Source organism: Ranitomeya variabilis, chromosome 5, assembly GCF_051348905.1.
Source record: "Ranitomeya variabilis isolate aRanVar5 chromosome 5, aRanVar5.hap1, whole genome shotgun sequence".
Lineage (NCBI taxonomy): Eukaryota > Metazoa > Chordata > Amphibia > Anura > Dendrobatidae > Ranitomeya > Ranitomeya variabilis.
In genome coordinates, this window is record NC_135236.1 from 420,075,161 (window position 1) to 420,147,249 (window position 72,089).

The following is a 72,089-nucleotide window of genomic DNA, read 5'->3' on the forward strand; positions in this document are numbered from 1 at the left end:
GGGTCACCTTGTCAGTGCCAGGTCATCAGCTCCAGGGTCTCCAGACTGCAGGAAAGTTCAGTCTCCTGCAATAAATCTCCCTATACTGATAGTAACCAGAGACTGTCTGCAGAATCCAGCACTGGAGTGATCACGCCTGAACCTGGTGACTGGACATCACATGCTATATACATGGCCCTGTATATATACAGTGCATGTATGTCCTGGGCCAGGTGCAGGATTGATCCATCCAGTGTATATAATATTGTGTATCTGTGCCCATAGTATACAACTATCAGGGGCGTAAGTACCGTGGTCGCAGCTGCAACGGGGCCTGGAGCACTCTGAGCTACAAAGTGGGTCGCCGGCCCCTCAAATCCTCTGCACAGGCCTTCGTGCGCACTCTCTCTGTGCCCGCGCTGACCAAGGCCATGGCGGCCCACGTGACCGCAGCCCTCATTCATGCTTGCGCGTGTAGCTGCGGCCTTTGTCAGTGAGGGAAAACAGGAAAGTGCACGCACCTGAGCCTGTGCAGAAGTTTGAAAAGGCCGCCACTGCGTGCACAGACGCCCGAGCCTCACTGTGTCTGACGCTGGCCAGAGCCAGTGTAAGAGAACAGCGCTCTCCTCACCAATCCCCAGCCAGCATCTGCTCCATGTCCATTATATAGGTGATACTGCGACTGATGTGTATATACGTTATATAGGTGATACTGCTGTATATATATATATATATATATATATATATATATATATATATACTGGAACTATACACTGCAATCACAGTATCACATATATATTGTATATGCAGCATTTGCAGTTTGACCTGTCTAATGTATATTGACTGTTGTATATACAGTATATAAGTGATGCTGCGATTATATACCGCAGTAGCAGTATCACCTATATAATGCATGTACAGCAGTCTATATACATTATATAGGTGAAACTGCGACTACGGTATGTACGTTATATAGGTTATACCACTGTGTGTAATGTACTGTGTCCGCTGTGTATAGCCCATATAGGCCAGCCGCAGTGTATATGTGTGTGTGTATGTATATATATATATAATCCAATAGAAGAAAGAGAATAGAGGGCACTCACTAGTCTTCTGAGTTCAGTCTTTATTTAGCAGCTCGTTACAATAAATACATGGTCAGGATTGTCAAGGTGAAAATATATTTCCTTATATACTTTTTGTACTTTTATATCTTATACTGTAAAACAATAAGTTTTCCCTTGCTAATGCAAATGTAATTGTATTTAAAGATGGCTGCCAGTGTTCAGTTTCGTTTCAGTTTAGTGACCGAAGGGTTAAGATTCATTTCTTTGGAAATCGAAACTTAGAGAAGTAAAGAAGAGGAGGAATCCACCAGAAGACGTCCAGCGAATCAGGAGGAGATTGAGCACTGGACGTATGCTGCTGAAACCCCGCCTATTGCATTCCCTTTTAGTATTGTGTATTTTAGAATAAAGTCAGTTGTTGTGACCGTTGCAGACATGAGTAGATGCACGGGCATTCAATTGAGATTGAATCAGCACCTTGTCTGAGTCATTCTTACCCGGTACCAGATGCTCGGCTCATACTTTAATTTGGAATGACTGGTGAAGGAAGGGTATTTGTCGTTACGACCCCGACAATTGGCGCCCAACGTGGGACGTGGACAGCGATCCGAGACCCCCTGGACCCATGCCTGGATGTCTGTGGATGATACCCGTAGTGGCTGACCTCGAGGACTGATCACCCTCTGAACACGGTAAGTGGCGATCATGTACACTGTATATGTCACACTTGCTAGTGTCTCAGCCGTTATTGGTTTGTCTGTGGTCTCCTTGGGTCCGGGAGGTGACCGGTCGAGTGGTGAGACCGAACGCGATCCTGTGCCACGCTCTGAACCAGCAACTGAGAGACGTCGCATTCTGTGCGTCCTCTGTACGCCACACCTCCTCCACCGGTCATTGTACTCCGTTCAACCACCCTACCCGTGACTGTTGTCTAGTAGTGAAGTGGAGTGAAAGATTGAGCAAGTTGTAGATTGTGGGGCGGCTTAGAGAAGGGATAGGAGACGCAGCCTCTGTGATATTGTACCAGCTAGGTAATTTAAGACGTCCCGGAGGGGGACCACCTGTATTTCTGTGGAGGGCTCTCACTAGGAGACCGCCTCCCGACTGTTTAGAATATCGTGGCAGGATAGTCTGTTAATCACTGGTGTTCAGGTTAGGGACAGAAAAATATTGAGCGCGAGGCTCTTCTTTTTCTAATACGTTGAGCGAGATTCCGTATTGTAGAATACCAGTGTTGATATCGCTGCCAGCGATCCTGAGCTGCAGCAGGGCGCAGTATTCTGTGAGCCAAGCTGCGTATCTTAAAGCAAAGGAAGTCCGTGCCCCACAAGTTAGATGAGGATGCTGTGGAAGTCAAGACAATAGTAGAGTCACGGGAGGGAAAGAAGGCAGTAAGCATGAAAATAGGTTGATGGAGAGGGAGGGTCAGAGAATACAGAGCCCGTGTTTGGTTATAAAATGCCTTTGAACTGTGATCTTACAGATTGAAAAATGGCCGCCGTGCCACTGATGATGAAAATGCAGTCCCAGCCATTGCCCTGTAATGGCGACGGGATGAGCTCTCCAGAAGCGTAGGTGTGTCCTGTTTGTGTTGTGCAGAATCCAACCTGGGTGGAAACCTGCCGGTGTGTGTGCGTGTACGGGCCGTCCTTGGGGCTCCGCCCAGACCACGGAGGATCATAGGAAAGTTTTGTAGAAATTAAGTCTGAAAACTGCTGCAATTTGTTACTTTGTAGGAGATGGGAGGGGCGGAGCGGACCGCTGCGAGATTTCTTTGTCAGTTCTCCTCTTTTCTCCTGATCTGCGCTACGTGCTGGAGGAAGGGGGGTATAGAGTTGGGCTCTTGCTCTCCCTTCAGCGCTGAAGAATGCAGTGAAAGTTCTTATCTCCGTGTTACTAGATGGGAGGGGGTGAGTGAATCCCTGCGCGACCTGCTTGCAATTTTTCCCTTCGGTGCTGTGGGCTACAGAGAGGGGGGCCATGTATTGCATTCCAAAGTTTTCTCTGTCCTTGGTTTAGTACACGCTGAGAGATTTGTGTTTAAAGCAATAAGTACTGTATGAAATTGAAAGTGAAATAGATCTGTGCCTAGTCTTAGAGGAAAACTTGTAAGTAATTGAAAGATTGGTAATTACCTGTATCAAGTTGAGTGGTTGATATATAGCAAATTGAAGATCAACAGGTGGGCTCCCTGTTAGATAATATGGTCCCTCCCCAGGAAATTAAGCCTCTACTCCCGACTGTAAACCCTGTGCCCCTTAAAGCCAAGGCAGCAATATATACTGGATTGCCGAGAAGTTCTATGGGCGTCTTATGGTAGTGTTTAAAGATCTGGGATTTTCACTGTAACAAAAAGCCCATTCATACCTTTTTGTAGTAGACCCGATATTGAGATTTCCACTCCGGATGATGCATTGAAAATAGTAAAAGGTTTTCAAAAGAATTTAGCCCAGCAAGAAAGGCAAGGGTTAAATCACTAGCCGTAGTAATTCTTGCTTGCTCACTGGCCCCCATCGCTGCAGCTGCGAGATCAGTGTTTCTTATCTCCATGTAACAGACTCCAGTTTCTGCCCCCTCCTACCGTACATGCAAGTCCAGCTTCACACTCCAATACGCCTTTAACCCTGTATAGGAATCTAACTCCCTCCCCAGCCCCATGTCAATTTTCAGACCAAGAGCTTGCTTTAATCGGTGTAAATGGCAGACCCCCCCCCCCAGCCCGGAAAGGCCCCTAGATCCCCTCTTCCCATGAAACCTTTACACCTACAAGGCCAGACTTTCCAGGAATCTGAAGTTTGGTTTCCCTGTCATTCACGTTGCTACATCACACCTCAAGGCTCCCAGGTTCTTTTCTCAGTGGGGTATGGGGACATAGTTACCCACCAGGTAGGAGCCATAGTGAACCCAGCTAACTCTACCCTGTCACATAGAGGTGGTTTGGTTTAACAGATAGCTAAAAAGGGAAGCCCAGTCATAGCCCAAGAGTCTCAGGCCTACTTTGCCACCTATGGCCCCTTGCATCCAGGAGACGCTATGTCCACCCAAAGAGGGAATTTGCCCTGTGATATAGTGTTACACACTGCAGGCCCCGTATATGATTACAAGACACCCGAGCACTGCCGTACAGTATTGCAGACTGCCTTGCAGAGAGAGCTCACCTATGCAGGACATGCTACAGGTGTGCTGACTCAGCTTCATGGAGACAAACAGAGACCTGTTGCTTATTACAGCGGCCGCCTGGATACGGTGGCAAGAGGAAGTCCCTAATGTGTTTGGGCTGTATTGTCTGTCCAGTTGTTGCTACACAAATCTTCAGAGATTGTTTTGGATTACCCACTGATGGTCCACACCCCACACGATGTATATGGTATCCTTAACCAAGTACAATCTAGCCACATATGTCCATGGCTGGACAGCTGCGACTTCGGTGTGCTATTCTCATGCCTACTAATGTGACTTTGAAAAGGTGCACTGTCCTAAACCCCGCTACTCTTCTCCTAGTTCCCCTGGATCCAAAGGGGGGAGGAGTAGGTGACATGAGCAAGGACACTCTTTTTCTTTCTAGAATGGATCCAGAGGAACAAGATTAGGTTTCCAAACCCCATGATTGTCTAGAATTAATGTTTCAGGAAACGGCTGGTCTCTAGTGTGCCCATTCTAATGCTGGTTTTGAGCTTTTTGTAGATGGATCCCGTCACCAAGATGACCAAGGACGCTACTGTACCAGATATGCTGTGGTCTCAGAACATGAGGTAATCAAGGCAGAGTCAATGACAGCTCATATGTCTGCACAAGAAGCAGAGCAAACTAGCAGAAGGTAAGACTGTAAATATCTACACTGATTCCAGGTATGCTTTTGGCATTGCACACGGTTATGGGCCTATCTGGAGAGCCAGGGCTTTCCTGACAGCAAATGGCCACCCCTTTAAACATGCTGAGGCAGTCCAGCAACTTATGAATGCACTACAGCTTCCCACCCAAGCAGGCATCATAAAGGTAAAGGCACATACTAAAGGCACTGATGGACGGACAAAGGGTAACGCACTGGCAGACCAGGCTGCCAAGAAAGCAGCAAGCACTCCTGTAGCCTCTAGAGTACATCACCTAGACACCCCACCATCTCCACTTGTGTTGAAAGACATCTTACCCGGTTACAAGAACAGGCAAGTAAGGAGGAGAAAAATAGGTGGCAAAAGACAGGGCTTGCTCTGATACCGTCACTGGACTATGGGGGAGGGGTGAAAAGGTCTGCCTGCCACAGGTACTGTACCCAATGATGGCACAGGTTCTGCACGGGAATGTGCACCACTCGAAGACGGCCATGTGTGACACCCTACAGGAACAATGGATTGCCCACGGGTTTTCCACCTGCGCAGAAAGGCAGGTACAGAGCTGCATGATATGTGCCACACATAATCAGAGTAGGACAGTGAAAACCCCATCCAAACACACTCCCCGGCCCTTTAACCCATTCCAGAGACTGCAGATTGATTAAATTCAGTTACTCAGGGTAGGGACGTATGAGTATGTGTTGGTCTGCATTGATTTATTTTCAGGTTGGCCAGAAGCCTACCCAGTTGCCAAAGCTACGGCTAAGACAACGGCGAAGAAACTGATGGCTGAGATCATATGCAGGTATGGAGTTCCTGAAGTCATTGAAAGCGATCGGAGTTCCCATTTTACTGGAGAGATCATGTCAGAGGTAGTGGCAGCACTGGGGGTAAGTCAAGCATTGCATACTCCATCCGTAGAGCAGTGGAAAAGTGGAGAGACTAAATGGAACTCTTAAGCTTAAAATCCAGAAGGCAATGACACAGACTGGTAAACCATGGACAGAACGCCTTCCTCTAGCTTTGTTTTCAGTAAGATATACCCCAAACAGGAAGACAGGACTGTCACCGTATGAGATTCTGTTTGGCAGGAGCCCCAATCTTGAATGTTTCTTTCCACAACAGTTGCAGCTCAAGTACCAGGACTTGACTAGCTATGTGCAGGCCTTACATGGACACTTTGCCAAAGTGCATTTAACTGTCTTCAGTTCTCTTCCAGACCCAGACAAGGTTCCTGGACACCATCCCTTTGTGCCAGGAGACCTGGTGTATGTGAAAAAGTTTGTGCGCAGAGATTGTCTCCAGACGAGATTTGAAGGACCCCACACGGTGATCCTGGTTACCCCCACTGCAGTAAAATTTGAAGGAAAGAGCACCTGGATCCACGCCTCACACTGTAAAAGAGACCGAACCAGTGTTTATTCACAGTAGTGACTGAAGGGAAATGTTGCTGTTGTTTTTGATCCTGGAACTGAGGGCCATCCTTGCCCCTACCTCTTCGGCCCCTATTGTAAATAAGAATTCTGGTCCCACTATTCTCTGGGTAAACCTGACAGCCCCGGTGAATATCTGGCGATATGATTTCTGTGATGTAGTCAAGTGCCTCGAGACTGAACGGGTGGTAGAGGGAATCATCCAGTTTTATATGTGTGTTACCAGAAATGACAACAATAACCGTTATTATTGGACAGATGCTGCCTGGAATACGGGAGATGATTGGGGATATAAACCTAGCGAAGCCATGTTCCCTAAGGATGGGATGGGTAGAAGTCTTCGTGAGAGAATGCATCTAACAGCCCTTCTGCAATCACTTAGGGGCTGTAAATGGGGTAAAAGTTGTCACCCCCTCCTCCTAAATCTCGAAAGCCCCCAATCTGCTGATCTGCAGACGTTCGTATTGGGAAGGCATTATAATTATGTATTTAGTGCTGGACCCTATGCGTATTTAGGCCATATACAGCTCCAGGATATTAGCTTCAGACCAACCAAAGCCCCTGTTACCAGTACACCTAAAACAAGCCCAGGTGAGCGTTTGCAAAATGTAGTTAATGAAGTGATCCCCATTCCAGGTCTCAGTTGGCAAGAGGTTTTCTCCATAGAAACACAAACAGCTCCAAGGAAAAACCTATGGTTAGAATGGGTGAGATACAATGTAAGAATCCAGAATATCTCTGTAGGATGTATTGCTTGTGCTGCTGCGAATACACACCTATACACACATGCATTGCTTTTTCCTGATGACAACACCACCGCCTGTGTCATGAATTTGTTGAAATGTTTGAAGTCCACTGATTGCCCAGATTATGTCCCACTAATTCATAAGGAACCTAAACTAAAGGTTCCAGGAGGAGTAACCGTATTAGCTGACAATTACACCTGCTATAATTTCCAAGACACCACAAGTACACCAGTAGGGATCTTCGAGACAGGTTTCTGCAAGGAGAATAGTTCTCTAGATACTGACTTGCTAATCAAACATACACATTATATGTATAATATTTATTGGTTATGTGGAGATGGTAAGCTCCGTCCTAGGTTGCCTAATGCCTGGATAGGCCAATGCACCCTTGTTAAACTAGCCATGCAGTTCAAGATTTTACCTTGGGATCCAAAGAGACCTGATGAACCTACCAGAAAGAGGAGAAGTTTTGATCAGCTCCACATGAGTTATGAAGAAGATCCACTAGTATATATTGATACCATTGGAGTGCCAAGGGGGGTGCCTGACCAGTTTAAAGCACAGAACCAGATTTATGCTGGCATTGTTTCTACAATCCCACAGGTGCAGATTAATAAAAATGTTGAATGGATCAAATATATATATATTACAGTGAACAAAGATTTGTCAATTATAGCTGTGATGCCTTCCAGGATATAGTTGAGGGCTTGGGCCCTAACACTTGTATGACCCGTGCTGCAACCCGACCTAAGAGAATTACACTGAATCCTGTCCAGACAAGATCACATGCAGTGATATAAGAAGCTGACACAGGATTGTGGTTGGTGGATACTGGAGACATTAACTTTTAGGAGTAGGCTGACAGTAATCCTTTTGGGAAGGAGCTGTAGACCAGCATGTCATGTCACGTCCCCACCACCAGAGAACCAACCACATCAGGTAGGGTAAGACAGATACAGGAGTATTATCCCTGGAGGCCCTCTGACTAGCTAGCTACGTAAAAGCAATTGGCTGACCCTGAACCAAACTTTCCCATTTTTCAGATAAAGACAATATGATGGACGTATAAGTGCACCTAGGCAGGCCTAGGTAGTTAGTGAGCACAAAAACAGGTGACGTGCTAGGATGCAAATTAAGACTTTATAGATGTGACAAAAGGAGAGAGTGTAGAGCTATACTTTGGACGGTTACAGCTGAAATGGGAAGACATGGGGTACAGTCCCATAAACCCACTTGATGTTAGAGTATAGGTAAATACATTCATTGACGGTATGACCAAAGACTTACGAGACGAAATATAGACAGCCAGATCTGAATGGAAAAATGTAGATCCAAGAGACCTGAAGGTTTCTAAAGAAGTTGAACGAATTAGGACAATAAGACAATGTGTCATGTATGCTGGAGTAGACACATCTTTCTTCTCCAGTTGGTTAGGTGGGATCGAGGGATTCCTTCAATAAGTTTGTTTGATACTAATTGCCCTCCTTATAATTGAATTGATAATTCTCTGTTGTGTTATTCCCTTGTACAAAAAAAAAAGGTTATTGCCAAAGCAATCTCGACTGGCACCTTCCTCAATCAAGAAGTAGACCCACCAGAGTACAATGGTACTGATCCAGGGGAGATCCCTAAGTATGTCCCCCTCAAGAGAGTAGACAAAACCCCCCATTCTCAGATGATGTTAAGAGATTTAGTTTAGGGACAGTGGGAGAACTCCATGTGAGGTTAGTGAAGGGTTCAGCTGCCTGGAGGCCTCTCGCTAGGGGAGAGTTTCTGAGGTGTCTGGATGAAGAAATCCACCTCCCCTTTTCCCATCACATGGACAGTCTCGAAGGATCTTTCTTTAAGGGAAAAACTTAGTGTTTAGGGGGGATTGTCAAGGTGAAAATATATTTCCTTATATACTTTTTGTACTTTTATATCTTATACTGTAAAACAATAAGTTTTCCCTTGCTAATGCAAATGTAATTGTATTTAAAGATGGCTGCCAGTGTTCAGTTTCGTTTCAGTTTAGTGACCGAAGGGTTAAGATTCATTTCTTTGGAAATCGAAACTTAGAGAAGTAAAGAAGAGGAGGAATCCACCAGAAGACGTCCAGCGAATCAGGAGGAGATTGAGCACTGGACGTATGCTGCTGAAACCCCGCCTATTGCATTCCCTTTTAGTATTGTGTATTTTAGAATAAAGTCAGTTGTTGTGACCGTTGCAGACATGAGTAGATGCACGGGCATTCAATTGAGATTGAATCAGCACCTTGTCTGAGTCATTCTTACCCGGTACCAGATGCTCGGCTCATACTTTAATTTGGAATGACTGGTGAAGGAAGGGTATTTGTCGTTATGACCCCGACAGGATTACCGGAGCCAGAGCTCATGTGAGCAGGGGAGAACGGGGACGACGGCCGTTTCGCGCTATGCTCGCGCTTCTACGGGTCACTCCAGTGTGACCCGTAGAAGCGCGAGCATAGCGCGAAACGGCCGTCGTCCCCGTTCTCCCCTGCTCACACGAGCTCTGGCTCCGGTAATCCCGACCATGTATTTATTGTAACGAGCTGCTAAATAAAGACTGAACTCAGAAGACTGGTGAGTGCCCTCTATTCTCTTTCTTCTATTGGATTATTATTACAGACGTTTTCTTGGAGGAGCACCCGGTCATTCATTCAGCCAGGCTATCAGAGCCGCTGTGATAGCACCTGCAAACAGGCTGATATCGGCTACCAACAGCCTATGTGAGGACTGTGCCGCCTGAGGAACTTTTTCACAGTATATATACACTCACCGGCCACTTTATTAGGTACACCATGCTAGTAATGGGTTGGACCCCCTTTTGCCTTCAGAACTGCCTCAATTCTTCGTGGCATAGATTCAACAAGGTGCTGGAAGCATTCCTCAGAGATTTTGGTCCATATTGACATGATGGCATCACACAGTTGCCGCAGATTTGTCGGCTGCACATCCCAAAGATGCTCCATACAAGGCAGGATGGATCCATGCTTTCATGTTGTTTACGCCAAATTCTGACCCTACCATCCGAATGTCGCAGCAGAAATCGAGACTCATCAGACCAAGCAACGTTTTTCCAATCTTCTACTGTCCAATTTCGATGAGCTTGTACAAATTGTAGCCTCAGTTTCCTGTTCTTAGCTGAAAGGAGTGGTACCCGGTGTGGTCTTCTGCTGCTGTAGCCCATCTGCCTCAAAGTTCGACGCACTGTGCGTTCAGAGATGCTCTTAGGCCTACCTTGGTTGTAACGGGTGGTGATTTGAGTCACTGTTGCCTTTCTATCAGCTCGAACCAGTCTGCCCATTCTCCTCTGACCTCTGGCATCAACAAGGCATTTCCGCCCACAGAACTGCCGCTCACTGGATTTTTTTTCTTTTTCGGACCATTCTCTGTAAACCCTAGAGATGGTTGTGCGTGAAAATCCCAGTAGATCAGCAGTTTCTGAAATACTCAGACCAGCCCTTCTGGCACCAACAACCATGCCACGTTCAAAGGCACTCAAATCACCTTTCTTCCACATACTGATGCTCGGTTTGAACTGCAGGAGATTGTCTTGACCATGTCTACATGCCTAAATGCACTGAGTTGCCGCCATGTGATTGGCTGATTAGAAATTAAGTGTTAACAAGAAGTTGGACAGGTGTACCTAATAAAGTGGCCGGTGAGTGTATATATATATACACACACACACACTCTCTGTGGCTGGCCTATATGGGCTATACACAGCGGACGCAGTATATTACACACAGCGGTATAACGTACATACCGCAGTCTCACCTATATAATGTATGTGTGAGTGTATGAGTATGTGTGTCTATGTGTGTGTGTGTAAGTATGTGTGTGTATATTATACACATACACACACACACACACACCTCTCTGATTAATCGTGAAAAAAGTGCGGACTCTTTATTGGCCCAAATGGCAATGTTTTGGATCAATAACAGAGCATTTCCCTGATATGGAACTGAAATGTTGCCACATGGGCTAATAAAGAGTCCACTACTTTATGGGATTGTCTCCCACTAGGACAACCTCGTCTTAAACTAAAGCCTATACTCACCTCCTGTGCCAGCGCCGTTCCTACAGCGGCTGTGATGTTTTGCGACACGTGATGCCCGGCGCCAATCAGCGCTGGTGTCACTGTCTCTGCCTTCAGACAAACTGAACATGAAGAGGAAGTCCAGGATGACTGTGTACAAGGTGTATGGAGCGGAGCTGTGTGTGTGTATGAGGTGTATGGAGCGGAGCTGAATGTGTACGAGGTGTACAGAGCGGAGCCGTGTGTGTATGAGGTGTATGGAGCGGAGCCGTGTGTGTGAGGTGTATGGAGTGGAGCTAAATGTGTACGAGGTGTATGGAGCGGAGCTGAATGTGTACGAGGTGTATGGAGCGGAGCTAAATGTGTACGAGGTGTACAGAGCGGAGCCGCGTGTGTACGAGGTGTACGGAGTGGAGCCGTGTGTGTATGAGGTGTATGGAGCAGAGCCATGTGTACGGAGCGGAGCCATTTATGCAAAGTGTACGGAGCGCAGCTCCGTGTGTAGGAGTAGCTATGTGTGGCCATTATACGGTACGAAGTATCATGTGCGGCCAATATACAGTATGGAGCATCATGTGCAGCCAATATACAGTATGGAGCAGCATGTGCGGTCATTATACAGTATGGAGCATCATGTGGGGCTATTATACAGTATGGAGCATCATCTGCAGCCAGTATACAGTATGGAGCATCATGTGCGGTCATTATACAGTATGGAGCATGATGTGGGGCCATTATACAGTATGGAGCATCATGTGTGGCCATTATACAGTATGGAGCACTGTGTGGCCATATTTTTTTGTTTATAATTATTCTTTATGAAACAGTGTGATCAGCAGTGCTAAATGGGTGTGGTTGGGACGTGGATATGGGTGTGACTAGTTATGAATGGGTGTGGTCAGAGGCGTGGCCTAAAATTTGCCGCGGCGCGCGTTGCGCACCGCTAACTTTGTCCCTCTTTCCCATCTTCAAAAGTTGGGAGGTATGCACGTGGGCACTAAAAAGACGCCTAAGGCTGGTTTCACACTTGCGTTTTTATCTGCATGCGTTTTTAAAAAAAAACGCATGTGTGAAAAACGCATGTAAACGCGGTAAAACGCATGCGTTTTTTAGACGCATGCGTTTTTATAGAAAAACACAAGAAAACACAAGAAAAAACAAGAAAACCCTAACCCTACCCCTACCCCTACCCCTAACCCTAACCCTAAACGTGACTGAAATACGTGGCACTGAAATACGTGCAACTGAAATACGTGGCACTTAAATACGTGGCACGTGGCACTTAAATGCGCGGCATGTGGCACTTAAATACGTGGCACGTGGCACTTAAATACGTGGCACGTGGCACTTAAATACGTGGCACGTGGCACTTAAATATGTGGTACTTAAATACGTGGCACTTAAATACGTGGCACGTGGCACTTAAATACGTGGCAATATGACTGTCAGAAAATGTTCATTAAACGGTTAGGGGTGAGGTTAGGGGTAGAGTTAGGGTTAGGGTTTGGATCCCTTTATCACCTTGATGGTGGTGGGTGGCTTTTCAGTGTGTTTTCTGGATTTTTTCTATAAAAACACATGCGTTTTTAGCGCAAACAAACGCATGTGCTTAAAAACGCATGCGTTTACATAGACAGCAATGCATTTTTTTGCGGCAAAAAAACGCGCAAGAAAATACTGCAGGTAGCATTTTTGAAAATGAACGCATGCAGACAAAAAACGCATGCATTTGAAAACGCGACCAAACGCATGTGCAAAAAAACGCATGCGTTTTCAATGTTAAATATAGGGGAAAAAACGCATGCGTTTTTTGTGCAAAAAACGCTGCAGACAAAAACGCAAGTGTGAAACCAGCCTAAAATGATGAGGCACCGCTGGAACAGAGACCAGATAGAGTCCAAAGGGACTCCATCTGCCTCATAAGTGAGTGGTTCCGTTGAGGGTTTTGTCCAAATTGTGCCTTTTGGCGTTTAAAAGGAAACAGCGGCGTAAGTGCTCAGTGGAGAGCGCAATAGAAATGTGAGCCAAGCCTTTATTCCAATGTTTGGAAGGTAGAATTAACAAATAGTCTGCAGCACAAGAATAGTTCTTATTTTTATTTTTGCGATGTTCAAAGTGCGGTATAAGTGATAAGATTCTGTAAAAAATCTTTGGGTTAGTGTAATAACAGCGATACCAGACCTATATTCATTTTTTCCTGTTTTGCTTCTATCACACAGTAAAAATGCTTTCTTAACCTTTTTTTATGTTTTCAATCATATTCTGAGAGCTGTAACTTTAAAACTTTGTACGATGGCTTGTTTTTTGAGCGATTGGTTGGAGATTTTTTGGTAACATTTTGGGGTACATAACTATCATTAGTCGCTTTTTATTCAAATTTTTCAAACACAGAATGAACAAAAATCAGCAATTCAGTTATTGATTTTATTTTATTTGTGCAGTTCACCCTGCGTTAAAAGTGATAAGACCATGTTATGCTTTTGGTCAGTATGATTACAGCGATATCAGATTTATATAACTTTTTTTATGCTTTGTTACTTTTACACACTAAGGGCTGTCCCACACGTCCAGATAATTCCGGTACCGGAAAAAATCGGTACCGGAGTTATCCGTGTCCGTGTGCCCGTGAGCTCACGTAGGCCATACGTGCGGCACACGTGTGCCCCCCGTGTGGCGAGTGGGTACCACACGGAGTGTGCAGGAGACAGCGCTAAAGTTTAGCGCTGTCCCCTGCATCGTGCTGAAGCTGCGATTCATATCTTCTGTGCAGCAGCGTTTGCTGCATAGAAGATATGAATAATAGTGTTTAAATGAAAGATCTATGTGTCCGCCGCCCCCCCACCCCCTGTGCGCCCCCCCCCGCTGTTCAGAAAATACTCACCCGCGTCCCTCGTTGGCTGTCGCTGCTTCCTGTCCTGGCCGCGGCTTCCACTGTATGCGGTCACGTGGGGCCGCTCATTTACAGTCATGAATAGGCGGCTCCACCTCCCATAGGGGTGGAGCCGACTATTCATGACTGTAAATGAGCGGCCCCACGTGACCGCATACAGTAGAAGCCGCGGCCAGGACAGGAAGCAGCAACAGCCAACGAGGGAGGCGAGTGAGTATTTTCTGAACAGCAGGGGGGGCGCACAGGGGGTGGGGGGGCAGCGGACAGATAGATCTTTCTTTTAAACACTATTATTCATATCTTCTATGCAGCAAACGCTGCTGCACAGAAGATATGAATCGCGGCTTCAGCACCATGTGGGGGGGACAGCGCTTACTGTAGCGCTGTCTCCTGCACGGCACACGGACTGCAGACGGACAACGTCCGTGTGCGGTCCCTGTTTTACACGGACCCATTGACTTTATTGGGTCCGTGTAATCCGTGCGCTCCCACGAACACTGAACACACGGAGACACGGTCCGCAAAAAATCAATGACATCTGCACAGATGCATTGATTTTAATGGGTCTACGTGTGTCAGTGGCTCCGGTACGTGAGGAAACTGTCACCTCACGTACCGGAATTACTGACGTGTGAAACCGGCCTAAAACAATATTTAACAAAAATTGATTTGTTTTTGCATTGCCATGTTATGAGAGCTGTAACTGTTTTTATTTTTCTGCCAATTAAGCCATATCAGTGCTTGTTTTATTGCGGAACAGTTTGCTGGTTTTCATTTCTACCATTTTTTTTCCATATAACTTTCTGATCTCTTTTTATTCATTTTTTGTGTGTCAGTAAGATGAAAAAGTGTAATTTGGGGGGGGGGGGGTTTATTGTTTTTTTACAGTGTTCACCTTTCAGAATAAATAATGTGCCAATTTTATAGCTCAGGTGGTTCAAGATACGGTGAATTATGAATTAAGAATTATGTGCACTTTCTTTGTATATTTGTATTATTACAAAGGCTGTGTTTTTAGTGGTGAAACTACTTTTAGTGATTACAGTTCGCTTTTTCTGTTTCTTTTACTTTTTGACATATTTTATTTAACTCTTCTTTACTTTCCCACTTAGTCCTACTGTGGGACATGAATATTTTTTACTTTCATCGCTGGTCTCATGCATTGCAGTACCTGTGTACTGCAGTGCCTGAGACCTGTCAGTGTCTCACTGACAGAGTCTGTTAGACCCTGCCTACAGCAGGATCTAACAGACCACCAGGTACAGACTGGGGCTGAAATTCAGTCCTGGCATTTGAAATCACACAGGCCCATGTTGTCCTCGTCCTCATGAACCAGATAGGATATACTACTAATATTACCCTGGATGGAGGAAAGCAAGATTTACTACAAGACCAATATTTCTAATGATACCCGTGGCCTGCTGGAGTAAGTGACAGAGTCAGCAACTTTGTGCTCCATCACAGCTCTTAACAGTATGGGTATCTTAAGAACACCGATTCTGTTAACAACGTAGCAGACAAGGCAGCCCATGACCAGACAGAAAGGCCCTTCTGGCATTTGCCAGAATTGCCAGATGGCCAGTCTGGCCCTGGAGACCACTGTACCCTGGGGTCATCAGATGACCTTGGGGTACCATGGCAACGATCGGCACTGGCATTTACAATGGTTGATCCTATCAAAAGGGGTCTTTTAACCACTTAGATGCCTCTTTCGTGATTGAAAGTGATATTGAAAAGGTTTAATCATTCCCTCTTGGTTCCAAAGCTGGTCAGAGCCAATGACGCATGGTGTCAGCTGTCATATACAGCTGTTACCCATGGGATTTTCGCCCGCAGGGGCGCTATTCACTTAAGCCTGACCACTAGTGTTGAGCATTCCGATACTGCAAGTATCGGGTATCGGCCGATATTTGCTGTATCGGAATTTCCGATACCGAGATCCGATACTTTTGTGGTATCGGGTATCGGGTATCGCAACAACATTAATGTAATAATGTGTAAAAGAGAGAATTAAAATAAAAAATATTGCTATACTCACCTGTCCGACGCAGCCTGGACCTCAGCGAGGGAACCGGCAGCGTTGTTTGTTTAAATTTCGCGCTTTTACTTGGTTACGTGAAGTCCCGGCTTGTGATTGGTCAGGGCGGCCATGTTGCCGGGACGCGGACCAATCACAGCAAGCCGTGACGAAATTACGTCACGGCTTGCTGTGATTGGTCCGCGTCCCGGCAACATGGCCGCCATTAACCAATCACAAGCCGTGACGTCACGGGAGGCTGGACATGCGCGTATTTTAAAAAGCGCGCGTGTCCAGCCTCCAGTGACGTCCCGGCTTATGATTGGTCATGGCGCCATGTTGCCGGGACGCGGACCAATCACAGCAAGCCGTGACGAAATTACGTCACGGCTTGCTGTGATTGGTCCGCGTCCCGGCAACATGGCCGCCATTAACCAATCACAAGCCGTGACGTCACGGGAGGCTGGACATGCGCGTATTTTAAAAAGCGCGCGTGTCCAGCCTCCCGTGACGTCACGGCTTGTGATTGGTTAATGGCGGCCATGTTGCCGGGACGCGGACCAATCACAGCAAGCCATGACGTAATTTCGTCACGGCTTGCTGTGATTGGTCCGCGTCCCGGCAACATGGCCGCCCTGACCAATCACAAGCCGGGACTTCACGTAACCAAGTAAAAGCGCAAATTTTAAACAAACAACGCTGCCGGTTCCCTCGCTGAGGTCCAGGCTGCGTCGGACAGGTGAGTATAGCAATATTTTTTATTTTAATTCTTTATTTTACACATTTATATGGATCCCAGGGTCTGAAGGAGAGTTTCCTCTCCTTCAGACCCTGGGAACCATCAGGAATACCGTCCGATACTTGAGTCCCATTGACTTGTATTGGTATCGGGTATCGGTATCGGATTGGATCCGATACTTTGCCGGTATCGGCCGATACTTTCCGATACCGATACTTTCAAGTATTGGACGGTATCGCTCAACACTACTGACCACGGCTTTAAAACAGTCATTAGGATTAAATCCCCTTAACGGCCGCTGTTTTAATGTGAATTTCAAGTCATTAAGGGGTTAAAATAAGTGCACATGATTTAAGCACATAAAAAATGTCCAGTTTTCCTCCATAATAAAAAATGTTTTTACATCTGTATTGTCATCCGTATCCCATCCATACGCTATACATATCGCATTTGTTTTTATACATCATTGGTTAATAAAATTTATAAGATTAAATAAATTGCAATTCTTAACATCGAAAATGTTATTTGTAAAAGTAGGATAATTTTTTTGTGTGCACGCTTTAACTTACTGTAAATAGTCAAATTTCATCCGAAATGAGAGACTAGTGCTTGCTGCAACTTTCCACGCAGACATTCAGTTCATGTTAAAAAACTGTAATTTGAACAATTAAATTGACTAACCTTGCATTGCTGTCCGTGTGAGATCACTGTTTTTCATGGACAGCACTCCAAACGAAAATATAGTTGTGTGAATGTACCCTTACTGTCATTTTTGTAGCCATGTAGTTTTAAATAAGGCGGTGGACATTTATTACCAAAATAATACGTTGTGTGTTCTATTTTATTTGGATCATATAGGTTCTGTAGTTAGGGTCATGTGCTAATGAATGGTGGTCCATCCCATATAAAAAAAATCATGACCTTTCTTAATCAATGTAGTTATTTATTTAACCCTTATAGAAATATAAGCTCATTTTCTTAAATTTAAAATATCGACTATTTATCATCAACATTTAGAGATTATCTTAGATGTGCTTCATTCACAAGTTCTTGAAGAATATCGAATTCATAAATCGTTTTCTCCAGTACCTGTTTTGCATGTGCTTCACCCTAAAAGAGAAAGAAAACTTTCAGAAATCAATTTAATATCAGTTACCCAAAGCCTTAATGCTCAAACTGGTCTTTAAAGGGGTTTCCAGTTTCAGAAAACCTTCATCCCCTGGCTGTGGTTTCACTAAAAAAGCTAAGTGCATTTTTCTCACCCTCTCTGAGTCCAGCACTGAGGTTCTACTGCTATTGCTGTGTCTATTATTGTCTGCAGCATATACATAATATCAATAGCACTGCAGCCAATAATTAAGCTCCAAGGGTGTCTCCAAGTTGATGTCACAAGCCATTCAGAATCGTTTGGCTCACTTAATGGCTGCAATGCTGTTAACTAGAGATGAACGAACGTATTCAGAAAATGTTCGCCAATCACAAATTCGGCACGGACATTGCATATTCAGGAGCTTTTCCACTAATGCTTTTGTTATGACTTTGGCTAGGATAGTGGTTCTGTATTATGAGCAGGGGGGACGTTTTTGATGAGGTTAGAGGATCGGAGAACTGTTTTTTTTTTCTTAACTTTGGCTGCCGAAATCTCCATACACAATCAGGGTGCAGAAACCACCTAGAATGTCTAGACACAAGGGCTTGTGTCATTGGCTGCCAAAGTTACATGCCCCTCTACATATAAAGAGTAGACATGTTGTTTTGCTGTCATTTTGTCAGTGCAACAGTCAGGACCGAACTGGGACAAAAAGTAGCCCTGCAACACAAAAACCCCACCAGCCCACATACTATATCACCCATCAGCCCCGATCAATGAATTTTGCTTTTACTTTGTCATGTCCCTCACCACTGTCTTAAAGGAGTCATTTGAAGAGCCACATTTGAATGGTGCCGCAGTGCGTATCATTGACCATAGCTTCTTTATATGGTGCTCTGCAAAACTTAGTTTCTCAGGATCGTGAGGGTCCCAGTGGTCAGATCCATAAGAAACGGAAAGTTATCACCTATCCAGGAGACAAGGGATAGCTTCCAAATTTGGGATAACTTATATAACCCCTTTACCCCCTAAGGTGGTTTGCTCGTTAATTAATTTCTACAATTCTGACCAGTGTCCCTTAAGAGGTAATAACCCTGGAATGCTTCAATGGATCCCACTTGTTACAGAACCCCCCAGTACCCAGAATATGTTGTGCAGTCATATGTATGTATAATAGGTTCCATGTGAGATGTATGTCCCTAATGCATCAGCCCACAGGCTGCACCCCTGGGCAGAGGGGACAAGATATCCCCCTTCTGACCTCCCCCACCTTTGTAATTCCCACATTAAATATCGGCAGGCTCCGGCCACCTGCAGCTATTGTAATGTATGTCTGGCCTGCCGCTTGCCAATTGGCCTGCCCTCTGTATCTGTGTGATATATTCGGTGTCCTGGGAATAAAGGGTTGTCAGACTGGAAATACGTTGAGTGATCTTTTATATGCGCCCATGTAATCAAGGAATTCCAGCCAGCGTCCTTCATTCAGACTCCAGCCAAAGCAGAGTGGACCTCTTGAAACACGGGGTGGTACTGGAAAAGGTACCCCAGCTCGGTAGACCCCGTTACACTGGTGGCAGCAGTGGGAAGTGATACCCCTTCTACAGGAGGAAAGGAATGAATGGAAAACAACTACCAGAAGTTAAAGAGGACTACATTAAAAGATCTGGTGGAAGCCCGAGGGTTAATCGCCAGCAACAAAACAAAAGCGGATTTGATAGCAGCCATCATGGAACATGACAGTGCAGTGCCCCCCAATGTGAACGTGGAGGAGACTGAATTCCAGAGGGAGGTAAAGAACAGACTGGCGTTCTATGGCCCAAACCCGGCAGTAGAGATCATACGAGAGGTGATGGCTGATGTGCGTACTGATTTGAAGGAAAAGATGGCCAAACGGACCAGGATAGAGCTAGCCAAGATGGAGATGGCAGAGCGGACCAAAGTGGAGCTGGCCAAGATGGAGATGGCAGAGCGGAGAGAGCAGAGTCAGCGAGCAGGGGGAGCTCTGGCCTCCGACTAGGTACCTTCAACAGTAAGCCACAAAAAGATCCAGTTTCATGCCTTCCAACAGTTGGGGGAGGCAGAGCAAGGCATTGATGGCTTTCTGCAGGACTTTGAGCGTGATTTTGAAGTGTGCCCTTCATTGAGTGAAGCCGGAGGAATGGGTTCAGATTCTGGCCAGCAAGCTGACAGGCCGAGCAGCGGACGCCTATCACACGGTACCTGATGAGGACTGTATGGACTATGAGTGGATCAAAGAAGTGATTCTGGCCCGGTATGCGCTGACACCAGAGGCGTCGCACCAGGCATCGTCTGACACAAAACTTCTTTTGGCCGGGGGTAACCTATGATGTTCGTCAGTACTGCCAGACCTGTGACAATTGCCAGCGCATTGGCAAGAGGGGAGATCGATACAAGGCCAAATTACACCCCCTCCCCATTGTGGAGGAACCATTTAGCCGAGTAGCGGTCGATCTGATAGGGCCGTTAGCCAAACCCAGTCCATCAGGGAAAAGGTATATATTGACAGTGGTAGATTATGCCACACGGTATCCAGAGGCGGTTGCGTTACCTAACATACTGGCAGAGACTGTGGCGGCTGCCCTGCTCCAGGTTTTTCTCATGGGTTGGATTTCCCCGGGAGATTATCTCGGACCAGGGTACCCAGTTTACAGCAGAGGTGACCAACCAACCAAGTCCATTAGAAGCGCCCGGTACCACCCGCAAACCAATGGGTTGTGTGAACGCTTTAACAGGACGTTAAAACAACTCATTGGGACTTTTACCAGGACCTACAGGGACTGGGAGTAATTCTTGCCACACCTCCTGTTTGCCTATCGGGAGGTGCCCCAAGAATCCACGGGGTCCTCCCCGTTTGAACTGGTATACGGGAGATGGGTAAGGGGACCCCTAGACTTAGTGCTAGAAGACTGTAGGGGAGGGCATCATAGAAGGGGTACCTATTGTACCCTATGTGCTGGAATTCCGGGACCGCATACAGGAGCTGACCCAGGCTGTACGTGGGAACATGCAGGTGGCCCAGCGGCACCAGCGTGTATGGTACGATCGGAGGGCCAGAGAGTGCACCTTGGAAATAGGACAGAAGGTCCTGGTTTTAGAGCCCACTAGGCAGAACAAGTTCCAAGCTGCATGGCAGGGGCCCTACCAGGTAGTGGGGAAAATAGCCAACACCACCTATAATGTCGCCGACTGTGATGACCCCAGGGTTATCCACATGTTCCACGTGAATATGCTGAAGCCCTACCGGGAGCGCCCTGAAGAGGTAGTGGCCATCTGTGCACCTGAAGCAGAGGATTTAGACGGACTTCCCTTGCCTGATGTCTTAGGGAAAAGGACTCAGTTTAAAACATGGGACCAGGTACACTTGGGTGAAGGCCTAGGTCCCCGGGAGAGACAGCAGGTGAAGGAGTTGTTGAGGCAGCGACAGATGATGTTTTTGGGGAGACCAGGGTACACTAGCCTGGCACAACACAAGGTTGAGACCCAGGATCAGACCCCCCTGCGACAACCCCCCATCCGCGTCCCTGAGTCCGTACGAGAAGGGATGCGACAAGAGATACAAGAGATGTTGCGTTTAGGGGTCATTGAAGAGTCAGATAGTCCCTGGGCATCCCCTGTAGTGTTAGTGCCCAAGAAGGATGGGACTACACGGTTTGGTGTAGACTATCGCAAGCTCAATGAGAAAACAGTGACGGTTGCGTATCCCATGCCGCGTGTGGATGAGTTGTTAGACCGGCTGGTGGGGGCAAAGTATTTGACCATCATCGATCTATGCAAAGGCTACTGGCAGATTCCCCTTAGTCCTGATGCTATTCCCAAGTCGGCATTTGTCACCCCGTTCGGCTTATTCCAGTTTCGAGTTTTGCCATTCGGGATGAAGACTGCCCTGGCGACCTTCCAGAGGCTGGCTGACCGGCTTCTGGATGGTCTCCAGAACTATGCTTGTGCCTACCTGGATGACATCGCCATCTACAGCGTGACATGGGAAGAGCATCTAAATCACCTAGAGACAGTATTGGACAGGATCCACAAGGCCGTAATCACCCTGAACCCAAACAAGTGTCACGTGGGCAAAGCGGAGGTTCAGTATTTAGGGCATTGGGTGGGAAGTGGGAAACAGCGACCAGAACCAGCCAAGATTGAGGCCATAGCCAAATGGCCCACTCCACGCACTAAAACCCAGGTCATGGCGTTTCTAGGGACAGCGGGGTATTACAGGAAATTCGTTCCCAATTACAGCAGCGTAGCCAAGCCCCTCACTGATCTGACCCGTAAGAACCAACCCCGCCAGGTAACCTGCACCCCAGAGTGTGAGGAAGCCTTCTGCCAGCTAAAGGATGCCCTCACCAATACCCCTGTATTGGCTGCACCTGATCCAACTAAACGTTTCCTTGTTCACACAGACGCTTCTATGTTTGGATTGGGGGCAGTACTGAGCCAAGTCGGGCCCTATGGCCAAGAACACCCGGTAGCTTACCTGAGTCGGAAACTACTGCCCCGTGAAGTAAGCTATGTGGCCATCGAGAAGGAGTGCCTGGCGGTAGTATGGGCACTCAAAAAGTTGCAACCATATTTGTATGGACGACAGTTTTCCCTCCTAACAGACCATAATCCCCTAGTCTGGCTTAATCGGGTCTTCGGAGACAACGCCAGATTACTGCGGTGGAGTTTAGCCCTACAACCTCTAGACTTCACCATCCACTACAGACCCGGCAAACAAAACGGTAACGCCGATGGACTAAGTCGACAAACGGGACTTGTACCAACCCCATAAACTTCGGTGATCCCCAAACCGATCCATTAAGGATCAGACTGTGTATGCCGATCAAGTCGCTGAAAAGGGGAGCCGTGTTACAGAACCCACCAGTACCCAGAATATGTTGTGCAGTCATATGTATGTATAATAGGTTCCATGTGAGATGTATGTCCCTAATGCATCAGCCCACAGGCTGCACCCCTGGGCAGAGGGGACAAGATATCCCCCTTCTGACCTCCCCCACCTTTGTAATTCCCACAGTAAATATCGGCAGGCTCCGGCCACCTGCGGCTATTGTAATGTATGTCTGGTCTGCCGCTTGTCAATTGGCCTGCCCTCTGTATCTGTGTGATATATTCGGTATCCTGGGAATAAAGGGTTGTCAGACTGGAAATACGTTGAGCAGCAGTGATCTTTTATATGCGCCCATGTAATCAAGGAATTCCAGCCAGCGTCCTTCATTCAGACTCCAGCCAAAGCAGAGTGGACCTCTTTTATCCTGACATGGTACTTCATGACAGTGGTACAATTACTTCGATATAACTAGCATTTATTTGTGAAAAAAATGGAAATTTGGTGAAGATTTGAAAAAATGTTGCAATTTTCAAATTTTGAATTCTTATGCCCTTAAATCAGTGAGATGTATCACACAAAATAGTTAATAAATAACATGTCTACTTTACATCAGTACAATTTTTGAAATAACATTTTTTTTGTTAGGAAGTTATAAGGATAAAAAGTTTACCAGCGATTTCTCCTTTTTCCTACAATGTACAATAACGAATTGTATTGTGTTACTGTGTTAGGCCATGGGCACACGTTCAGGATTTTTCGCGGTTTTTTTGCGTTTTTTCGCTATAAAAACGTGATAAAAACGCGAAAAAACCGCTAACCTATGCCTCCTATTATTTACAGTGTATTCCGCATTTTTTGTGCAAATGTTGCGATTTTTTCCGCGAAAAAATCGCATCGCGGAAAAAAAAGCAACATGTTCATTAAAAATGCGGAATTGCGGGGATTCCACACACCTAGGAGTGCATTGATCTGCTTACTTCCCTCACGGGGCTGTGCACACCATGTGGGAAGTAAGCAGATTATGTGCGGTTGGTACCCAGGGTGGAGGAGAGGAGACTCTCCTCCACGCACTGGGCACCATATAATTGGTCGAAAAAAAAGAATTAAAATAAAAAATAGTCATATACTCACCTTCGATGTCCCCGGAGTGTTCCCGCCTCTCACCGCTGAATGCTGCCGCTTCTGTTCCTATAGATGGTGTGGTTCAGGACCTGCGGTGACGTCACTGTCTTGTGATTGGTCGCGTGACCGCTCATGTGACCGCTCGCGACCAATCACAAGCCGTGACGTCACCGAAGGCCCTGAACCACACCGGCATCTATAGGAACGGAGGCTGCAGAGGGTGAGTATAACCATTTTTTTATTTTTTTTATTATTTTTAAACATTCTATCTTTTACTATAGATGCTGCATAGGCTGCATCTATAGTAAAAAGTTGGTCACACTTGTCAAACAGTATGTTTGACAAGTGTGACCAACCTGTCAGTCAGTTTTCCAAGCGATGCTACAGATCGCTTGGAAAACTTTAGCATTCTGCAAGCTAATTATGCTTGCAAAATGCTAAAAAAACGCGAAAAAAACGGAAAAAAACCGAAAAAAAAAATGCGGATTTCTTGTAGAAAATTTCCGGTTTTCTTCAGGAAATTTCTGCAAGAAATCCGGACGTGTGCACATACCCTTAGCCTGAAAAATCGATGTGAATACTTTTCTGCCCAATGATGACAAAAGTATTCTGGAGTGATACCTTTATTGGCTAACCAGAAAATAATACGTTTGCAAGCTTTCAGAGCACAAAGGCTCCTTCTTCAGGCAGGGTTACAAATAGATTAATAAGAAAAAAGCACAACATTTAAGGGATACTACAGTAGGACATTTGTTCATGAGGTGGGAGGTGTGATGCCTCCTAAAGATAAGCCAAGGAAATCAAATTAGGCATTTTCTTACAAATGGAGAGGCAGTGGGAATGATGTTCTTAGTTATTTTTGGATTCCAAATTGGGCCTCCTTCATTAGTGTTACCTGAATTTGGCTCTCAGAGCACCAGGCCTACACTTGTCACTCATCCACCTATTTTTGATCAATGTTGAAGCTAGAAATGCTTTTCCAAGCCTTGTCCCATGTATCCATGCTGTGCAATTATACTCTATGTACTCTGGTTTAGGTGGGCTCTTGGAGAGTTGTGATGCAGGGGAAAACAAGGGTTATTGGGGTGCCACCTCTGAGGACTGTATTGTGATGTTAAGGTGGAGGAAGAGAAGAAGAGGCCACATGATGCATGTTCTTTCTAGCCCTCATCTACAAGGCATACCACTGTGTGGCTGCCAAAGAAAGGAAGTTGAGTAGCCTGTACAGTAACAGAACTTGTCAGTTGTCTTTGGATAGGATAAGATGGTGTTTGTTCAGTAAAGCTTTCAATAACATTACCACATACCCCATGTACACCTCGAACAACAATCCTATTCTCTCTTCCACCACGACCTTGCTTTTTCCCACTCATGTTGTATGTACCCTTCCCTTCTTTTAACCAGCTGTTTCACAACCCTAAGCCCACAACTGTCAGTAAATTAACAGTCTGTATTTATTTGCTGAGATAGTGTGGCTGGACCACAGAATTAGCACCAAAGTTTGATGCTGAAATGTGTACTGGTGTATGGACCACACAATTAGCACAGAAGATTTAGATGCTGAAATGTGAACTCCTGGATGGACAACACAATTAGTACAAACTATTTAGATTTTAAAATGTGGACTCCTGGCTGGACCACACTGTTAGCAGAAAGGATTTAGATTCAGAAATGTGATCTGATGTCTGGACCACAATACTAACATAAAGGATTTAGATTCAGAAATGTGGCCTGGTGTCTGAACCACATCAGTAGCAGAAAGGATTTAGATTCTGAAATGTGGCCTGTTGTCTGGAACATACTACTAACAGAAAGGATTTATATTCTGAAATGTGAACTCCTAGCTGGACCATACTATTAGCAGAAATGATTTAAATTCTGAAATGTGGACTCCTGGCCTGACCACACTATTAGCACAAACAATTTAGATGCTGGAAAGTCGATTTGACATAGGATCTAATCCAGCTGAACTAGCTGACAATAAACCTCCTACCTAACTATCTGACTACTTGCAGCATCAGTAGCAGCCTCTCTTCGCTGTTACACTGATAAAATAATGCCAAAACAACATGTCCTCATTTTATATGGAGAGGGACATGTGACTCCGGCAGTCAATGACAGGAGCCCTTGTGTCTGGACATTGAGGATGGTTTCTGCACGCTTACTGGCTGATGGAATCTCCAGACATTAAGTAGTTCTCTGCTACTCTGACAACTCCACACCCCTTCCCCTCATGAAACACGTCCCTCTGGCTCACCGTACAGCACCACTATCCTAGCCAAAGTCCTAACAAAAGCATTAGTGGATGCTCTATGATTTACTGAGCTTTGGACGAATTTTGCCATTATTGAGGAAAAGTACTTGGAAATCTGAAATGCAATGTTCATACCGAATTTGAGGTTGGTGAACGTTTTCCGAACAGGTTTGCTCACCAATAATGGACTGTAGCTTTGTCTATTGTAAGTCTGTTAGATGAATATTGGTTAGTAATACAACTATTGGTAAGGGTAGATGTGAGCATACCTTTTTAACTGTTTTAATTGCTTTGCTTAATAACCATTCTTGACAATGTATTATTTGTGTTCGATTTAATACCATACTTGTTTTGTACTTTTCGCACTGTGAAAACACAATATGGTAGTTAACTAATTGAATTTGTTTAGCAACACACAAAATGAAAATGAATATTTGTAGTAAAGTGGTTATAACCAGTTACAGTGGCTTGAAAAAGTATTCACCCCCTTGGCTTTTTACCTATTTTAATACATTACAACCTGTGCTTAAATATTTTTGTATTCAGATTTGTTTGTGATGCATCAGTACTAAATAGTCTAAGTTGGTGAAGTGAAGTGATTACAATATAGGCATAAATTAAATTTATGGGATCACGTAAGTAAAAATTGGCAAGTGCATATGTATTCACTCCTTTTGCGATGAAGCCCCTAAAAATTTCTGGTGCAAGCAATTGCAGAGGGCCATCAGGTGCTGTGAAACTTGCATTTTGTAAGGTCCATAATTTTTACCACCGGATACCAATGTGTCATATAACAACTGTCTTAGCAGGTGAAGCTGCTGTAAGGTGAATATATACAGGATTTGGGGAAGCTGATTGATCAATGTTAGTAAATTTGATTCTAGCAGACACTAGAAGCATTAGAATTAAATTCTTAATACAGTGTATGCACCTGAGGGCCTATATTGTGCTCAGTCTGTCAGGCCTGAAACCCATGCCAGGAACATGTCCAAGCCTCATTTTACTTGGAAGCAGCCTCCTCAAGGGAAAGAGACAGGCGTGCCACTGTCCAATCTCCACAAGTCTACGCACTTCTGGAAACTACCCAACCAGGCAGAATGTATATTTTTCATGGTTTTGAGCAACAGTAGAGTATTTAGAGGATATGTCCCAGAGAGTGTCGAGGTCTGTGGAGTGTATTACTCAGGTGACAGGCACTGCTACAGAGCTCAGGTAAAGGCCTTAGTCTGGCAATGATCATGTTGCAATATGTGTAAGGCTGCGACCTGAATATGTCTGTGGGGCGTATTAACCGAGTCTCTTAGACGTGCTTAAAATGTACAGAAACTTGCCAGTACCCCACCACCATTTTTTTTGTAAGGACCCAGATGTATGGAAGAGACAGAAGTCTCATTTAGGATCCTGGAAAAATCAGCAATGATCTTTGTCCTGCACCGGACAATGTAAATTGCTAACGAATATGTATGCCCTATCTAACTAACAATTCAAGAACAGACATATAAGCTGACAAGGGACAACTGAACACTGAGCTGGGACAACGAACTGGATGTGGTTGTTGACTATTGTGTCTGTCCAACTGCAGTTTGTGGACAGGAAGCATCAGCACCTCCTTCCTAGACAGCAGATTGGGAAGCGCATAACACAGGGGAAGGGCCAGTGGTTACATCATCAGACACAGATTTTGTACCCAGCCGTTCCTCCCATCTACTAGGGTGCTGTGTATATGAGCAGTATATGGCGTATGCTAACAGAGGTATTATGTCGAATTTCCCTTTATAAAGTGATGTGTGGGTAACATTTTCTAATTAGCAGCATATATAGAACATGTTTCATTACTCATATTATTATTATGCGTAAGGCTGAAACCTGAGGAATTGTCTGCATCATATTGATGCATTCATGTTCCAAAATGTCCAAGTGCAGACCCAAAAATCAAAATCAGGCTCCCAGATACACACTGAAAGAGACTGTGAAAAGGGCAAAAATAATAATAATAATAGAACATATAGAGATTGAGAGTACAAATTTAACTTTTGCACAATGTACAATGGTTTCCAAAAATTAACCCAAGGGGTCTGTATCATACATTCTGAAAGAATCTATAATGGGGACATCACAATACATTTAGCAGTTATTAGAAGAGGTAGATATAGGGAGTACAAGTTTCACCATTGCACAATGTGCAAACTTTAAAAAATTACCCAAGTTGTCTCTATCAGAGCAGCTGAACGTGGCTGTGATGGGGACATCACAATTCACATTGCAGTTATTACAAGAGGTAGAGATAGGGAGTACAAGTTTCACAATTGCACAATGTGCAAACTTTAAAAAAATTGCCCAAGTTGTCTCTATCAGAACAGCTGTAAGAGGCCATGATGAGGACATTACAATACACTCTGCAGTTATTACAAGAGGTAGAGGTAGGGAATACAAGTTTCACCATTGCACAATGTGCAAAGGTTTCAAAAAGTACAAACCATTCCTCACGTGGGGTATACATAGATGAACACTAAGTACTTGTTGCAGAAGCAGGAGGAGTGGGAGGTGGTGATTTCCTGAACAAAATGGATCTGGATGGTAAGGGATGGACATTAAAACAACTTCCAAAAAAACCCTTTTGAGCTGCATTTACATTACGTTGCTGTCATCTTTAGGGCTTCAAAGTCGGAGGAAATCTGGCCAAACTAAAAACTCACTTACACAACACACCTGCGGAAAGGCATGGCAGCACCTCCAAGGTGTACAAGGAGAGGTCAGGCCAAGTGTGCAGCTTGGTGAACCAATAGTTAAAGGGCACTGAAGAATCAGGAAGGATGCTGATATGGTTACTTAAGTAGTCCTTTACCATCTTGGTCAACTTCTCCCTCCTCGTCATAGTTACACCCACAGATAGCCCTTGCTGATGTGACGGTCTCATGAAAATGGCCCAGTTGGTGACATTTCCCCCCCCCTGAGTTGCACCTGGTATGGATGGCCCATCCCTATAATCCTCGTGGGTGAAAATAGCTTATACCTCTGCCAGTAGCATTGTCTGAGGGTAATCTTTTTAGAAAGTTTTCCACAACAGCCCCCTGGCATGCATGCACTGAAAAGGGCACTTCTGCCTCCGACATGAGAGAAGCAAATTTCTCTTTGTACCATAGGTCAAGAAAGGTGCACAGACAGTATTTCATGTTGGACAAAATGTCTTTCATGCTAGGGTCTTGGGAAAGGCATCTGAACATGAACTCTGCCATGTGTGGCAGAGTACAAAGAGTCAAACATTTAGTGTCCTCACCAGGTACAACACTAACAATCATCTCGTCCTCATGACGCATAGCCTCCTCCTCTTCAGGCCATCCATGCTGGACAGGCATAAAGCTGGGATTGGGAGTCCCCTCTGTAGCACAGACCAAAAACTCCTGTTCCACCTCCTCCTCCTGTTCCTCATCATCACCCAATGTGGCCTGAGAATATTGTGTGTGGCTGGGCTGTGTGGTATCAGCCACTGTAAAATCTTGCTCCATATCCACCTGCTCAGCATTTAAAGCTTTCTCTTTGAGATTCTGCAGCGAATGTTCTAATAGACAGAGCAGGGGGAAGGTTACACTGATAATAGCCTCATCAGCACTCACCATCTTGGTGCAGTACTCAAAGCTTCGAAGAACCTCACATATGTCAGCGATCCACACCCATTCGGCAGTTGTTATATGTGGGGGCTGAATGTTACTCTGATAGGCATTGAGAAGTTACCCTTTACTGCACACTAAGCCTTGCCAACATATGCAAGTTCGAATTCCAGCATGTGGGCAGGTAGTCCATGAGCCAAGAACCAAATTTGACGATATCGGTACCAAGCGGAGTGACTAATTCTCTTTGGTATTTTTAGGTAGATGCATGTCTGTAGTTTATTTTTTGATATGATAGCCCTTACATATACGTAGCTTATTAACCCCTTCAGCCCTAGGCCTATTTGTACCCAAGTGCCTAAGCCAATCTGACCTGTGCCACTTCATGGGCTAATAACTTTGGAACGCTTTCACCTATCCAAGCCATTCTGAGATTGTTTTCTCGTGACATATTGTACTTCACGTCAGTGCTAAATGGGAGTCAATATATTTTACCTTTCTATATAAAAAAATGCTAAATATTCGGAAATTTTGGAAAAATCGGCAATTTTTTAACTTTGAAATTCTCTGCTTTTTACAAAAATACTGATACCCCCCATAATAGTTATTAATTTACACTCCCCACATGTTTACTTCATATTGGCATCATTTTGAAAATGAAACCTTATTGTTTTACGACGTAATAGGGCTTATAGTTTTATGCGCAATTTTTCACATTTACAGCAAAACCCACTTTTCAAAGGACCAAGTCACTTCTGAAGTCACTTTAAGGGGCTTACATAACAGAAACCACCCATAAATTACCCCATTTTGCAAACTACACCCCTCAAGCTGTTCAAAACTCATTTTTAAAAACTGTTAACCCTTTAGGTGTTCCACAGGAATTTTAGCATGAGCCAAGAACCAAATATGACGATATCGGTACCACCCGGAGTGACTAGATGTAGTATTTGTAACAAAATTTAATCCAAGTTATGTAAATACACACTGAACATGTCATGTGCATGTATATATATATATATATATATATATATATATATATATATATATATATATATATATATATATATATATATATATATATATATATATATGTTACTCCATAATATCTTCAACATCGGACTCTGAATCTGACTGTTGTTCTACTGGCTCGTCTTCAGTACCCTTGTTCTGGCATGTCTGTAATCTGCACATGTCTGTGCACTTCAGGCCATTGCTGAGGCAAGTACACTGAGGAAGTTCACATGACCGCACACACTTGCAGGACAGTAGCTGTATAATAGCTTCTGGTGCTGGTGCCCCTTGCATCCACTTGACAACAAGCTTTCCGTCGTTATCTATCATCCAACCGCAGTCTGTTGGGTTTGCAACCCATGGCTGGCTCTGCAGACTTCTCCTCCAGATCGCAGCCTGGTAGTTTGCACGCAGTGCATGCATGAAAAGGCAGTCCTGGCAAGGAGGGAGTTGACTTGACTCTACCACTCCACGTCTGGCACAGAACAGCTGATAACGGAGCCTGTTTACCTCAGTTGTTTGGGTAGTTGGCAGGTACATGTGGCAGGTGATTTCCTGTAACTTCTCAAAAAGTTCGGTAGACACTTCCCATGAACGACCAACTTCCTGAAAGGCATCCTGGTATGTCTTGTTCATCTTCAACTGCTTGAGTGTCGTCATCTTCCCACGGCCAGCGAATGCACTGACGGTGTCACAGCCTGTAAATGCATGCATACCAATCAATGAATCACATACGCTGCCTCCCAATGTTCGGCTCAGAGTGGTGATATCCAGGAATCTTGTCCGGTTCTGTGTACCGCATTTCTGGAACAGGTGGGATGGGATTTTGTGGCACATGCCCAGACACAGGACCATGACATCAGTATCCTCCGAAGTGATGATGACCGACTTGTAACCAGATTCTGCTGCATGAAGAGCATGGAGAAGGAGGCGTGTGTCTGCTTCTTCTTGATTTGACTTAAGGTCAGCAGCCTCTTCCCACTGTTCTTTGGTGATCTTAAAGCAGAGCTGCTCACATGTGACATACAGCTCCTTCTCCTCAAGCTTCTCCCTGTGGTGTTTCGCCTTCCATTCTTCTACCAGAAACTTTATGAGACTTGCCTTGTTGGAGGAACTACTTAGAAGCTTTTTCCACTGCTGGATGTTGTGCCCATGTTGAATGTTCTTGAAATGGATCCCTGTGCCTTCATATCTGTTGACTCTTTCTGTATCTTTGATGGATGTCTCCTTGTAGACGTCAAAGACAATATCAATGCGCTTGCTCTTAGCACCCTCATGGATAGCGCGACTCATTGCTGTGCCTGCTAGCTGGCCAAATGTTGCATTGTTTCCCTTCAGTTTCTGAACCAGGCTCATCCCATCAATGATGGTTGCAGAGGGCTCGGGGATCACTTCTGCAGGACGAGCATTCCTCTCCAACTCCCTTGCGAGGGCAGCCTTGTTGGTCTTGCGGATAGACCCATCACCATTGGCAAGTGCCCATGGCAATGGACCCAGGGGATGAGTCAAGACATCACTCATTTGTAGCTTTCTGTTCTCAGCTACAAGTATCATCTGGCCAAATAGGTTTCTGTCAGCCTTCAAAATTACCTCCTTGCCAAGACCTTGTCTGCGTGTCTTCATTTGGATGTTAGAGAACGTTTTAAGTTTGTTCTTCGTCATCTTGTCATGAAACAATGTAGTTGGCTTATCGGTACCCAAACGCTCATCCTTGAATGTTTGATATGCATCCTCTCCTATACTGTATGCCCCTTGAAGGTCTTTGGCTACATCTGGTGGTGCTACAGTCGCTGTTGACAAACTGATAAGTTCACCATTATGCTCTTTGTTGAAGGGGTTCACCCAACCTGTCTCCAGCAGTTGAACGAAAGATTGGACATCGGCTTCATCTCTTCTAATCCTAGACACCTGTAGGTCTGAATGGCTGAAGTCAGTATATTGTTGGCCTACCAGGGCCCTCAGCTGCCTCAAGTACATACTGCGGTACTCTGATGTCAGGTAGAACCTGGAAACAGCTCCAACTTTGAGGCTGAAGCCTTTTGTGCCCCCTGGTGTCTGGGTGTCTTTGTTGATTGTCTCTTCAATGGTCTGGTCCACAGGAATTCGTCCAAAAGGATTCTTGCTACCGATCTGGACCGAAAAGCCACCTTGCATGAAGTATTCATGGACCTCTGGGTGTTCTATGGGCAGCCGAGACATTGTGGCATAGTAATAGGTTAGGTATCGGGCATAGTTGACCTTGTCATAGGCAAAACACCATGGTATCATCTGTCGGATTGCTCCTAGGTGAAGCATCCAGTTGCCTTCTCTTGAAGCTCGAACCAGGGCCAGCATGGTCTCGACCATGTCCAAGTATGACATCCAGAATGCTGAGAGTTGTTCATTTCTGAGGGTCTCAAGATAAACTTGAAAGAGCTTCAGGGTAAGTGTGCAAGATTCATTATCCAAGAGCTTTTCGAAGGATCCCTGCGACACACTGATGCGAAAGTTTGTGATGTTCTTCAGTGTTTCATCCAGATGGTGAAGGTCCCTTGCATGGTTTTCTTCTAGCCATGGAAGGAAGTTTTTCCATGCAAGCAGAGGGAGATAGGAGCTCTGCAGAGAAGACCGGAGAGTCCTGTTCAGCACAGAACGTGTATGTGTCAGTGTGTGTGCGTGTGTTGGGGCACCTCAGGGTGTCTTCAAATGTGACATAGCCCCCTAGATTTCTTCCAGTAAAATTTGCACTCCAAAAGTCATTTGGCGCTCCTTCCCTTCCGAGGCCTGCCGTTCCCCAATACTGCAGTGTACGACAACATATCGGGTGTTGTTGTGTTCGGGAGAGATTGGTGAACAAATAGTGGGGTGCATTTTTTGCTGGTACACCTCTTAAAAATAAAAAAATGAGCCTAAAATGACACCTTCATGTAAAAAATGCACTTTTTCCATTTTCTCAACCAAGTGTTTCCAACTACTGTGAAACACTGGTTGGGTCAAAGTGGTCACTATACCCCCTAAAAGATTCCTTGGGGGTGTAGTTTCCAAAATAGGGTCACTTTTTGGGGTTTCCACTGTGGGTGTACCTCAGGCAGCCTTCAAATGTGACATGGCCCCCTAGATTTCTTCCAGTGAATCCGCCACCCAAAAACCACATAGCGCTCCTTCCGTGTTGAGCTGTGCTGTGTGCCCATACTTTAGTTTACGAGTACATGTGGGGTGTTTCTATAAACTGCAGAATTAGGGTAACCAAGTTTGGGTTTGCCGTTAACCCTTGCTAGGTTGCAGGTAAAATTGGATTACAATGTAATATCTGGAAAAAAAATGAAATTTTGAAATTTCGCCTTCATTCTGCTAAAATTCCTGTGGAACACCTAAAGGGTTAACAGTTTTTAAAAATGAGTTTTGAACAGCTTGAGGGGTGTAGTTTGCAAAATGGGGTAATTTATGGGTGGTTTCTGTTATGTAAGCCCCTTAAAGTGACTTCAGAAGTGACTTGGTCCTTTGAAAAGTGGGTTTTGCTGTAAATGTGAAAAATTGCGCATAAAACTATAAGCCCTATTACGTCGTAAAACAATAAGGTTTCATTTTCAAAATGATGCCAATATGAAGTAAACATGTGGGGAGTGTAAATTAATAACTATTATGGGGGGTATCAGTATTTTTGTAAAAAGCAGAGAATTTCAAAGTTAAAAAATTGCCGATTTTTCCAAAATTTCCGAATATTTAGCATTTTTTTATATAGAAAGGTAAAATATATTGACTCCCATTTAGCACTGACGTGAAGTACAATATGTCACGAGAAAACAATCTCAGAATGGCTTGGATAGGTGAAAGCGTTCCAAAGTTATTAGCCCATGAAGTGGCACAGGTCAGATTGGCTTAGGCACTTGGGTACAAATAGGCCTAGGGCTGAAGGGGTTAATAAGCTACGTATATGTAAGGGCTATCATATCAAAAAATAAACTACAGACATGCATCTACCTAAAAATACCAAAGAAAATTAGTCACTCCGGGTGGTACCGATATCTGGCCCGGCTCATGGACTAAGGTCACAGATCAGTCACTGACAAGGCCAATTAAAGCACTACTGCAGCAAAGCTAGACTAGCTAAAGCCTGAGATGACTTTCGGAAATGTGCGCTCACATGGTGTACCTTGGCAAGTAGGTACGGAAAGTCAGGGTATGTTTTTAAAAAATGCTGTACAACCAAGTTCAGCACATGGGCCATGCATGGAACGAGTGCCAGCTTGCCGAGCTTTAAAGCCGCCACCAAGTTATGCCCATTATCGCACACAACCGGACCTGGTTGGAGGTTCAGCAGGGAGAGCCGTTGATCGGTCTGGTCTTTTATTCCTTTCAACAGCTCGGCTATATTTTGAGCATTATTACCTGAACAGATAAGCTTCAGCAGAGCATGCTGCTGCTTCGCCAAGGCAATGCTGAAGACTTCCCAGCTGGGGAGTGATGGGGAGGCTGGTTCTGCTGAAGATGAGGAGGAGGAGGAGAGACAGGAACTGGAATACGAAGAGACTGAAACCCTGATAAGGTTGGACCCGCTATTCTTTGTGTGGGGAAGATGTATGATGTTGCAGCATCTGACTCTGTCCCAGACACCACCAGGTTAACCCAGTGTGCCATCAGGGAAATGTATTGTGCCTGTTTGGGCATCACTGCATTCCACCTCCTCATGACCCTCTTTAGTGGTGCATGTTGAGAGGCCTGACAAATTACAAGGGAATGTAAATGGTTTCTCAGAGTGGCTAGCATTGGGGATATATGTCTCCTGGGACTCTTGATGGTGGGAGGAACGAGGACCAGGTTGAAGATTCAGAGGCCCAGCCTCTTGGCTACTGAGACTGGACCGTATGGAAGACTTCGTGGTGCTGCTTGTCAACACACTATAGCCTTTGTCTGCCATCCAAGCCATAACATCCTCTCACTTGTCTGGGTTCATTAGTGGTATAGCGCACTGATAAATTTTGACAGGAAGATAGAATGAGATACAGTCACCTTCAGATCTGTCACATGGCCTTGGCGGGCACCACCATATCCACGTCCCTTAACATCACCCTTTCTCATCTTGAATACATTATGCTTATGAAACAAAAAATACTGACTTTATTTTTCACAAGTACCCTCACAAAGGTCTTATATACAAATTCACTGTATCTAGCAATGTGTGGCTATTTTTTTAGATCTCAGCTTTATTATACACGGCAACAGCAGAGTGGTGTAAATTACAAGTAAATAGTCATGTTTATGTATCTCTTCAGGCTTTGAGCCAGTTGCACAACTGCTAGATAAAGACACACTATTTATTAATCCAATAGAAAATGATGAATTTTTTTAGATTGCCTTGCTGACACACTCCAACAGCGGAGCTATGAAATTTATTGCCGCTGCTAAATTGTCACATTTGATTATCTCTAGCCAGATTGCGCCAGTCACACAATTGCTAGATAAAGATACGCTATTTTTTAACAAATATAATTTTGGGGGGATTTTTTACATCGCCTTTATCAGAAACACAGCAGAATCAGAGAAATAAATGGTAAATATTGACCTTTCCATAGCTCAAGAGGTTTTGCGCCAGTCGCACAACTGCTAGACAAATTTTAGGTATTTAAGCAATAGACAATGAATATTATTTCGCAACTAGCTTTTAAAATGGATGTAACACTCTGTATGAAGTGGAAAGGATGTGGCACTCACCCCAAGATTGCTGAAAAAAGAATGTCCTTTATTTCGCTCTATGCGGTATCAGACATCGGTGGAGAGGCGGCAGGCAAGAGTGAGGAGTGCGGGGACAAGAAGTCGGACTTCTTGTCCCCGCACTCCTCACTCTTGTCTGCCGCCTCTCCACCGATGTCTAATGCCACATAGAGCGAAATAAAGGACATCCTTTTTTCAGCAATCTTGGGGTGAGTGCCACATCCTTTCCACTTCATACAGAGTGTTATTTGTTTGTGCTGCAATATGTAGAGCACCACCCGTAGATGCACGAGTTGTCATGCTGTTAAATCTCGGAGGAAAAATCGACTTGAAAGTACCTCAGCCTGTGAAGAGTGCTAATTACCTGGTGCCGCTCCGTTCAGTAACTTGCTTGTGTGGTTTAAAATGGATGTTACTATATGCTGGCACTGAGGAATATTATTTTTTGGTAAAAAAAAGAATGTATAGGCTGCTACACAGGAATATTATGTAGCTCCCAAAAAAGTGGTTTTGCATATGCTTGTACTACCTAATATTATTTGCCTCTACAAAAAACTGATTTTTATATTTTGGTAGTGGATGGAACCCTCCCTATTTCACCCTAATCCCACAGTCTGTGCCTAATATTATTACTATGCAACACAATGGAAAAGAGCAGAGATCTGCAGCATATACTTGCAATGATGAGAACACCCAGGTGTCTGCATGTTACTCTCTATAAACCTAAGGATGAATGACCTCGGGGAGATCAAAACATCCAACACGGCGGAGACACCATCATGTGTTTCTCAATGCAGTGATCCAGAACACTGCCCCCATCCCTAAAGGGAAATATGCAAATGCATGTAGAAAAGCCACGGAGACACCATCAAGTGTTTCTCAACGCAAGTAATGAATAGCCAGGTCTTTCACCAGGAAGGAACAACTACGGGAAGGGCAGCATCCAATAAAGGAAAACCACCTATGCCAAAACATGGTATCCATCCACAGGCACTGCTCCTAATAGCCAGTTTCCTACTCCACACTGATGGGCAAATACCCCGAAACAGCTTTCTGTGGATGGATACCATGTTTTGGCATAGGTGGTTTTCCTTTATTGGATGCTGCCCGCCCTTCCCGTGGTTGTTCCTTCCCGGTGAAAGACCTGGCTATTCATTGCTTGCTTTGAGAAACACGTGATGGTGTCTCCGCGGCTTTTCTACATGCATTTGCATTATACTCTCTGTCACGGTTCGCGGAGACGATATCTTTATCATCCCCAACGCTTCCACCAATTTGTCATGAACCGGGGTTGTTTGGTTGCACTGGTTCTTGCTGAAGGGGATTTATCTGTATCCCACTTCCCAGTTCCGGTTTGGAACTCACAGCTCTCTGGTGCCCCCTTACCCTCAGGTCAGACAGTGTACTACACCTACGATAATTAGTCGCCAGAAAGGCTGCCGTACTTTGTACTGGCTAATGGGCACACTGCAGCGAGGGCGATATAACTACCCCCACTCAGGTGGGAACAATAATTATCAACACCATCCGTTGCTACAAAGCCTCCCAAACGCACAGGACACATCCGCTGACACCAGCTCCGATTTCTAAATTATTAACGGGTCTGGAGCCAACCCAGATTAGTAGCGTAATTCACTTCAGAGGATGTAACAGTACGTTATAGAGAAAGGAGAAACAAAGCTAGTAATTTTATATATTTTACTCCAAAAAGGTAGGCAGTGTTTACAGAAGTATAAAAAGATATTATAAAAGTAGATAAGTATCGTATGTACAGTACAATTACAAATAAAATGGGATTTAAGTTGAGAAACACATACAGTTCGTTATGTCATTTCATCTCATGGCAGACCATGTGCTGTGTGGGATGGGCACACATCTAGATGCATCACAGATCTGTCTCGCAGCTAGACCCTGGACAAAAGACTAGTGAAGAGTGATGTCTCCCTCACTTATCTCCTTGCCCAAAACCAAGGCACTCCCCCTGTGGTAACCTCACTCAGAGGCTGAATACTCCCCATTCTTAGAGTTATGACAAACCATTTCTATGCATAACTCGCTGTATGAACCTCGTAGAAGAACGACACAAGGATCATGATGCTCACCATGTCAGGGGGTTAGTTTAAGTCTAAACACAGCATAGGTATATGACCCACTTACGGAGAAACCCATTCCTTGCATTTCATTGGGTTTAGCTCCTAGCGATTTCAGTGAGTTATAGATCTCTCGGTGGACATTCGGAATATGTAACCCTTATATCTCTATTCCTGATTGGTGCCATTATACATCACTTTTCAAGAACAAAAGAGTCCCATGCGATTGACAGTTGCTGCACCAGTTATGGCTAGTATCCGGCAGGAGGGGGGATGGGGGGTTTAGGGAGAAGACTGGCTCTCGCAGTGCAAAGCCGTAAAAATTCCTCAGCGACTTCAGTGAGTGTGGCTGGCAAGCTGATCTCACATTACAGCCATATAGCAGAGGGGAGGGGAGGGGAGGGGGAAAGGTGAGATCGCACACAGGCAGAGGAAACTGCAGCTGAGAACTCTGTATGTGTAATTGAAGTAATCAGAACTTCTACCTATTTCCTGACACTCTCCCTCTTATTAAATTTCACCAAGCTATTATGAAAAACGCTCACTATAAGCTCCTACCACTCTCCCTACTCTACTTTCACTCTCCCTACACTCAAACTACGCTTTCCCTATGATGTTTCCGGCTGCAATGTGTGCAAGATGGCGCCGGCAGCGTTTAAATATCCCCTATGATGCTGCAAAGCCAGTCAATCACAGTAATGCCACACCAAATATGGCGCCGGCATTACTGCTGGGTGGGTAAGTCGGATGTACCGAGGCAAGTACCAAATTACTTGCTGAGTATTGAATAGCCCGCATACCATACTGTTCGTGTGAGTAACGAATAGTGCTGAATGTATTCGAACATCACTATTCTTTACATGAAATAATGCAAACCTACAAAATACAGTGAAATTCCAGGTTGTGAGGTAGCAAAATAAAAAGCAAAAATGCCAAGGGGGGTGAATACTTTTGCAAGCCACTGTATGTGTGAAAATTGATCTTTTCTTGTTACTATATTGTCATTAAATTGTGCCTTTTTCTGTCTTTGTCTTTCAATGAAAAGATAGTAATATTCACCTTTTTGATCAATAGTTTTTATTAACTAGCTAGACCAAAGCATACAGTCATGGCAGAAAGTACTATCACTCTTGAAATTGTTTCAGAAAATGAAATATTTCTCCCAGAAAATTATTGCAATTACACATTTTTTTTTATACACATTTATTTCCTTTGTGTGTATTGTAAGAATATAAAAAGCAGAGGCAAGTTTGACACAATTTCACACTAAGCCCCAAATTGTTGGCATCTTTCCAAAATGTGGTTAAATATCTTTATTTCAAGCATGCTCGATCAAACTCACCTGTGGCAAGTTACAGGTGTGGGCAATATGAAAATCACACCTGAAACCAGACAAAAAGCAGAGAAGTTGACTCAATCTTTACATTGTGGGTCTGTGTGTGCCACACTAAGCATGGAGAACAGAAAGAAGAGATGCAAACTGTCTGAGAACTTGAGAACCAAAATTGTTGAAAAATATCAACAAATTTCAAGGTTACAAGTCAATCTCAAGAGATCTTGTTTTCCTTTCTCCATAGTGTGCAGCACAATCAAAAAGTTTACAACCCATGGCACTGTGGCTAATCTCCATGGACATGGAGCACAGAGAAAAATTGATGTAAGGTTGCAACGCAGGAAAATAGACAAGCAGCCCCAACCAAGTTCCAAAGAAATTCAAGCTGTCCTGCAGGCTCACAGTGCATTAGTGTCAGCACAAACTATCTGTTAACATTTGAATTAAATTAAATGCTATGGCAGGAGATCCAAGAGGACCCAATTGCTGACACAGACACATGAAAAAGCTAGACTGCCGTTTGCCAAAATGTACGTAAGCCAAAATCCTTCTGGGAAAGCATCAGGTGAGAAGATGAGACCAAAATAGAGCTTTATGGTAAAGAACATCATGCAACTGTTTACCAAAAATGGAAAAGGCATACAAAGGAAAGAACACAGTACCTACAGTCAAATATGTTGGATGTTCAATGATGTTTTGGGGCTGTGTTTGCTGCCACTGGCACTGAGTACCTTGAATGTGTGCAAGACATCATGAAATCTGAAGCTTGCCAAAGGATTTTGGGTCGCAATGTAGGGTCCTGTTATGATCCTAGTGGCTTAGGATCACAAATCTAACCAGCTAAGTAGAAAATAATAGGACGAGCTCTGGGGATGTGGTAACTGGACTAACCGCAAACCTGATCCTAACCGCACACACTATAGGCAGCCATGGAACGTTTCCTGAAATCCTAGACGTCTCTTCACGGCCTGAGAAACTGACTACCCCTAAAGAGAAAGTAAAGACCTCACTTGCCTCAGAGAAATCCCCCAGAGATATAGAAGCCCCCCACAAATAATAACGGTGAGTTAAGAGGAAAAGACAAATGCAGAGATGAAACAGGTTAAGCAAATAAGCAAATGAGGCCCGCTAACGCTAGATAGCAGAAAATAGCAAGGGATCTCTGCGGTCAGTAAAAAACCCTATGCAAAAATATCCACGCAAAGAATGCGAGAACCCCCACACCAACTAACGATGTGGGGGGAGCAACTCAGCACCCCAGAGCACCAGCAAGCAGGGAAATCACATATTAGCAAGCTGGACAAAAACTCATCATATACTAGGAAACATCTTGAACACAGATGAGCAAAAATAAGCAAACAGAACTTAGCTTCTCTTGGAGAGACTGATAACGGATGTAGACAGGAGCAATCAGAATAGCACTGAATACAACGGCAACAGGCAAGGAATGAAGGACCAGGTGGATTAAATAGGAAACCTAACTAGCAGATGACGAGACAGCTGATCCTGCCAGAAACCTGCAAAATAACAAAAAGAGCCACCAGGAGGAGCCCAAAGAGAGAACTCACACAGTACCACTCATGACCACAGGAGGGAGCCCGGAAACAGAGTTCACAACAGGGTCCAGTGTCAAAAATCTGGGTTTGCATCCTATTTTCTGGGTGTTCCAGCAAGACAATGGCAATAAACATTCTTCAAGAAGCACCCAGGAATGGATGCAAACAAAGTGCTGGAGAGTTCTGAAGTGGCCAGCAATGAGTTCAGATCTAAGTCCCTTTGTGGGATCTCTCCATCTGTAGAGAGATCTTAAAATTGCTGTTGGGAGAAGATACCCTTCAAATATGAGAGCAGTTTGCAAAAGAGTGGTTCAAATTTCCAATTGAGAAGTGTAAACTAATAAGCTTGGTAATAGATATAGGAAGCGATTTATTGCAGTTATTTATTCCGAAGGAAAAAATATATATATTATATTATTTATCTAAATAAAAAAAATAAAACAATAAAAGTACACATATTTAGTATCGTCGCGTCCGTAACGACCCCACCTATAAAACTATATCACTAGTTAACCCCTTTAGTGAACACCGTAGGAGAAAAAAAAAAAAAGGAGGCAAAAAACAACGCTTTATTATCATACCGCCGAACAAAAAGTGGAATAACACGCGATCAAAAAGACGGATATAAATAACCATGGTACCGCTGAAAACATCATCTTGTCCCGCAAAAAACAAGCTGCCACACAGTGTCATCAAAGAAAAAATAAAAAAGTTATAGTCCTCAGAATAAAGCGATGCCAAAATAATTATTTATTCTATAAAATAGTTTTTACCGTATAAAAGCGCCAAAACATTAAAAAAATGATATAAATGAGGTATCAATGTAATCGTACTGACCCAAAGAATAAAACTGCTTTATCAATTTTACCAAACGTGGAATGGTATAAACGCCTCCCCCAAAAGAAATTCATGAATAGCTGGTTTTTGGTCATTCTGCCTCACAAAAATCGGAAAAAAAAGCGATCAAAAACTGTCACTTGTCCGAAAATGTTACCAATAAAAACGTCAACTCGTCCCGTAAAAAACAAGACCTTACATGACTCTGTGGACCAAAATATGGAAAAATTATAGGTCTCAAAATGTGGAGACGCAAAAACTTTGTTGCTATAAAAAGCGTCTTTTAGTGTGTGACGGCTGCCAATCATAAAAATCCGCTATAAAAAATGCTATGAAAGTAAATCAAACCCCCCTTCATCACCCCCTTAGTTAGGGAAAAATAATAAAATAAAAATAATGTATTTATTTCCATTTTCCCATTAGGGTTAGGGCTAGGGCTAGGGTTAGGGCTAGGGTTAGGGTTAGGGCTAGGGTTAGGGTTAGGGCTTGGGTTAGGGTTGGGGCTAGGGTTGGAGCTAAAGTTAGGTTTAGGGTTGGGGCTAAAGTTAGGGTTGGGGCTAAAGTTAAGGTTAGGGTTTGGATTACATTTACGGTTGGGATTAGGGTTGGGATTAGAGTTAGGGGTGTGTCAGGGTTAGGGGTGTGGTTAGGGTTACCGTTGGGATTAGGGTTAGGGGTGTGTTTGGATTAGGGTTTCAGTTAGAATTGGGGAGTTTCCACTGTTTAGGCACATCAGGGGCTCTCCAAACGCGACATGACGTCCGATCTCAATTCCAGCCAATTCTGCATTGAAAAAGTAAAACAGTGCTCCTTCCCTTCCGAGCTTTACCGTGCACCCAAACAGGGGTTTACCCCAACATATGGGGCATCAGCGTACTCAGAACAAATTGGACAACAACTTTTGGGGTCCAAGTTCTCTTGTTACCCTTGGGAAAATATAAATTTGGGGGGCTAAAAATCATTTTTGTGGGAAAAAAAAAAAGATTGTTTATTTTCACGGCTCTGCGTTGTAAACTGTAGTGAAACACCTGGGGGTTCAAAGTTCTCACAACACATCTAGATAAGTTTCTTTGGAGGTCTAGTTTCCAATATGGGGTCACTTTTGGGGGTTTCTACTGTTTGGGTACATCAGGGGCTTTGCAAATGCAACGTGATGCCTGCAGACCAATCCATCTAAGTCTGCATTCCAAATGGCGCTCCTTCCCTTCCGAGCTCTGCCATGCGCCCAAACAGTGGTTCCCTCCCACATATGGGGTATCAGCATACTCAGGACAAATTGGACAACAACTTTTGGGGTCCAATTTCTCCTGTTACCCTTGGGAAAATACAAAACTGGGGGCTAAAAAATCATTTTTGTGGAAAAAAAGATTTTTTATTTTCACGGCTCTGCGTTATAAACTGTAGTGAAACACTTGGGGGTTCAAAGTTCTCACAACACATCTAGATAAGTTCCTTAGGAGGTCTAGTTTCCAATATGGGGTCACTTGTGGGGGGTTTCTACTGTTTGGGTACATCAGGGGCTCTGCAAATGCAACGTGACGCCTGCAAACCAATCCATATAAGTCTGCATTCCAAATGGCACTCCTTCCCTCCCGAGCTCTGCCATGCGCCCAAACAGTGGTTCCCCCCCACATATGGGGTATCAGCGTACTCAGGACAAATTGGACAACAACTTCTGTGGTCCAATTTATCCTGTTACCCTTGTGAAAATACAAAACTGGGGGCTAAAAAATCATTTTGGTGAAAAAAAAAATAATTTTTATTTTCACGGCTCTGCGTTATAACCTGTAGTGAAACACTTGATGGATCAAAGCTCTCAAAACACATCTAGATAAGTTCCTTAGGGGTCTACTTTCCAAAATGGTGTCACTTGTGGGGGGTTTAATGTTTAGGCACATCAGGGGCTCTCCAAACGCGACATGGCGTCCCATCTTAATTCCAGTCAATTTTGCATTGAAAAGTCAAATGACGCTCCTTCACTTCCGTGCTCTGCCATGTGCCCAAACAGTCGTTTACCCCCACATATGTGGTATCGGCGTACTCAGGACAAATTGCACAACAACTTTTGTGGTCTAATTTCTTCTCTTACCCTTGGGAAAATAAAAAATTGGGGGCGAAAAGATAATTTTTGTGAAAAAATATGATTTTTTATTGTTACGGCTCTGCATTATAAACTTCTGTGAAGCACTTGGTGGGTCAAAGTGCTCACCACACATCTAGATAAGTTCCTTAGGGGGTCTACTTTCTAAAATGGTGTCACTTGTGGGGGGATTTAATGTTTAGGCACATCAGGGGCTCTCCAAATGCGACATGGTGTCCCATCTTAATTCCAGTCAATTTTGCATTGAAAAGTCAAATGGCGCTCCTTCCCTTCCGAGCTCTGCCATGCGCCCAAACAGTCATTTACCCCCACATATGGGGTATCGGCATACTCAGGACAAATTGCACAACAACTTTTGTGGTCTAGTTTCTTCTCTTACCCTTGGGAAAATAAAAAATTGGGGGTGAAAAGATAATTTTTGTGAAAAAATATGATTTTTTATTTTTACGGCTCTGCATTATAAACTTCTGTGAAGCACTTGTTGGGTCAAAGTGCTCACCACACATCTAGATAAGTTCCTTAAGGGGTCTACTTTCCAAAATGGTGTCACTTGTGGGGGGTTTCAATGTTTAGGCACATCAGGGGCTCTCCAAACACAACATGGTGTTCCATCTCAATTCCAGTCAATTTTGCATTGAAAAGTCAAATGGCGCTCCTTCCCTTCCGAGCTCTGCGGTGCGCCCAAACAGTGTTTTACCCCCATATATGGGGTATCGGCGTACTCAGGATAAATTGTACAACTACTTTTTGGGTCCATTTTCTCCTGTTACCCTTGGTAAAATAAAACAAATTGGAGCTGAAATAAATTTTGTGTAAAAAAAATTTAAATGTTAATTTTTATTTAAACATTCCAAAAATTCCTGTGAAACACCTGAAGGGTTAATAAATTTCTTGAATGTGGTTTTGAGCACCTTGAGGGGTGCAGTTTATAGAATGGTGTCACACTTGGGTATTTTCTATCATATAGACCCCTCAAAATGACCTCAAATGAGATGTGGTCCCTAAAAAAAAATGGTGTTGTAAAAATGAGAAATTGCTGGTCAACTTTTAACCCTTATAACTCCCTAACAAAAAAAAATTTTGGTTCCTAAATTGTGCTGATGTAAAGTAGACATGTGGGAAATGTTACCTATTAAGTATTTTGTGTGATATATCGCTGTGATTTAAGGGCATAAAAATTCAAAGTTGGAAAATTGCGAAATTTTCAAAATTTTCGCCAAATTTCCGTTTTTTTCACAAATAAACGCAAGTTATATGGAAGAAATTTTACCGCTATCATGAAGTACAATATGTCACGAGAAAACATTGTCACAATCGCCAAGATTCGTTGAAGCGTTCCAGAGTTATAAACTCATAAAGGGACAGTGGTCAGAATTGTAAAAATTGGCCCGGTCATTAACGTGCAAACCACCCTTGGGGGTAAAGGGGTTAAATTATGTTCAATTTGCCTTTTGTATCTTTTTTTGTGTTGCTCCAATACACACAAAGAAAATAAAAATGTTTATAACAAAACATGTAATTGCAATCATTTTCTGGGAGAAATACTTCGTTTCTGAAACAATTTCAAGAGTGCCAGCACATTCGCCCTGACTGCATGTTGTGCATCATTGTTTCTTTCCTTTAACTAGGTTATCTGTTTTAAAAAGGCCCAGATGGATAGGCAATGCTTTAAAATAGCAAAATATGCACTGCTTAACAATCAAAACCCCTGCCACCCTACGGTTGCCTTCAAAGAGATCTTTGACAGCGCTGGCCACACGGACTTTGTGGTCTTGTGCCATGCACCTCAACAGGGCTATTGAGGCCAGTGATTGACTGCAAAAGTCACACATTGTGTAGGGAAATTGTCTCTTCAGCTCTTTCAACAAACATCTCTGGAAGCAATATTTAAGTGGGACTCAAAAGTACTGCTTATTTTATTATTTTACACCAATACTCATCAAATATACCGTATATACTCGAGTAAAAGCTGACCCGAGTATAAGCCAAGACCCTTAATTTTGACACAAAAAACTGGGAAAACTTATTGACTCAAGTATAAGCCTAGAGTGGGAAATGCAGCAGCTACTGGTAAATTTAAAAAATAAAAATAGATACCAATAAAAGTGAAATTGATTGAGACATCAGTAGGTTAAGTGTTTTTGAATATCCATAGTGAATCAGGAGCCCCATATAATGCTCCATACAGTTCATGATGGGCCCCATAAGATGCTCCATATTAAATATGCCCAATATAATGCTGCATAAAAGGTTAATGATGGCCCCATAAGATGCTCCATAGAATATTATGCCTCATATAATGCTGCACCATGGTTGATGGCCCCATAAGTTGCTCCATAGAATATTATGCCCCATATAATACTGCACAAAGGTTGATGGCCCCATAAGATGCTCCATAGAATATTATGCCTCATATAATGCTGCACAAAGGTTAATGGCCTCATAAGATTCTCCATAGAATATTATGCCCCATATAATGCTGCACAAAGGTTGATGGCCCCATAAGATGCTCCATAGAATATTATGCCCCATATAATGCTGCACAATGGTTGATGGCCCCATAAGATGCTCCACAGAATAATATACCCAATATAATGCTCCATAAAAGTTGATGGCCCCATAAGATGCTCCATAAAATAATATGCCCTGTATGCTACTGCGATTAAAAAAAAATGACATGCTCACCTCTTGTTACTGGGGGTCTGGTGCCAGTGTCCTGAGCAGGCGGGGACCAGGTGCTGGAGTCGCCACTGGATCAGGCCCTCGGCACTTGGGATCTTCACTGACTGTTCAGGCAGAGGGTGCGCACTAACCATGTCATCGCGCCCTCTGACCTGAACGTCACAGCCAGAGGATGAGGAAGACAGAGCCCGGCGGTGGAACGGGGACAGGTGAATATCGCATGGCTCACCCTCCCCGTCATACTCCCCCTCTCCTGGCGTGGCCTCTCTGTATGTCCCTGCTTCTCCGATGGTCTCCGGCGTGCTCTGGCAGCTTGTTCCTGTGTTCAGCGGTCACGTGGTACCGCTCATTAAAGTAATGAATATGCTTTCCCCCTGTGGGATTGGAGTCGCGTCCATATTCATTACTTTAATGAGTGGTACCACATGACCGCTGAACACAGGAAGAGCTGTGGGTGCCGAAGACCATCGGAGAAGCAGGGAAGTGCAGAGACCACGCCGGGAGCAGGTGAGTATGATGTGACAGCCATCACTCCCCCTCCCCTGCCAACCCCCTGGGACTATGACTCGAGTATAAGCCGAGAGGGACACTTTTAGCCTAAAAAAATTGCCTGAAAATCTCGGCTTATACTCGAGTATATACGGTATGTGCTGATCAAGTTCTCACTACTGTGTATTGTGACTATTGGAACAGTTCTGTTCTCAGATACACAACTCCAAAATCCCTGCATAGACTTAGGTTAAATAAAACACAGTGGTTCTGATCTGAGGGTAATACAGGGACAACTGCATTTAAGCCATAAAAAGAATACCTTACAATAAAAATTGTAACTCCCCCTTCTATTTAATAAAATCTCATGCAGATCAGTGTCCGGCTCATAGCTTAGAACAGCTCATTTGCGTATAAGAAAAACTTGGATCTCTCTGGATTAAGACATTGGATTGCAAATGTCAAGGTGTGATTTTATTCAGCTTCCTATGACCTACATGCCCATATAGATGGCTTCGAAGGGTTGATCCACTGACAGATTCTCTTTAAACTGATGTGTGCTTGATAATACATACCTTCATTAAGGGCTTTCTAATGCGGATTTTTTGGCATTTTTTCTGAAACAAGAAAGAAAATAAGGGTAACTTACAGTTTGCCACACCATATGAGCCTATTAAATACTATCCAGCAACTGAAAGAGAACGTTCATTCAATGTCATGCTGCCCCGAACCACTGGTTGCATAGATTCCTGATAGGGCTCCTCATTGCACAGAACTAAGTTTTAGTCTGAAACACAGCAGCATCTGAAAATGCATTGGAAATTAACAGGATACTTGCTATGTATGGTTTATTGTTTAATCCCTTTCCAACATTGGGCGTAATAGTACGCTGATTTTGGAATCCCCCCTTCAAAAAGAGCCTGAAGACCCACCTCTTCCGACAAGCCTACAACCTGCAGTAACCACCGATCGACCAAACCGCTGCATGACCAGCTCTATCCTCGCCTACTGTATTCTCACCCATACCTCATAGATTGTGAGCGCGGGCAGGGTCCTCTCTCCTCCTGTACCAGTTATGACTTGTATTGATTAAGAATATTGTACTTGTTTTTATTATGTATACCCCTCCTCACATGTAAAGGAATAAATGGCACTATAACAATAAATAATAATAATAATATTTGGTGTGGGCTACGGTGATGAGCTCGCAACTTTCTGGGCACATGTCAGCTGGTATATACAAGAGAAGTTATATAGAAACAGGGGCGCACTATAGTATCCTGGGAAGATAATGATCATCAAGGGGTGCAATACCTAGTCTATGTATGAACATATGAAACCAAAGAGAAAAAGGTAGACTAGTATAGTATGCACAACCACAATCAATATAGAAAATATATAACACCTTTATTGCACCTCAAAAGATATACACATAAAAATATTTAAAATATGGTACATGAATTAGTACGAAAAAACCACACTCCAAACGATAGAAACTCCTCATAACACCTATAAATATTGTCCTGCATATGCATTGAAAATGAATGGCAATCCATATATATGACAACAACAGCACTATGTATATACCCACTATCCCAGGTATGAAGAGCAAATAGCCCAAGAGGGTGACCCATATATATAGTCCCCTGAAGTAAAGGTGACAATGAAATACATCAACCCTGTGGATACAACCTGTGCATGAATAAGATGGATCCTGAAATGTGCTGCAGAAAAATATGAGGCAGAAGTCCAAAAATAGCAAGTAAATAGACTCCCTATGAATGAACCGGGGACACGGGCAGAATAGCCCAGAAATGGAGGAGTGTGGTGGAAGCAGGCCCCACGCGTATCGCTGAATCTGGTATCGGAATTCCGATACCGAGTTCCGATATGTTTGCGATATCGGAAATCGGTATCGGAATCCACATTTAAGTGTAAAATAAAGAATTAAAATAAAAAATATTGATATACTCACCTCTCCGACGCAGCCTGGACCTTACCGCTGGTAACCGGCAGCCTTCTTTGCTTAAAATGAGCGCGTTCAGGGCCTTCCATGACGTCACGGCTTCTGATTGGTCGCGTGCCGCTCATGTGACCGCCACGCGACCAATCACAAGCCGTGATGTAATTCTCAGGTCCTAAATTCCTAGAATTAGGAATTTAGGACCTGAGAATTACGTCACGGCTTGTGATTGGTCGCGTGGCGGTCACATGAGCGGCACGCGACCAATCAGAAGCCGTGACGTCATGGAAGGCCCTGAACGCGCTCATTTTAAGCAAAGAAGGCTGCCGGTTACCAGCGGTAAGGTCCAGGCTGCGTCGGAGAGGTGAGTATATCAATATTTTTTATTTTAATTCTTTATTTTACACATTAATATGGATCCCAGGGCCTGAAGGAGAGTTTCCTCTCCTTCAGACCCTGGGAACCATAGTATCCCATTGCACTGCATTGGATTTTGTGTTTCGGCCGACCCCGACCCCGACTTTTTTATAGGATCGGCCGATTTCACTCGACCTGACTTTTGAGAAAGTCGGGTTTCATGAAACCCGACCCGATCCTATAAAAATAAAAGTCGCTCAACCCTAGTGTCCAGTTGTGATCCTTTGGTAACACAGCCAGTATTAAACAAAAACTTGATCTATTTCAAACAGAGCTAAATGTAGAATGTAAGTCCGCAAGGACAGGGTCCTCTCCCCTCTGTACCAGTCTGTCATTGTAAATTTGTTTACCGTTAACGATATCTATAACCCTGTATGTAACCCCCTTCTCATGTACAGCACCATGGAATTAATGGTGCTATATAAATAAATAATAATAATTGTAAATGAATGCACACTTTAGTTTCTGTTTTGCATCCGTTTTTTGTTATGTTTGCATAGGACCTGTTTTTACTAAGTGCGACTGAAGAAAATGTAGTCATTCCGTCCTCCACGATGAACTCCTGTTCTTCATTCAAAAACATATGAAATAGACAACATAAAAATATGTATCAGAACATCTTCTTACGCATTTTGGAATGAAATTCCTTAAATCATAGCGATTGTTGCTGGGTCCCAGTGCCTGTCATGTGATTTCTCCTATAATTTCCAGCCTGTGGCTAGGTGCCATATTAGACTGTGATTTTTACCTGCCATGCTTTGGTAAGTTCAAGTCTGAACTTTTTTATTCATTTTTGTTAGTTTTTTTTCCAATTCATTTGAACAGATTAAAAACAGCACAAAAATACTGAAAGAATTCACATGCTGCAGATTTTAAAAAAATGCCTTGATATTTCAAAGCCACAAGGAAGAATAAGCAACATTTGCATGAGATTTCAGAAATCTCATTCACTTTGCTGGTACTGTAAAGTGCAGTGTTTTCTTACTTTGAAAAACATGTGGAAAATTGTGACAAAAGCGCAGTGTGTGAGGCTCGATTCATACACATCATATATATATATATATATTTATTTTTTTTTTGCATTTCCAAGAAAAGAACAAATATTTTGCTGTCTAAAGATGAATATCTTTACAAACATATTGCTTTGATCTGTGGCATTTTTGGACGTATTTATGGCCAATAATGTTTTTTTCCTGTGTTCTGGAGGAAAGACCGGCACTACTGCTCCTGAAGTGTAGGCGCTCGATGAAAGAACTTCAGTCCAGTCTTAATGTAGGCCAAAAACCTCAGTACCTGCACACAGCCAAATCTACCTTGTACCCGGCTTCTCTACAATACATATATCCTTGATAAAGACCGTTGTTGGTCGAAACATTGGACTCTTTGTTCTCCATCATCATTGTGGTGCTGAGGTTTTTTACCTATGTTTTATTCCTAAACCTGTTTGGCCTACGTATGGCGATTTTCATTTTTTTATAGACATCAATAATTCTTTTAATATACCTTTATAAATGCATCAAAACAGAAGTATAAAAGAATTTCATTAAAAAGATTAAAACGATACCATATAACCTCATTCATCATGCCTTACAAGTCCATGAACATTATGAAAATTGCAGGAATTTTGAAGGTGTTTTTAATGCAGTGTTTTACACTATATATACAAATATCTTATACTAAATTCATAAAGGAAAAGTTTACAACAAGGTTTGTGGCAAACTTTTTATTATTATATGATAGCTAAGCTAAACTTATAATAAGCTTATATCTACACTTTGTAATAGAAATCCACAGGCAAAAAACAACATAAGAACTTGTTCAGTAAACGTTACTGAAGTAAATGGCACTGTGACTGACAGAACTTGTGTAGTAAACGTGACTGAACTACATGGCACTGTGAGTGACAGAACTTGTTCAGTAAACGTGACTGAACTACGTGGCACTGTGACTGACAGAACTTGTTCAGTAAATGTGACTGAACTACGTGGCACTGCGACTGAGAACTTATTCAGTAAACGTGACTGAACTACGTGGCACTGTGACTGACTGAACTTATTCAGTAAACGTGACTGAACTACGTGGCACTGTGACTGACAGAACTTGTCCAGTAAACATGACTGAACTACATCATACTGTGACTGCGCCTGTAGCTGATTGGTCGTGGGTGGCTGGCGCGACGAATCAGCTACATGGGATTTCGGTTACAGACAAATAGATACAGGGATCTCCTGTACAGCAGTATATACTGTATACGGGTGCTATATATTATATACGGGGGTCTCCTGTCCCACAGTATATACGGGGGCTATATATTATATGCGGGGGTCTCTTGTACAGCAGAACATATAGACGTCGCGCACGGGGCGGCCATCTTGTGAGTGGCGCCGATGTCGCTGCTGCCCGTTGGCTGCCATGTTGGAGCAGTGGGGGATGCTTGTCCCGCACAGTGGCCGCTCGTCTGCTCGGTCTCTGCTGTCGGCCGCTGTCTGCCATGATGAGAAGGTCAGTATTGCGGTGCTGCGGCCAGGCCTTGTACACAGCAGGAGCAGCCCCTCTCCTCCCGCAGTGCTGCCGCCTACATCACACTGTGACTGCGCCTGTCGCTGATTGGTCGTGGGCAGCTGGCACGACCAATCAGCGACACGGGATTTCCGTTACAGACAAACAGACCCTTAGACGATTATATGTAGATAATGGTCATTCCTGTGCAAAGTACAGTACAATGTGGTGCTAATCATGTAGCGCTAGATCACAGCGTTTTTTACTCCTTGACAGAGATTTTTGAACTTTATTCCGTCTGCAGTAAGGTGGTGTGATTACCTTCTTTTATATATGTCAATACTTGGTGAGATTCAGACCCCTGCAAACCCAGAAACTCACGCTTTTATGCACACACACTGATTACAAGCAAACAGGTCACAGGTGAGGATATTATCTTTAGTACATACTGATAGGGAATTTAGATTGTGAGCCCCATCGGGGACAGCGATGATAATGTGTGCAAAACTGTAAAGCGTAGCGGAATATGTTAGCGCTATATAAAAATAAAGATTATTATTATTATTTAGTAGCCATTCAAACCCATTTGTGTGAACTTCTGTACATGTTATCGGGCCAAAATCACCGGGGTATGTGAACTTTTGATCACGGTCATTTTAATGTTTTGGGTTGTCATTATGATATAAAAACAGACAACACAGTAGTTTGACAATAAATGGCTTCAACCAACCACTAACCATGAGTGGAGGAAAAGTTTTGCTGTTATCATTCATATTCTCTGAGAAAAGGCCAAGAAAGCATAAATCCTGCCGGGGTATGTAAACTTTGGAGCACAACTGTATATATATATATATATATATATATATATATATATATATATATATATATATATATATATGTATATATATATATATATATATATATATATATATATACACTCACTGGCCACTTTATTAGGTACACCTGTCCAACTTCTTGTTAACACTTAATTTCTAATCAGCCAATCACATGGCGGCAACTCAGTGCATTTAGGCATGTAGACATGGTCAAGACAATCTCCTGCAGTTCAAACCGAGCATCAGTATGGGGAAGAAAGGTGATTTGAGTGCCTTTGAACGTGGCATGGTTGGTGCCAGAAGGGCTGGTCTGAGTATTTCAGAAACTGCTGATCTACTGGGATTTTCACGCACAACCATCTCTAGGGTTTACAGAGAATGGTCCGAAAAAGAAAAAAAATCCAGTGAGCGGCAGTTCTGTGGGCGGAAATGCCTTGTTGATGCCAGAGGTCAGAGGAGAATGGGCAGACTGGTTCGAGCTGATAGAAAGGCAACAGTGACTCAAATCGCCACCCGTTACAACCAAGGTAGGCCTAAGAGCATCTCTGAACGCACAGTGCGTCGAACTTTGAGGCAAATGGGCTACAGCAGCAGAAGACCACACCGGGTACCACTCCTTTCAGCTAAGAACAGGAAACTGAGGCTACAATTTGTACAAGCTCATCGAAATTGGACAGTAGAAGATTGGAAAAACGTTGCTTGGTCTGATGAGTCTCGATTTCTGCTGCGACATTCGGATGGTAGGGTCAGAATTTGGCGTAAACAACATGAAAGCATGGATCCATCCTGCCTTGTATGGAGCATCTTTGGGATGTGCAGCCGACAAATCTGCGGCAACTGTGTGATGCCATCATGTCAATATGGACCAAAATCTCTGAGGAATGCTTCCAGCACCTTGTTGAATCTATGCCACGAAGAATTGAGGCAGTTCTGAAGGCAAAAGGGGTCCAACCCGTTACTAGCATGGTGTACCTAATAAAGTGGCCGGTGAGTGTATATAATATACACATAAAGTATATTTGTACATATGTATACATGTATACATAAAGTATATTTCACCATGCATATATCTCTTTCAAAGACTAGTCCAGTAATACCTTTATATTACCAGTCCAATCCTCTGCTACTGTGGGCGTTTTAATTTAGATGCAAATTAGGGCAAAGAGCTATTTGTAGCTCTGAAGCCTATTTCACTCCAGCTCTATTCCCCACTCAGCAGCACTCCCCTCCTGCTTGACTGATGGCTCCTTTGCCTGAAGTAACACAGCATAGAGGCTGTCAGTCAAGGAACAGGAGGTGGCACTGGGCAGGGTGTAGAGCTGGAGTAGCAGAGACTTCAGATCTACAGCCTCATTTGCATATCAAATCAAACTCTGATTTCTCAGTAAAGGACTGACCATGTAAAGGTCTTGCTGGAATTGTATTTGAAAGCGCTATATGCACTCAAATAGTTTTCGGGGTGAAATCATGCTGACAGAGTCCGTTTGAAGGACACACAACAGAATCTGCATTTCATTTTCTAAAATGACTACCTAGAACTACCTTTTAATATCTAATGATTAATGTACAGATTTTTTTCTAAATATCATAGTTTAATAAATAATAAAACAGAAATGACTTACGCAATTTATGCATGTATTAGTATATACTGCAATCCTGTCTTGAAGAACAAATATATTCTCTTTGGACACTTCCTTGGTATATGCCATTGAAGTCATATTTTTATAAAATCCCATAATCTTTTTCAAAAGACATATTTTTTCTATTTTCTGCCAAAAGTAAACATACAGGTCAGCAATTTGTGTTTTTATCAGAAAGTCAAAAAAACATTAAAAGACTGCGCATTCTAGTAAACTGAAATAAGGAATCTGTATTAGGGTATGTTCAGTTGTTGCATTTTTGCAGCGTTTTTCTTCTGTACCAAAAACCCAAGTGGTGGCAGGAAAAACACTGCGTCTTTGTTGCGTTTTTACTTGAGTTTTTTACTCATTCTTTTGGTTAGCTAAGCTGGCGAAAAGTCACCTTTGCACCAAAAGCCACAGAGGCAAGGCCTGCCAGCTCAAGTCCTGAGTTAGCATGTTAAATATTTAAGTCCACAACAGTACAATTATAAAAAATGAATAAGTAAAGCTTATTGGGAAGCATTGCCAGGAGAAAGAATCTCTGTTTTCCAATAATCATGGCAGCACAACTAAAGTACTAAAGTTGCTAAGTTGCATCTGAACAAACCACAAAGCTTCTGTAATAGTGTCCTTTGGATTAAAGTAACCAAAGTGGAGATCTTTTGGCCATAAAGCCCTGGACCATATTTGCTAAAAATCAACCTTATGATATCAGCACAAACACTTAGTACCAACTATCAAGAATGGAGGGGTGATGATTTGGGTTTGCAAGCTCAGCACCTGATGATCATTGAGTTTACTATGTTGACCTTTCCACTGTATACAAAAGTATTCTAGAATTAAATGCTTATCACTCACATAATGGTAATTCTGCTTCACGTCACCTGTCTTATCTATAGCATTTTTCTGTGCTGTGTTGTGCGTAAATATGTGATCCTTCAAAATTTCTATTAGTCTATGTCTGATGAAGGGACCTGTGTAGTCTCGAAAGCTTGCAATTTGTTACCATCTTCTCAGTTAGCCATTAAAAGGTATCAACCACTGAGGACTCTCAATTCTAAATATTTTTCTATCCACTGGCTAACACGGTACCAAGATATATATCTTTCCTATATTAGAATTGAATGTGAGACCTTCTATCCAAAAGCTAAATCTTTGCCAAAACTGGATCAAAAACGCATCAGTACAATGTTCCAAAACACATCAGCAAATCCACATCTAAATGGCTGAAAAATAAAAGAATCAAGGTATTGCAATGGCCCATCCAAAGTCCAGGCCTCAACCCAATTGAAATGATGTGGTGGGACCTTAAGAGACAGCTGTGAATAAAGAAGCATCCACAAACCACAATGAACTTAAAGGGAATCTGTCAGCAGGTTTTTGCTACCTCATCTGGAACCCTGATTCCATCGATGCATCTCGTAGTTTACTGAGTGCAGTGCTTCTGACACAATCTTAGATCTTAGATTTAGTAATTCATCAGAGTTGAGAAAGCTAGCCCAAGTGACAACAGGCTCTTTACGTGCAAATTCTATAGACACTGAGCTGGTTATCAGAGGAGAAGATGGAGTCGGACCAGCATGCACGCGCTGCTGTAGTCCAGATAATGATAATTACCACGTGATAAAACCTGCAGTGTAAGTAAACAACAGCACACAGCCTGACATATGCTACATTTTTTAAATCCATGTTTTAACCTCTACCCCATGCTGCTTTCAGATTACAAAGCAAAAACCTGCTGTCGTATTCCCTTTAAGCAACATAAAGAAGATTGAGACAAAATTCCACCAGGATGATGAAAGAGACTGATAAAGTCATACTCAAAAAATGATTACGTGAAGTTATTGCAGCTGAAGGTGATTCCACAAATTATTGATTCATAGGCTTTGCTTAACTTTTACACACTGCTTCTTCATTTTGCCCTTGTTTTTGTTATTTATAAGTTATTGTTCATCTGAAATTGTGTCTACCTAATTTTAATATCTTCTAAAGATCGTTTTTTTATTGTGTCCAGATATGTAAAAACATAGAATTCAAGGGGTGTACTTAGTTTTTTTCATTACTGTATGCTCATATACTCCTCTTTTCCATTTTGAGAGACTGATGAACAGGTCTGGTCACGTGGCTTTCCATGCAATTTTAAGAAAATGAGAGCTGTGCAGTCTATGAGGAAGGCTGCACGTACAAATGCAGGAGAACCTGTACTACTTACATATTAGTGGGTGCCATAAATCTTTGTTCCCAAAGTTAAACAACTAGAAACAATGTCTTTAGGTACATTCTATTAAATCAGATTAATATAGATTCACATAATAAAAATATAAACTTACATTAAGAGTCTGAAAATGGTGGTTGGAAATGAGAATTCTAGAAGAATGCTTCTGCATCCCCTGTGAAACAAGGATAATACGAGAGTTATAGCTTTTTAGTAGCTGAGAAAAAGCTATGTGACAGTAATTAGGAAATCATGTACTTACCTTAAAAGAGCGTGAAAAATTTAAACTTTTGAAATTTCGGCACGCTGAGATATTTTCTCTAATGTAACAGCTATTTGATTTTTGAAAGACAGCTAGTCGAACCAAGAAGAGGCAAGTACATGTAGCAACCACCACTTTCATGTTCTAGGAGCAGAAGGGATGAGGCATGCTGAGATTTAACAGCAGAGCATTCATACAACTCCTAGTTCCTTAGCGTTAAAATATGTCTTGCTCTTCATTCAGCAATCTTCTCCTGTTCCCTGTAAATCATCTTTGGCAAGTATTCAAAATCATCTTAGGTAGAATTTCACCATACAATCCTTCCTCTGCTCTGCTGCTTTCTCCTTTCCATACTTACAGAGATAAAAATGTGAAACACGGATACTTACAGGAACAGGAAGCTTTTGTATGACCTAAAGAATGTGGATTTGGCAAAATAAATAAATCTTGCAATGACAAAGTACTAAATAATGAATGCACCATCCACACGAGTACTACGCATTTCTTCTAAAGTGGCAGAAAAATCTGAAGACAGGCAGCTGGCATTTCTAATCTTTCTGCGACACAAGCTGACTTCTTGAATTTAAGTAGAAACAAGAGTTCAGACACCCACAAAGCATCTGATATGTAGGTCAGAAAAAGCAAAGACTGCTTTAATCTTAATCATTACTCTCTGGTTAGGTTATATTTTTATGAAAACCAGTAAAAACATTTCCTCTACATTGATATTTCCATTGGTTTTGTAATATAAATGTAACAAGATGAGAAAGTATTTCAGGGCTATAACCAATATGAACTCCAGTGAATTTCTATTTGGCTAAACTATTAAAAATATGCTTCATATTTAAAATGTATTTAGAAAAAGATTTACATTTGCAGAGATTTTATCATATAAATATAACAAGTTGAAGTTGCATTTTTTGTTAAATCAATTCAAATTACAGTAAATGCAAATTTAACTCAACTTCAAAAGGTTAAATCTTTTTGGCTGACTTTCCCAATAATAAAAGCACGAATAAATACGCTTTTAAATCTGATGCTTATCATTGACATACATAAATGTGTGCAGTAAAATATGTTATAGATAACCATACATTGGAGATGCTCCAATTGATTTGACATAAATCAAATTCAAGTTGAATTCTATTAAATTTGCAGATCCTGGCGAATTCAAGCAATATGCGATTTGGTTGACACAAATTGCAAGATAAATGCGTGCTAACATAAACTTTAAAGGGAATCTATCACCAGTTTTTTCGCTTATGAACTATGCCCATCACCTTAAAGCTAATAAGAATGGGGTTCCTGCACCCCCTTTATATCCCCAGATGTACCCCTGCATACATAAAAAAAAGTGGTGATGCAGCGATGAGCTCCATCTGGAGGCACCCATCGGACTGGACTACGCAATTTACATGCAGCAAGGGATGAGTATAAAACACCTTTTCTGAGATATGCAGGTGCACATCTGAGGATATGAAGATGTTGCAGGATCCTCATTCTTATAATCTTAACCCCTTCCTGACCTGTGACGCCACGTAGGCGTCATGAAAGTCGGTGCCAATCTGACACGTGACACCTATGTGGCGTCATGGAGGGATCGCGTCCCCCACTGTCCGATCCCACCCCCCCGTACCTCTGGAGTCCCAGGGACCCTCCCGGTTTCCGTCCAGCATCTAGGATGGGCGCCGCCATCTTCCAAAATGGCGGGCGCATGCGTAGTGCACCGCCGAATCTGCCGGCCGGCAGATTCGTTCATTCATTTTGGTTACTATGATAGGTTCTACCACAGTGATCAAAATAAAAGAAATAGTAAATAGCCCCCCCCCCCTTTATCACCCTCATAGGTAGGGAACATCATAAAATAAAGAAAATATATTTATTTTTATTTTTCCACTAGGGTTAGGGTTAGAACTAGGGTTAGGGTTAAAACTAGGGATAGGGTTAGAATTAGGGTTAGGGTTGGAACTAGGGTTAGGGTTAGGGCTATGGTTGGGGTTAGAAATAGGGTTAGAACTAGGGTTAGGGTTTCAATTAGGGTTAGGGTTAGAACTAGGGTTAGGGTTAGAACTAGGGTTAGAACTAGGGTTAGGGTTAGAACTAGGATTAGGGTTAGAATTAGAACTAGGGTTAGGGTTAGAACTAAGGTTAGGGTTAGAACTAGGGTTAGGGTTAGAATTAGGGTTGGAATTAGGGTATGTGCACACGGTGCGGATTTGGCTGCGGATTCGCAGCAGTTTTCCAAGCAGTGTACATTACCATGGAATCCTTTGGAAAACCAAATCTGCTGTGCCCATGGTGTGGAAAATACCGCGCGGAAATGCAGCGTTGTATTTTCCGCAGCATGTCAATTATTTGTGCCGATTCTGCAGCATTTTACACCTGTTCCTCAATAGGAATTTGCAGGTGTAAAACCGCAGGTGAAATCCACACAAAAAACACAGGAAATCCGCAGTAAATCCACAGGTAAAACGAATTGCGTTTTACCTGCAGATTTTTCAAAAATGGTGCTGAAAAATCCACACACGAATCTGCAACGTGGGCACATAGCCTTAGGGTTAGGGTTGGAATTAGAGTTAGGGTTGGGATTAGGGTTGGGGGTGGAAATAGGGATAAGATTAGGGTTAGCGGTGTGTTGAGGTTAAGGTTAGGCTTGTGGTTAGTGTTATGGTTAGGGTTGGGATTAGGGTTAGGGGTGTGTTGGGGTTAGTGTTTGAGTTAGAATTGAGGGGTTTCCACTGTTTAGGCACATCAGGGGGTCCCAAGCAACATGGCACCACCATTGATTCCAGCCAATCTTGCTTTCAAAAAGTCAAATGGTGCTCCCTCCCTTCTGAGTCCCGAAGTGCTCCCAAACAGTGGTTTACCCAAACATATGGGGTATCAGCGTACTCAGTAAAAATTGCACAACAAATTTGGCAGTGTAATTTTTCCTGTTACCCTTGGGAAAAAAGATTGGGGGCTAAAAAAAATTTTTCGTGGGAAAAAAAATGATTTTTTTATTTTCATGGCTCTGCGTTATAAACTTCTGTGAAGCGCTTGGGGGTTCAAAGTGCTCACCACACACCTAGATAAGTTCCTTGGGTGGTCTAGTTTCCAAAATGGGGTCACTCGTGGGAGGTTTCTACTGTTTAGGCACATCAGGGGCTCTGCAAATACAATGTGATGCCCGCAGACCATTCCATCAAAGTCTGCATTTCAAAACGTCACTACTTCCCTTCCGAGCCCCAACGTGTGCCCAAACAGTAGTTTACCCCCACATATGGGGTAGCAGTGTACTCAGGACAAACTGAACAACAACTTTTGGCATCCAATTTCTCCTGTTACCCATATGAAAATAAAAAAATTGCGGACTAAAAAACAATTTTTGAGGAAAAAATTTTTATTTTTATTTTCATGGTTCTATGTCATAAACTTCTGTGAAGCACTTGGGGGTTCAAAGTGCTCACCACACATCTAGATAAGTTCCTTGGGGGGGTCTAGTTTCTAAAATGGGGTCACTTGTGGGGGTTTCTACTGTTTAGGCATATCAGGGGCTCTGCAAACGCAACATGACGCCCGCAGACCATTCCATCAAAGTCTGCATTTCAAAACATCACTACTTCCCTTCCGAGCCCCAACGTGTGCCCAAATAGTGGTTTACCCCCACATGTGGGGTACCAGCATACTCAGGACAAACTGGACAACAACGTCTTGGGGTCCAATTTCTCCTGTTACACTTGAGAAAATAAAGAATTGCGGACTAAAAAAATCATTTTTGAGGAAAAAAAGATTTTTTCTTTTCACGGCTCTGCGTTATAAACTTCTGTGAAGCACTTGGGGGTAAAAAGTGCTCACCACACATCTAAATACGTTCCGTGGGAGGTCTACTTTCTAAAATGGGGTCACTTGTGGGGGAGCTCCAATGTTTAGGCACACAGAGGCTCTCCAAATGCGACATGGTGTCCGCTAACGATTTGAGCTAATTTTTCATTCGAAAAGTCAAATGGCGCTCCTTCCCTTCCAAGCCTTGCCGTGTGCCCAAACAGTAGTTTACCACCACATATGAGGTATCGGTGCACTCAGGAGAAATTGCCCAACAAATTTTAGGATTCATTTTATCCTGTTGCCCATGTGAAAATGAAAAAATTGAGGCTAAAAGAAATTTTTGTGAAAAAAAGTACTTTTTCATATTTACGGATCAGTTTGTGAAGCACAGGGGGTTTAAAGTGCTCACTATGCACCTAGATAAGTTCCTTGGGGGGTTTAGTTTCCAAAATGGGGTCACTTGAGGGGGAGCTCCAATCTTTAGGCACACAGGGGCTCTCCAAACGCGACATGGTGTCCACTAACGATTAGAGCTAATTTTTCATTTGAAAAGTCAAATGGCACTCCTTCCCTTCCGAGCCTTGCCGTGCGCCCAAACAGTAGTTTATCCCCACATACAGTACAGACCAAAAGTTTGGATACACCTTCTCATTTAAAGATTTTTCTGTATTTTCATGACTATGAAATTTGTGAAATTTGTACATTCACACTGAAGGCATCAAAACTATGAATTAACACATGTGGAATTATATACTTAACAAAATAGTGTTAAACAACTGAAATTATGTCTTATATTCTAGGTTCTTCAAAGTAGCCACCTTTTGCTTTGATGACTGCTTTGCACACTCTTTTCATTCTCTTGATGAGCTTCAAGAGGTAGTCAAGGTGTGTCCAAGCTTTTGGTCTGTACTGTATGAGGCATCGGTGTACTCAGGAGAAATTGCCCAACAAAATTTAGGATTCATGTTATCCTGTTGCCCATGTGAAAATGAAAAAATTGAGGCTAAAAGAAATTTTTTGTGAAAAAAAAAAGAACTTTTTCATTTTTACGGATCAATTTGTGAAGCATCTAGAGGTTCAAAGTGCTCACTATGCATCTAGATAAGTTCCTTGGGGGGTCTAATTTCCAAAATGGGGTCACTTGTGGGGGAGTTCCAATCTTTAGGCACACAGATGCTCTCCAAATGCGACATGGTGTCCGCTAAAGATTGGAGCCAATTTTTCATTCAAAAAATGAAATGGCGCTCCTTCCCTTCCGAGCCTTGCCGTGCACCCAAACAGTGGTTCCCCCCATATATGGGGTATCGGCGTACTCAGGAAAAATTGGACAACTTTCACAGTCCACTTTCTCCTTTTACTTTTGGGAAAATAAAAAAATTGTTGCTAAAAGATCATTTTGTGACTAAAAAGTTAAATGTTCATTTTTTCCTTCCATGTTGCTTCTGCTGCTGTGAAACACCTGAAGGGTTAATAAATTTCTTGAATGTGGTTTTGAGCACCTTGAGAGGTGCAGTTTTTAGAATGGTGTCACTTTTGGGTATTTTCAGCCATACAGACCCCTCAAACTGACTTCAAATGTGAAATGGTCCCTAAAAAAAATGGTTTTGTAAATTTTGTTGTAAAAATGAGAAATCGCTGGTCAAATTTTAACCCTTATAACTCCCTAGCAAAAAAAAATGTTGTTTCCAAAATTGTGCTGATGTAAAGTAGACATGTGGAAAATGTTATTTACTAACTATTTTGTGTCACATAACTCTCTGGTTTAACAGAATAAAAATTAAAAATTTGAAAATTGCAAAATTTTCAAAATTTTCACCAAATTTCCATTTTTTTCACAAATAAATGCAAAAATTATTGACCTAAATTTACCACTATCATGAAGCCCAATATGTCTCGAAAAAACAAGCTCAGAATCACTAGGATCTGTTGAAGCGTTCCTGAGTTATTACCTCATAAAGGGACACTGGTCAGAATTGCAAAAAATGGCCATTTCATTAAGGTCAAAATAGGCTGGGTCATGAAGGGGTTAAAGGTGATAGAAACCATTGCAGAACACTACATCAGCCACAGAAGGCTGGAAAGACCTCAGGTACAAACAACTTTGTAGACTTCGTCATAATGCTTTGTCACTGTCAAATCACATAGTATAGCATAGCCAGCACATGTCATAGTGAAAAAGGACAGGGTTCCCTCCTACATTTTACTAAATTTATGGTATCAAAAAGGGGAACTCTCCCTGCACCTCTAATGAGGTCCGATATCGACTATTAACGCCAAAATTGACTACTAATAATTAATATCCACTTAATACCACAACGTTTTCTTTACCTTATACTATACACTAACTGTTAGTTAGCGGCAGAGGTGCGGGGATGATGAGGCACAGTGAGCGGTATGGCGTGAGCGGGGTCCCTTCCACAGGCGAGGTGTCACAGCGGCCTGGTAAGCAGCAGAGCCGGGTGAATCATGGCTTTATCGGTGACGGCGGCCATCTTCCTGAGGTCGCGCGTGCGCAGATGGAGTGCTCTGCTTCCCGGGGCTTCAGGGAAAAATGGCCGCGGGAGGCCGCACATGCGCAGATGGAGATCGCGGCGGCCATTTTCCTGAAGCCGAGATCTGAATCTGCAAACTCGGCTTCAGGAAAATGGCCGCCGCGATCTCCATCTGTGCACGCGCGGCCTCCCGTGGCCATTTTCCTGAAGCCCCGAGAAGCAGAGCACTTCATCTGTGCACGCGTGACCTCAGAAAGATGGCCGCAGCCACTGATAAAGCCATGATTCACCCGGCTCTGCTGCTTACCTTGGATACCAGGCCGCTGCATCACCTCACCTTTGGAAGGGACCCTGCTCACGCCATACCGCTCACTGCGCCTCATCCTCCCTGCATCTCGGCCGCTGCCACAGCACTGCTGCAACCCCCCCATGGACACCAGGCCGTGGAGTCGCCCACCTAAACAGGAAGGGACCCTGCTCAGGTGCACGCCATATCACCCACGGCATCACTGCACCTCTGCTGACACCATGCCTCCTGTGACCCTGCTCTGCCACCGCCAGCCCTCAGGTAAGATACTGTAAATTCGGACAATAAGACGGACCCCCATCTTATAAAAAATCTTTTTTTCTGCAATTTTTACCCCAAATTTGGGGTGTATCTTATGGTCCGGTGCGTCTTATAGTCCAAAAAATATGGTAGATATATATTTATACCCAAGCTGGCGACTATAAATATATATATATATATATATATATATATATATATATATATATATATATATATATATATATATACACACACACATATACAGATACAACTCTAAAACAGTAATCTCACTACAGTATACAATAATATAACAATATCACACAGTAAAAACCCACCCTGAATTACCTGTCTAAATTACCCAAATCACACATACAATATCAGCCCTCCCACCTATGTCTCAGCTATCCCTGAGGCCTAGTATACTCAGCCATGTGTGTAAGTCCATCCTTCTCCCAGGAATCCAGCAAGGCAAGAGAGAGAGAACCACCTGGTCTTGTCCCTTATATGTGACCATCTAAAAGAGGTGTGTCCAGCCCCAGGTGTGGGGGATGAGGTCACGGTCTGTTGTCCACTAAGATACATCCCCTCAGTCCTAAATGAAACTTGTTTTCTAGCTCATGGCAACTTTGTTTTACAGCAGGCTGGAAGGGGGGCTTTGCTCCATGTGGCAAACATGGATATATAAATGTGTATATACATAAAACATGCACTAAACACATCTCTATATAGAGATATACATTTTGGGGCATTTCCCTTCTTCTACATGTAGCCTATATAAAAGCCCAGACATGTGTAACACCCCTTTAAGCCATTGTGGGCAGGGTGTCCGGCAGTTCTCACCTCAATATGGTGCAGTGCCTCCACATTATTCTTGCTGTAAGCTGTAGTGGGATGCAGGAGGATCTTCCTCTTCTGCCACGGTTGTCTCAAGAGAACCCCAATCCATGCTCTCTACACACTCACAAGAGATGAGATTCAAATACTTCCCAGGTTAATTTATATGAGGAGGCAAATTGTGAAAGATGCAGAGGGAATAACAAGAAACAGCAGAACAAGTAATATTACACAATCTACAATGCAGCTACAAGATGTATATGCAGTAAGCCTGAATGTTAAGTAAGACACTTTCCCTTTAAATGACAGCAGGCACAATCCTAATTAATCACACTTAACCCAAAAATTAGCTGCAGTGATGCAAATAATACAGTCCAATGTTGGGGCCCGCTTGCCATGGATGTTGACACGATTATAGGAACTGTTGGTGCACTTAACCCCTTTCTGACATTAGACGTACTATCCCATCAAGGTGGGGTGGGCCCGTATGCCCACTGACAGGATAGTATGTCATAGCGATCGGCCGCGCACATGGGGAAACGCGGCCGATCGCGGCCGGGTGTCAGCTGACTATCGCAGCTGACATCCGGCACTATGTGCCAGGAGTGGTCACGGACCACCCCGGCACATTATCCCCTGGCACACTGTGATCAAACATGATCGCAGCGTTCCGGGGGATAGGGAAGCATCGCGCAAGGAGGGGGCTCCCTGCGGGCTTCCCTGAGACCCTTGGAGCAACGCGATGTGATCGCGTTGCTCCGAGGGTCTCCTACCTTCTTCTCCCTGGAGGCCCCAGATCCAAAATGGCCGCGGGGCTGCATCCGGGTCCTGCAGGGACGTGGCTTACCAGCGCCTGCTCAGAGCAGGTGCCTGGAAGCCTCCAGGAGTGCACGTCACTTCGCTGATCTGACACAGTGCACAGCAGTGTCAGATCAGCGATCTTACACTATGACATGATGCCCCCCCCCCCCCCCCCCGGTGCAATGTTATAGTGTAAAAAAAAATATTCAGATGTGTAAAAATTAAAAAAAAAAAAATCCTAAAAAAAAATATATATATTGTTCCCATAAATACATTTCTTTATCTAAATAAAAAAAACAATAAAAGTACACATATTTAGTATCTCCACATCTGTAATGACCCGACCTATAAAACTGTCCCACTAGTTAACCCCTTCAGTGAACACCGTAAAAAAAAAAATAAAAGAGGCAAAAAACAACGCTTTATTATCATACCGCCAAACAAAAAGTGGAATAACACGCGATCAAAAAGAAGGATATAAATAACCATGGTACCGCTGAAAACGACATCTTGTCCCACAAAAAACGAGCTGCCATACATATCATGATCTCTGCAGGCAGAGATCATAGCAAGCCTATAGAGGGACAAGCTCTCGGAAGATGGAACTATACTGACCATGAACTAAGCCTGCCGCGCAACTAGAAATAGCCAGGTAGCATTTCCTATTTATCGCTAGATGCCCAGCTCTGGCCTAAGACCTAAATAGCTAGCAGAGGGAAATATAAGACCTGGCTCACCTCTAGAGAAATATTCCAAAGAAGACAGTAGCCCCCCACATATAATGACGGTGAGTTCAGATGAAACAACAAACGCAGCAGGAAAATAGTCTTAGCAAATTTGAGGTCCGCTTACTAGATAGCAGAAGACAGATAGTATACTTTCATGGCCAGCAGAAAAACACTAACAAAACACCATCCAGAGATTACCTTAAACTCTGGCATTAACTCATAACGCCAGAGTAGCAATCCCTGATCAACGAGAGCTTTCCAGACACAGTAACAAAACTTCAGCTGTGAACTGGAACAAATAGGCAAAACAAAACATGGACAAAAGTCCAACTTATCTAGTAGTTGTCTAGAAGCAGGAACAAGCACTGAGAGGCATCAGATAACATTGTTGACCGGCAAGAAACCACCAGAGAAATGAGCTTAAATAGCGACACCCACTACTGATGGAACCAGGTGAAACAGGAAAGAGGATGACAAGTCCAATTCCACAAGCGGCCACCGGGGGAGCCCAGAATCCAAATTCACAACAGTACCCCCCCCTCAAGGAGGGGGCACCGAACCCTCACCAGATCCACCAGGGCGACCAGGATGAGCCCTATGGAAGGCACGAACAAGATCAGAAGCATGAACATCAGATGCATTGACCCAAGAATTATCCTCCTGGCCGTAACCCTTCCAGTTGACCAGATACTGGAGTTTCCGTCTGGAAACACGAGAGTCCAAAATTTTCTCCACAACGTACTCCAACTCACCCTCAACCAACACCGGAGCAGGAGGCTCAACTGAAGGTACAACAGGTACCTCATACCTGCGCAATAACGACCGATGAAAAACGTTATGAATGGAAAAGGACGCAGGGAGGTCCAAACGGAAAGAAACAGGATTAAGAATCTCCAATATTCTATAAGGGCCGATGAACCGAGGTTTAAACTTAGGAGAAGAGACCCTCATAGGGACAAAACGAGAAGACAACCACACTAAATCTCCAACACAAAGCCGAGAACCAACACGACGATGACGGTTGGCAAAACGCTGAGTCTTCTCCTGGGACAACTTCAAATTGTCCATAACCTGCCCCCAGATGTGATGCAATCTCTCCACCACCGCATCCACTCCAGGACAATCCGAGGATTCCACCTGACCGGAGGAAAATCGAGGGTGAAACCCCGAATTACAGAAAAACGGGGACACCAAGGTGGAAGAACTGGCCCGATTATTGAGGGCGAACTCTGCCAATGGCAAAAAAGCAACCCAATCATCCTGGTCAGCAGAGACAAAACACCTCAGATATGTCTCAAGGGTCTGATTAGTCCGCTCGGTCTGGCCATTAGTCTGAGGGTGAAAAGCAGATGAAAAAGACAAATCTATGCCCATCCTAGCACAGAATGCCCGCCAAAATCTAGACACAAATTGGGTACCTCTGTCAGAAACAATATTCTCAGGAATACCGTGCAATCGGACAACATTCTGAAAAAACAGAGGAACCAACTCAGAAGAAGAAGGCAACTTGGGCAGAGGAACCAAATGGACCATTTTAGAGAAACGGTCACAGACCACCCAGATGACAGACATCTTCTGGGAAACAGGCAGATCTGAAATAAAATCCATCGAGATGTGTGTCCAAGGCCTCTTAGGAATAGGCAAGGGCAACAGCAGTCCGCTAGCCCGAGAACTACAAGACTTGGCCCGAGCACAAACGTCACATGACTGCACAAAGACTCGCACATCTCGTGACAGGGAAGGCCACCAGAAGGATCTTGCCACCAAATCCCTGGTACCAAAAATTCCGGGATGACCTGCCAATGCAGAAGAATGTACCTCAGAGATGACTCTGCTGGTCCAATCATCCGGAACAAACAGTCTATCAGGCGGACAACGATCCGGTCTATCCGCCTGAAACTCTTGCAAGGACCGCCGCAGATCAGGAGAAACGGCCGACAAAATTACTCCCTCCCTAAGGATACCTGTGGGTTCAGAATTACCAGGAGAGTCCGGGTCAAAACTCCTAGAAAGGGCATCTGCCTTAACATTCTTAGAACCCGGTAGGTATGACACCACAAAATTAAAGCGAGAAAAAAATAAAGACCAGCGCGCCTGTCTAGGATTCAGGCGTCTGGCAGTCTCAAGATAAATCAAATTTTTGTGGTCAGTCAATACCACCACCTGATGCCTAGCCCCCTCGAGCCAATGGCGCCACTCCTCAAACGCCCATTTCATGGCCAAAAGCTACCGATTCCCAACATCATAATTCCGCTCTGCGGGCGAAAATTTGCGAGAAAAGAAGGCACAAGGCCTAATGACGGAGCAGTCGGAACCTTTCTGCGACAACACTGCCCCAGCTCCGATCTCCGAAGCGTCAACCTCAACCTGAAAAGGCAGATTCACATCAGGCTGACGCAACACAGGGGCAGAGGCAAAACGGCGCTTAAGCTCCTGAAAGGCCTCTACAGCATGAGGGGACCAATTAGCAACATCAGCGCCTTGTCTGGTCAAATCAGTCAGTGGTTTAACGACATCCGAAAAACCAGCAATAAATCGGCGGTAAAAGTTGGCAAAGCCCAAAAATCTCTGAAGACCCTTAAGAGAGGAGGGCTGAGTCCAGTCACAAATAGCTTGCACCTTGACGGGATCCATCTCAATGGAAGAGGGAGAAAAAATATACCCCAAAAAGGAAATTTTCTGGACCCCAAAAACGCACTTAGACCCCTTCACACATAAAGAATTAGACCGCAGAACCTGAAAAACTCTCCTGACCTGCTGGACATGAGAGTCCCAGTCATCAGAAAAAATCAGAATATCATCCAGATATATTATCATAAATTTATCCAGAAAATCGCGGAAAATATCATGCATAAAAGACTGGAAAACTGAAGGGGCATTAGAAAGACCAAAAGGCATGACCAAATACTCAAAGTGGCCCTCGGGCGTATTAAATGCGGTCTTCCACTCATCCCCCTGCCTGATCCGCACCAAATTATACGCCCCACGAAGATCAATTTTAGAGAACCACTTAGCACCCTCTATACGAGCAAACAAATCAGTAAGCAATGGCAATGGGTATTGATACTTAACAGTGATCTTATTCAGAAGCCGATAATCAATACATGGTCTCAAAGAGCCGTCTTTTTTTGAGACAAAGAAAAACCCAGCTCCCAAGGGAGAAGAAGATGGACGAATATGTCCCTTTTCCAAAGACTCCTTTATATATTCCCGCATAGCAGCATGTTCCGGCACAGACAAATTAAACAAACGACCCTTTGGATATTTACAACCCGGTATCAAATCTATGGCACAATCGCACTCACGGTGCGGAGGTAACGACCCAAGCTTGGGTTCGTCAAAGACGTCTTGATAATCAGAGAGGAACTCAGGGACTTCAGAGGGAATGGACGACGAAATAGAAACCAAAGGTACGTCCCCATGAATACCCTTACATCCCCAGCTCAACACAGACATTGCTCTCCAGTCCAAGACTGGGTTGTGAGACTGCAACCATGGCAATCCCAGTACCAAATCGTCATGTAAATTATACAGCACCAGGAAACGAATAATCTCCTGGTGATCCGGATTGATACGCATGGTTACTTGTGTCCAGTATTGTGGTTTATTATTAGCCAATGGGGTGGAGTCAATCCCCTTCAGAGGAATAAGAGTCTCCAAAGGCTCTAAATCAAAACCACAACGATTGGCAAAGGACCAATCCATAAGACTCAGAGCGGCGCCAGAGTCAACATAGGCGTCCGTGGCAATGGATGACAAAGAACAAATCAGGGTTACAGACAAAATAAACTTAGACTGAATGGTGCCAATGGAAACAGACTTATCAAGCTTCTTTGTACGCCTAGAGCATGCTGATATAACATGAGTAGAATCCCCACAATAGAAACACAATCCATTCTTCCGTCTAAAATTCTGTCGCTCGCTCCTGGACAGAATTCTATCACACTGCATACTTTCTGGCGTCTTTTCCATAGACACCGCCAGATGGTGCACCGGTTTGCGCTCCCGCAGACGCCTATCAATCTGAATAGCCATTGTCATGGACTCATTCAGACCTGCAGGCAAAGGGAACCCCACCATAACATCCTTAACGGCATCAGAGAGACCTTCTCTGAAAGTTGCCGCCAAGGCGCACTCATTCCACTGAGTAAGCACAGACCATTTACGGAATTTTTGGCAGAAAACTTCAGCTTCGTCTTGCCCCTGAGATAGTGCCATCAAAGTTTTTTCTGCCTGAAGTTCCAAATGAGGTTCCTCATAAAGCAAGCCCAAGGCCAGAAAAAACGCATCCACATCGCGTAACGCAGGATCCCCTGCTGGCAATGAGAAGGCCCAATCTTGAGGGTCACCCCTGAGCAAGGAAATCACAATCCTAACCTGCTGAGCAGGGTCTCCAGCTGAACGAGACTTCAGGGACAAATAAAGCTTACAATTATTTCGGAAATTCTGGAAGCTAGCTCTATTCCCTGTGAAGAACTCCGGCAAAGGAATTCTCGGCTCAGATACCGGAGCATGTACCACAAAATCTTGTAAATTTTGTACTTTCGTGATGAGATTATTCAAACCCGCAGTTACACTCTGGAGATCCATTATTGTCAGGTGCACACAGAGCATACAGAGATTAGGAGGAGAGAGAGAAAAAAGACTGCAGCAAAGCAGACTGGAGGGAAAAAAAAAAAAAAAAAAAAAAATTCCAGCAGACTTCTTATAACTCTCCTTTCTCAACCTGGGTCTTTAACACTTTATTGGCCGGTCAAACTATCATGATCTCTGCAGGCAGAGATCATAGCAAGCCTATAGAGGGACAAGCTCTCGGAAGATGGAACTATACTGACCATGAACTAAGCCTGCCGCGCAACTAGAAATAGCCAGGTAGCATTTCCTATTTATCGCTAGATGCCCAGCTCTGGCCTAAGACCTAAATAGCTAGCAGAGGGAAATATAAGACCTGGCTCACCTCTAGAGAAATATTCCAAAGAAGACAGTAGCCCCCCACATATAATGACGGTGAGTTCAGATGAAACAACAAACGCAGCAGGAAAATAGTCTTAGCAAATTTGAGGTCCGCTTACTAGATAGCAGAAGACAGATAGTATACTTTCATGGTCAGCAGAAAAACACTAACAAAACACCATCCAGAGATTACCTTAAACTCTGGCATTAACTCATAACGCCAGAGTAGCAATCCCTGATCAACGAGAGCTTTCCAGACACAGTAACAAAACTTCAGCTGTGAACTGGAACAAATAGGCAAAACAAAACATGGACAAAAGTCCAACTTATCTAGTAGTTGTCTAGAAGCAGGAACAAGCACTGAGAGGCATCAGATAACATTGTTGACCGGCAAGAAACCACCAGAGAAATGAGCTTAAATAGCGACACCCACTACTGATGGAACCAGGTGAAACAGGAAAGAGGATGACAAGTCCAATTCCACAAGCGGCCACCGGGGGAGCCCAGAATCCAAATTCACAACACATACAGCATCATCAGCGAAAAAATAAAAAAGTTATAGTCCTCAGAATAAAGCGATGCAAAAATAATTATTTTTTCTATAAAATAGTTTTTAACGTATAAAAGCGCCAAAACATACAAAATGATATAA

General features: G+C 43.5%; 1 protein-coding gene across 3 annotated transcripts; it reads right to left on the reverse strand.

Moving 5' to 3' along the window:
* Positions 1-17,677: 17,677 nt before the first annotated feature.
* On the reverse strand, positions 17,678-57,836 carry LOC143773704 (uncharacterized). 3 transcript variants are annotated; one of them, XM_077261076.1, is made up of 7 exons: positions 57,665-57,836; positions 57,276-57,419; positions 57,129-57,188; positions 54,799-54,945; positions 48,037-48,078; positions 26,330-26,425; positions 17,678-17,855 (listed from the first exon to the last, which is right to left on the reverse strand). In XM_077261076.1, exons 2-7 carry the CDS (start codon positions 57,414-57,416, stop codon positions 17,766-17,768), a joined length of 576 nt encoding a protein of 191 aa, XP_077117191.1. In that variant the 5' UTR covers positions 57,417-57,419; positions 57,665-57,836; the 3' UTR covers positions 17,678-17,765. The 3 variants fall into 3 exon arrangements, with proteins under 3 accessions (XP_077117191.1, XP_077117189.1, XP_077117192.1); XM_077261074.1 differs by lacking the exon at positions 57,665-57,836 and having other exon boundaries at positions 57,276-57,657; XM_077261077.1 differs by lacking the exons at positions 54,799-54,945; positions 57,665-57,836 and having other exon boundaries at positions 57,276-57,657.
* Between the last annotated feature and the right edge of the window lie 14,253 nt (positions 57,837-72,089).

Excerpts from the sequence above, each read along its gene's own strand:
- LOC143773704 (XM_077261076.1), bottom strand. The coding sequence starts at position 57,416 with ATGAAAGTGGTGGTTGCTACATGTACTTGCCTCTTCTTGGTTCGACTA. Across the intron at positions 48,079-54,798 it reads CTAATACATGCATAAATTGC|AAAAAATGCCAAAAAATCCG; the intron begins GTAAGTCATTTC and ends TTCTTGTTTCAG. Across the intron at positions 26,426-48,036 it reads TTAGAAAGCCCTTAATGAAG|TGCGAAAAGTACAAAACAAG; the intron begins GTATGTATTATC and ends GTGTTTTCACAG.